This window comes from Oncorhynchus gorbuscha, linkage group LG06, assembly GCF_021184085.1.
Source record: "Oncorhynchus gorbuscha isolate QuinsamMale2020 ecotype Even-year linkage group LG06, OgorEven_v1.0, whole genome shotgun sequence".
Classification (NCBI taxonomy): Eukaryota; Metazoa; Chordata; class Actinopteri; order Salmoniformes; family Salmonidae; genus Oncorhynchus; species Oncorhynchus gorbuscha.
In genome coordinates, this window is record NC_060178.1 from 53,064,617 (window position 1) to 53,125,564 (window position 60,948).

At 42.6% G+C, this 60,948-nt stretch overlaps 2 protein-coding genes across 2 annotated transcripts; one reads left to right on the forward strand and one right to left on the reverse strand.

Moving 5' to 3' along the window:
* Positions 1-200: 200 nt before the first annotated feature.
* On the reverse strand, positions 201-835 carry sprn (shadow of prion protein). The gene is made up of 2 exons (XM_046354790.1): positions 818-835; positions 201-665 (listed from the first exon to the last, which is right to left on the reverse strand). Exons 1-2 carry the CDS (start codon positions 833-835, stop codon positions 201-203), a joined length of 483 nt encoding a protein of 160 aa, XP_046210746.1.
* A 46,341-nt stretch (positions 836-47,176) lies between these two features.
* LOC124037172 lies at positions 47,177-57,639 on the forward strand. Its single transcript, XM_046351839.1, has 4 exons — positions 47,177-47,243; positions 51,377-51,599; positions 51,879-52,110; positions 56,904-57,639. Exons 2-4 carry the CDS (start codon positions 51,384-51,386, stop codon positions 57,605-57,607), a joined length of 1,152 nt encoding a protein of 383 aa, XP_046207795.1. The 5' UTR covers positions 47,177-47,243; positions 51,377-51,383; the 3' UTR covers positions 57,608-57,639.
* The last annotated feature ends 3,309 nt before the right edge of the window (positions 57,640-60,948 follow it).

A 60,948-nucleotide genomic window follows, 5' to 3' on the forward strand; every position in this document is an offset into this window, starting at 1 on the left:
TCAACACTCATTTAAACTTATACATTTTAGTTTCCACCATTTTCTGGCAATCCTGACTTCTGACCTAGAGGCTAAACAAGCTTTGCCTTCCCAAGGCATAATAACAGACCTGTAGAATGAGCCACAAGGCTCCTATACATGTATGCTGATTATTTTGCCTTATTAAGTCACAAATGTTATTATCTAACAAATATACGCATCTAAAGTATATTCTCTAATACGTGAACATATCTGGGGAATACAGAAGCGACGATGATGACAGAGATGTATGAGAGTGACGGTTGGTTCTGATTGGATCCTGACACTCTGGTCATGTAGCAAACGGTCCTGTTGTAATCCTCCCCATCATAATCCGAGTTGACATGACTGCACCGGTAGGCTGAGCGGTACAACCTATCAGCTGTTAATGCAACTGCTGCACCAGCAGCCGCCGCGCTAGCAACCCGCACTGGGGATGAGCGCCCAGGCATGGTCTTGAACCAGGCCTTTGTTGAATGGGTTCTGATTCGGAAACGGCCACTGCTACGAGACGAGCCCCGAGATGAACCCCTGCCCCCCCCGCGGCCGCCCTTGGACAGGACAGGCTCACACAGCAAGGCAAAGAGCAGGAGACACAACCAGCACGTAGCCACCAGCCGCTGCTCCATCACCAGACGCCTATCTGTCTAGAAACAACAGTACAAGACATAATGGGGTTAATCTCCATACAGCGGCTTCCTCTCCTCCGTCTCAATACAGTGGCTTTCTCTCTTGTCCTTTACTTCATCTCAATAGTCTACAGTGGATTAATATCCCTCGTCTTCAGTGGCTTCCTCACCTCTTCGTCATCCTCCATCTCAATAGTCTACAATAACTTCCTCTCCACTCCTCCTTCTCAATTGTCTACAGTGTCTTCCTCTCCTTTATCTCAATTAGGGTTGCAAAGCTAACGGTAATTTACTAAAGTTACCGGAATCTTCAGTAATTTTGGTAATTAAAGAACATATATGGCAATCTATCGCAATTTTGTTATAATCAACAATGACATTATTTTCAATTACCTCTGCAACTCGTCTAACTATGGACTTTTTTCACAACTGCCACCAGTTCGATGCCAAAACAGTGACAACAAATAGATATTGACAGAGTAAAATAAGTAAAAGTTTGTAAAAAAATATATCAAGGATATTTCATGCTGAAACACAAATATTAAACACTATTGGTATTCACTAAGTTGATGGGTTTATATTTAGGATAATGTTTTACAGCTTTGTCATTCTCTTTTTTTCTCATCTTATTTAATTATTTCATATTTTGTATATTACATGTGATAATGTCAGAGAGAGGGCCAGAGATAATTACAGCCGCCTGTGATAATCTGAAGCACCAAAAAGGGCCACTAAATGTCTTGTGATAGATTGCGTACAATTCTTGAAAGATACCAAAATATTGGTAGTTTACTGGTAGTTTCTAGTAATATACCCTTCCTTTGCAATCCTAATCTCAATAGTCTACAGTGGCTTCCTTTGCTTCCATCTGTCGAGTTATTTTAAATCAGCACAGTTGAAGGAATGGAGGCACAGGCAGGAGGCCACTTTATAGACTATTGAGATGAAGTCTTGATGTACAGCCTGCTCACATCTCTAGTTCCCCCTTTTCATTGAGTATGCCAAGTTGTTGCTGTCTTGGGGTAGGTCTTTCTTTTAAAATATATGTTTTTATTTCAATGATCATCTACAGGTATAAAGGATAAATAAAATACAGTTCACCCTTCCATAGATATCAATGTAGAGATATTCAAATGACGTCACTGGTCCACCCCCCCCCATGTAATGGCATGGATAGAGGAACAGCAGCTGAGATGTTGAACGAAGGACAAAGACTGTGCATCCCAAATGGCACCCTATTCCATATAGTGCTCCATATGGGTTAAAGTAGGTCAGTTATAAACAGAACAGGCAACAACACAGGACGCTCCCTGCCTCTCTACCAACATAGAGGATGCTTTCTGGCTTTCTCTAACGCTCTACTTCTCTGACTCCCCCTCTACCTCTTCCCTGTCTCCAGAGTAGACTATATGTAATGCCCGATATAGATGCTTCATTCTCTATAACACATCCTGTGTCAGGTGAACAAATAACTTGGTTGAAAATACAATATAGTAATTGGTTTGCTTATAGCGATAGAAAGTGTGAATTTGAATAGGGCTGTGCGAACAAAATATATAACCAATATTACGCGCTTGATTCGGATAGATGTAACGGTTTTTGCAGTGTCTTTCGTGCGCAGAGCCATTTCTGTATCTATATCGCCATTTCTTATTTCCTGCTTACTTTATTTTACATTGCATACCTATTTAATTGTCGGGAATCAGACTACTACAATTCATAAGAATTAAGATAATAATGATGGCAATGTACTGCTCACAAATAGACTAATTATAAAAACAAATGTATAGTCTTACCCCACACCGCTAGTTTTCTACCGCACAATGTTGTTGGAAATAACCAATAATCAGTCCGTTAAACCGGAATCAATAGCCAGGCTCGCAGCTAGTGAGATGGTAGAATAAACCACGTGATATCCCTCATGCGACTGAAGATGACAAAACATGGTACACGCTATTCTTGTCTAATTGAGAGAGAAAACATTATTGTTTATCATAAGCGATGAGCTCTATCTGTGGCAGAAATGTTTGAGGTATGGTGATGATGATGAAAGATAGGATGTTAATGATACAAATGATGGTAGTACATTTACATTTAAGTCATTTAGCAGACGCTCTTATCCAGAGCGACTTACAAATTGGTGCATTCACCTTATGACATCCAGTGGGACAGTCACTTAACAATAGTGCATCTAAAACTTAGGGGGGTGGGGTGAGAGGGATTACTTAACCTATCCTAGGTATTCCTTAAAGAGGTGGGGTTTCAGGTGTCTCCGGAAGGTGGTGATTGACTCCGCTGTCCTGGCGTCGTGAGGGAGTTTGTTCCACCATTGGGGGGCCAGGGCAGCGAACAGTTTTGACTGGGCTGAGCGGGAGCTGTACTTCCTCAGTGGTAGGGAGGCGAGCAGGCCAGAGGTGGATGAACGCAGTGCCCTTGTTTGGGTGTAGGGCCTGATCAGAGCCTGGAGGTACTGAGGTGCCGTTCCCCTCACAGCTCCGTAGGCAAGCACCATGGTCTTGTAGCGGATGCGAGCTTCAACTGGAAGCCAGTGGAGAGAACGGAGGAGCGGGGTGACGTGAGAGAACTTGGGAAGGTTGAACACCAGACGGGCTGCGGCGTTCTGGATGAGTTGAAGGGGTTTAATGGCACAGGCAGGGAGCCCAGCCAGCAGCGAGTTGCAGTAATCCAGACGGGAGATGACAAGTGCCTGGATTAGGACCTGCGCCGCTTCCTGTGTGAGGCAGGGTCGTACTCTGCGGATGTTGTAGAGCATGAACCTACAGGAACGGGCCACCGCCTTGATGTTAGTTGAGAACGACAGGGTGTTGTCCAGGATCACGCCAAGGTTCTTGGCGCTCTGGGAGGAGGACACAATGGAGTTGTCAACCGTGATGGCGAGATCATGGAACGGGCAGTCCTTCCCCGGGAGGAAGAGCAGCTCCGTCTTGCCGAGGTTCAGCTTGAGGTGGTGATCCGTCATCCACACTGATATGTCTGCCAGACATGCAGAGATGCGATTCGCCACCTGGTCATCAGAAGGGGGAAAGGAGAAGATTAATTGTGTGTCGTCTGCATAGCAATGATAAGAGAGACCATGTGAGGTTGTGACAGAGCCAAGTGACTTGGTGTATAGCGAGAATAGGAGAGGGCCAAGAACAGAGCCCTGGGGGACACCAGTGGTGAGAGCGCGTGGTGAGGAGACAGATTCTCGCCACGCCACCTGGTAGGAGCGACCTGTCAGGTAGGACGCAATCCAAGCGTGGGCCGCGCCGGAGATGCCCAACTCGGAGAGGGTGGAGAGGAGGATCTGATGGTTCACAGTATCGAAGGCAGCCGATAGATCTAGAAGGATGAGAGCAGAGGAGAGAGAGTTAGCTTTAGCAGTGCGGAGCGCCTCCGTGATACAGAGGAGAGCAGTCTCAGTTGAATGACTAGTCTTGAAACCTGACTGATTTGGATCAAGAAGGTCATTCAGAGAGAGATAGCGGGAGAGCTGGCCAAGGACGGCACGTTCAAGAGTTTTGGAGAGAAAAGAAAGAAGGGATACTGGTCTGTAATTGTTGACATCGGAGGGATCGAGTGTAGGTTTTTTCAGAAGGGGTGCAACTCTCGCTCTCTTGAAGACGGAAGGGACGTAGCCAACGGTCAGGGATGAGTTGATGAGCGAGGTGAGGTAAGGGAGAAGGTCTCCGGAAATGGTCTGGAGAAGAGAGGAGGGGATAGGGTCAAGCGGGCAGGTTGTTGGGCGGCCGGCCGTCACAAGACGCGAGATTTCATCTGGAGAGAGAGGGGAGAAAGAGGTCAGAGCACAGGGTAGGGCAGTGTGAGCAGAACCAGCGGTGTCGTTTGACTTAGCAAACGAGGATCGGATGTCGTCGACCTTCTTTTCAAAATGGTTGACGAAGTCATCTGCAGAGAGGGAGGAGGGGGGGGGAGGGGGCGGAGGATTCAGGAGGGAGGAGAAGGTGGCAAAGAGCTTCCTAGGGTTAGAGGCAGATGCTTGGAATTTAGCGTGGTAGAAAGTGGCTTTAGCAGCAGAGACAGAGGAGGAAAATGTAGAGAGGAGGGAGTGAAAGGATGCCAGGTCCGCAGGGAGGCGAGTTTTCCTCCATTTCCGCTCGGCTGCCCGGATGAATGGTGGTGTTGCTGCTCCTGCTTCTTGTTCACTTTATGTGCCCATATCCATATTGTTTAATCTAAACATAAAACATAAATGACATCTCAAAGACAAACCTACTAGGCACAGATGTGAATTCAACTTCTTTCCATGTTGATTCAATGTAATTTCATTGAAATGATGTGGACAAAATGATGATTCAACCAGTGTGTGCCCAGTGGGAAGACTGGAATTAAACAATTTATTATTTTGAAAAAAATCTATTCATAAAAATCAACAGCAAAATATATTGAATAGCAAAAACAAAGACCAAATCGATCAAATTAAATCTGAGTCAGGGGATACATGCATGAGAGTCAGTCAATCCCCATAGAGTTAAAATCACCATCTTCCTAAACAGCTACCTGCCTACCCTTCCTATCATAGAAGTTGGAACCAACCATAGAAATATAATTATATTGTTGAAACACCACAAAAGTTGTGTGCTTCAAGCAATTTGCCCTAGCCATAGGAATCTAATTGTTGGAGTATGTCTGAGTGAAATGGTTCACTCAATCATGGTATGTGTTGAGTACTTATTGCTCCCTCAACTTCACAGTAATCAGTAGTAAATGGACTACTCATCACTATCAAAGCATAATTGAAATATGTTAACTTTTAGGGAAATGTTAATAGTGGTAATGGAAAAACAATAAACGCAAAATAAAGGGTGAAACAAAAAAAGGAGAAGGATGTGTGTGTGAGTCAACACAATTCCTGTGTGTACACTACTGTTATACATCTCTCTCTTGGTCTGTCTCTCTCGGTCTCTCTCTCTCTCTCTCTCTCTCTCGGCCTGTCTGTCTGTCTGTCTGCCTGCATATCAGTCCTCAGAGCATTGTGTTATTGCACGAGACACACTATTGTGACACTATATTGGGATAATTTCACCTCTCATTCCACCTCTCTTCCACTAATCAGCCTTGACTACCACCCATGGATCAGTCGTTCTGATTGGTCCCAGAAACCGATGGGGTGGGCCAGAGCCAGAACACTTGGGCAAAGTGGCAGTTTGAAAATGTGTCATTGGCTTTGATACTCTGATTGGTTGGAGATGATCCAATCGCTGATTACTTTGTTTTGTACAACACTCATCATTTTGACGTCGCCACAAACAACTTCAATGATGGCAGTCTCAGACTGAAATGTGTAGTGAACGATAGAGTTGTCAGGCAAAGGCCTATGCCCTGCACTTATTGTTATTAATGCATTCCTGTTTTTAAGGTGCTGCTGATTAGAGGGGGAGGAGAGGAGATTAGAAGAGTGTATTGGGAGGGGACTCCCTAAAACACGCCATTTCGATACAGCTATGACCAGAAGGGACTTTTCGTAGCAGGTTAGGACAGCAATTTTGTAACCCTAACCCTTTTCCTAACCTTAACCTAATTATCCTAACCTGCTACATTAATTCTCCTAACTTGCTGCGTAAGTTCTCATAACATGCTACAAAAAAAGTTACTTCCAGTCATAGCTGTATCGAAGTGGAGTGTTTCTAGAGAGTTCCGACTGGGAAAACTGGGAAAATTTGTTTAGAATGGTCATCCAACTTGGAATTCCATCTTTCATTCTAAAGCACCAACTTTCCAACCTGAAGATCACTGAGATGCTCGGGGGCAGTTCCAAAGGCTCGGTCTAATATAGTGTATAAGAGGTCATACAATAAGTTTTGTAGTGATTCTTATGTTGTTGATGTAAAGAATATTTGTTGGTGTGTAATGAGGAGCTTAAAAAACATGAGCTTGTGCACATTTATAAGGCTTGTTCATAAAATAAAGAATTGTTCGTAAGATGGGCCTGAGATCAAAGTCAATATTCAGAACACTAGGTTTAATGTTTTTAGATAGGATATCCAGTAAGCCTCCCTTTGTAGTAGTAGGATCTCGATGTTACCTCCACTCCTTGGTAGAGCAACATGCTCAATGCCTGTGTATTTGAGGGAGGAGATTGGATGGTTAGCGTAAACAAAGTGAGTTGCTACTGGACAGTCAAAGTTCTTACACCTGATGGAGCTGCGGTGTTCAGCTATGCGTTGTTTTAATTGTCTTTTAATTTGTCCTAGAAAAGTAGGCTTTTCCACATGTACAGGTGATGCGATAGATTACTTCCTTTGTCTTGCATGAGATGATACCCCTAACATGGATTTTTCAAACTGTATGTGGGTGTCTGAAGAAGGATGTTTTTATAGTGCTGTTGCACTGTGCGCATGAGCCACATTTGTAGTTCCCATTTGGGATAGGTGTCAAGAGTGCCTGAGTGGGCTCAGGGGGCATGTCATCTCACCAAGCTACCTCCAATACTGCGACCACGCTTATAGACCATCAGTGGGGGATCCTTGAACAGGTGTGCGATTTTTAAATGTTTTAAATTTATTTATATAAACAACATAGCTCAGGCAGTAGGAAGCTCTCTCATCCATTTATATGCAGATGACACAGTCTTGTACTCAGCTGGCCCCTCCCTGGATTCTGTGCTAAATGCTCTACAACAACCTTTCTCTACACTTGTTATGAACACCTCCAAAACAAAAAGGTCATGTGGTTTGGTAAGAAGAATGCCCCTCTTCCCACAGGTGTGATTACTACCTCTGAGGGTTTAGAGGTTGAGGTAGTCACCTCATACAAGTACTTGGGAGTATGGCTAGATGGTGCACTGTCCTTCTCTCAGCACATATCAAAGCTGCAGGCTAAAGTTAAATCCAGGCCTGGTTTCCTCTATCGTAATTGCTCCTCTTTCACCCCAGCTGCCAAACTAACCCTGATTCAGATGACCACCCTACCCATGCTAGATTACGGAGACATAATTTATAGATCGGCAGGTAAGGGTGCTCTCGAGCGGCGAGACGTTCTTTACCATTCGGCCATCAGATTTGCCACCAATGCTCCTTATAGGACACATCACTGTACTCTCTACTACTCTGTAAATGGGTCATCTCTGTATACCTGTCATAAGACCCACTGGTTGATGCTTATTTATAAAACCCTCGTAGGCCACACTCCCCCTATATGAGATATCTACAGCAGCCCTCACCTCTCCACATACAACACCCGTTCTGCCAGTCACATTCTGTTAAAGGTCCCTAAAGCACACATCCCTGGGTCGCTCCTCTTTTCAGTTCGCTGCAGCTAGTGGCCTGGACGAGCTGCAACAAACACTCAAACTGGACAGTTTTATCTCGGCCTCTTCATTCTAGGACTCAATCATGGATACTCTTACTGACAGTTGTGGCTGCTTTGTGTGATGTATTGTTTTATCTACCTTCTTGACCTTTGTGCTGTTGACTGTGCCTAGTAATATTTGTACTATGTTTTGTGCTGCTACCATGTTGTGTTGCTACCATGCTGTGTTGTCATGTGTTGTTGCCTTAGGTCTCTATCTAGTGTTGTCTCTAATTTTTTCATGTATGTTTCGTTCTATATTTATATTCTATTTTTTATTTATTTTTGATCCTAGGCCCCCATCCAGACAGGAGGCCTTTTGCCTTTTGGTTGGCCGTCATTGTAAATAAGAATGTATTCTTAACTGACTTTCCTAGTTAAATAAATGTTAAATAAAAATAGCTGGTTGAGAGAATGCCAAGAGTGTGCAAAGCTGTGATCAAGACAAAGGGTGGTTACTTTGAAGAATCTCAAATATAAAATGTATTTTGATTTGTTTAACACTTATTTGGTAACTACATGACTGCATGTGTGTTATTTCATAGTGTTGATGTCTTCACTATTATTCTACAATGTAGAAAATAGTAAAAATAAAGAAAAACACTTGAATGAGTAGGTGTGCCCAAACTTTTGACTGGTACCGTGTATCCATAAGAAAGCGCTGTTCTGCCTTATAAAGCATTATCAACAAGGCAGGTCCTACAGGACCTAGTTGTGTTGCACCTGGACTACTGTTCAGTTGTGTGGTCAGGTGCCACAAAAAGGGGCGTAGATAAATTGCAATTGGCTCAGTACAGGTCAGCATGGCTGGCCGTTGGATTTACACAGAGAGCTAAAATTAATAATGATTAGGTGACTCATCACCTAGATTCGGTCTTATGAAGCAACATTTGAATTTCTGTTTTTTACATTGTATAAAAGTATAGACTCAGAGTTACAAAATGGTATATCACACACAGCATTTGAGGAAACAATTGGAAAGTAATTCCGCTTTTAAATTTGATCAATAAAACCGTCTTTCAATGTTTTGGTACTACTATTGTAGAGCCCTTATTTGTCAACACCCATTCAGCATTGTTCACACCCTCTTAAAGCATTAGCGGTTGATCCAACCATTCTGTACTAACTTGCCAGCTACTTCCAGACATCTAAGAGAGAGAGAGAACAGCTCACTGAACATTACTCGCCATACCGTTCTATTGTTTCGTGTTCAGAGCGCACCCAGGATGCTCTGGCCAATAAGTAGGGTTGTTCCGAAAGCTCTGACCACACAACTACAGTCAAGCACTCAAGCTAACTGGCTAGCTACTTCGAGACACATAATGAAAGAACACCCCACTCTGACCATTTTCCTTGTCCTAGCAGAGCTGGTTAGGCTTTTTTCATGTTATCCAGAGCATTGGGGATTGTAATTGGTGATTAAACAAGGTTCGTATCGCTCTGATTTTGAATGGACCAAAAGAGAAACACATCTTTCCTACTGATGAGTCAACACGGTCAATTGAAGGTAGGCTCTGAGGGTCAGGTCTTGACACGCTCCTGAATAATAAAGCAACACCTGAGGGAATGACATCTAAAACAATTGCAAAATCTTTGTGGAGAAAAATTATGCTTATAAATTAAGGACCATGACAAGAAAACCTGCCGATGAAAAGCAGAAAGTTTCACTGGAACTTTGTCAATATTATAATTGCAAACCGACATGAAGTTAAGGCCACCAAAGTAGAGAAAACATGATGAGGAATAAAATTCTGCATAGAAGTAGGTATTCGTAACAATTGTTTTATCCAATTGATCTTAAAAGTATTATTTAAGGTAGTAAAGTCCAGAAAATTCAGCCCAGTGTTCATTACAACAGTTTTCCTAATGTAATGGGTACGGTTTCTCAATAGAAAGTTGTAAAGCATCTGGTCTATCTCCTTGCTTATTTTACCATCAAGATATAAAGATAGAGCTCCATATGTTAGTCTAGAGGTACTTTCAGCCTTGGTTATTAGGACTCTTCCTTTTAGAGATAAGTCCCTCTGTAGCCATTGATTTATCTTCTTCTGGGCTTTTTAATAAGAGGGTTAAAATTTAGTAAGCCTCTAGACCTCTGATCCTTTGTAATAGTTATGAATATATAAGTACTTATTTTACTGGAATACCATAATATGACGGTGTCACACAATCTTTGACAGCCATGGGTTAATATTTATTAATTTTAAGATATAGACCAGATGCTTTGGAAAAGGATTGTAGTATCACATTGATCGGTATGGGAATTTGGTTAGTGTCTTTTCAGAAAAAGTTTAGTATCGTCAGCCAATAATAATTTCTTTACCAGCTATGGAAATACCTTGTACAGGACTATTATTTAAAGAAGTTGTAAGAAGTTGGGTGATTAATAAAAACGGATACGGAGAGATAGGACAACCTTGCCTAATTCCTCTCTTTAACTGAAATCTAGCTATTACCATTCGTATAGAGAGCCTAACAGAAAAAATCCCCAAAGCCACATTTCTCAAGGTAGTGGAACTTGTGCTCTACTGTGTCAAATGCTTTATAAAAATCAAAAAATAATATGAAGCTATTCTCGGTTATTAGGTCTGAGTAGTCACGTATGTCTTAAACTAGTCTGATATTGTTAGAAATATGTCTGTTCCTCATAAAGCCAGACTGTGTTTCATAAATGATTGCATCCAGGACTTCTTTATTTCTTTTTGCAAATAGTAAGGCTAATATCTTATAGTCATTATTAACCTCTTGGATTTAGGGGGCGCTATTTACATTTTTGGATGAAAAATGTTCCTGTCTTAACCGGTTAAGACTCTAGGGGCAGTATTTCATTTTTGGATAAAAAGACATGCCCGTTTTAAGCGCAATATTTTGTCACGAAAAGATGCTCGACTATGCTTGGAATTGATAGTTTTGGAAAGAAGACACTCTGACGTGTCCAGAACTGTAAAGATTTTCACTGTGAGTGCCATAGAACAGAATCTACAGGCAAAACCAAGATGTTTGAGTGACCAGGAAATCAACAGGATTTCTGGAGGCACGTTTTCCATGATCTCCTTATATGGCTGTGAATGCGACAGGAATGAACGGACACTTCCTATCGTTTCCCCCAGGTGTCTGCAGCATTGTGACATATTTGTAGGCATATCATTGGAAGATTGACCATAAGAGCCTACAATTACCAAGTGTCCCGCACGGTGTCTGCGTGGAAATTGGTGCGCAAAAGTCAGGTACCAGTATTTTTCCATCTGAATCAGAGAAGAATGCACGCTTCCAGGGAAGGGATTTCAATGAAGAGATATATGACAAAACACCTTGAGGATTGATTCAAACAACGTTTTCCATGTTTCAGTCGATATTATGGAGTTAATTCGGAAAAAAGTTTGACGTGTAGGTGACTGAATTTTCGGTTAGTTTCGGTAGCCAAATGCATAGTAACAAAACGGAACGTTGTGTCCTACACAAGCATCTTTCAGGAAAAACTGGACATCTGCTATGTAACTGAGAGTCTCCTCATTGAAACATCTGAAGTTCTTCAAAGGTAAATTATTTTAGTTGATCCCTTTGCTGGTTTTTGTGAATATGTTGCGTGCTAAATGCTAACGCTAAATGCTAAGCTAGCTATCACCACTCTTACACAAATTATTGATTTTCTCTGGTTCTAAAGCATATTTTGAAAATCTGAGACGACAGGATTGTTAAGAAAGGGATAAGCTTGAGGATAGGCATATTTATTTAATTTCATTTGCGATTTTTAGAAATCGCTAACGTTGCGTTATGGTAATGAGCTTGAGGCTATGATTACGCTACCGAATACGGTGTGGGTAGGACTAACAGGTTAAACAAGATATTTTGTCACGAAAAGATGCTCGACCATGCATATTAATTGACAACTTTGGAAAGAAGACACTCTGACGTTTCCAAAACTGCAAAGATATTGTCTGTGGGTGCCACAGAACTGATGTTACAGGCGAAACCCAGATAAAAATCCAACCAGGAAGTGCCGCATTTTTTGAACCACCTCATGCCAATGACTCCTTATATGGCTGTGAATGAGCTACGAATGAGCTTACGTTTCCCACGTTTTCCCCAAGGTGTCTACAGCATTGTGACGTCTTTTTAGGCATTTCCCTTGAAGAATGGCTGTAAGGGACCATATATGGCATGTGGTCACATGGTGTCTCCCGCAGAAAACCTTGCGTAAAATGCTGAGGTAGCCATTTTTCCAATCGCTTCTTATGAGAAACCAACTGACTCAACGGATATATTATCGAATATATTTGTTAAAAACACCTTGAGGATGGATCCTAAACAATGTTTGCCGTGTTTCTGTCGATATTATGTAGCTAATTTTGAAAAAAAGTTAGGCGTTATAGTTGTAGCATTTTTCGGTCGATTTCTCAGCCAAGCATGGTGAAGAAACGGGAGCTTTTTCGCCTACAAAAATAATATTTTTGGAAAAAAGGAACATTTGCTATCTAATTGGGAGTCTCCTGAGTGAAAGCATACGAAGTTCTTCAAAGGTAAATGATTTAATTTGGTTGCTTTTCTTATTTTCATGAAAATGTTGCCTGCTGCCAGCAGAGCCTAGCATAGCATTATGCCATAATAAACTTACACAAATGCCTGTCTAGCATTGGCTGTAATGGAGCAGTCAGAGCTGTCAGCCTGCATGGAGCAGTCAGAGCTGTCAGCCTGCATGGAGCAGTCAGAGCTGTCAGTCTGTATGAAGCAGCCAGAGCTGTCAGTCTGCATTAAGCAGCCAGAGCTGTCAGTCTGCAAGGAGCTGTCAGTCTGCAAGCTGCTGCCAGCCTGCATGGAGCAGTCAGAGCTGTCAGCCTGCATGGAGCAGTCAGAGCTGTCAGCCTGCATGGAGCAGTCAGAGCTGTCAGCCTGCATGGAGCAGTCAGAGCTGTAAGCCTGCATGAAGCAGCCAGAGCTATCAGTCTGCATGAAGCAGCCAGAGCTGTCAGTCTGTAAGAAGCAGCCAGAGCTGTCAGTCTGCATAGAGCAGCTGGATCCGCCAGTCAGCCATGATCTTCCAGATCTGCTAGTCAACCAGAATCTTCCAGATCCGCCAGCCAGCCAGGATCTACCGGAGCCTACTACCTGCCTGAGCTTCCTCTCAGTACTGGGCTTTCTCTCAGTACTGGGCTTTCTCTCAGTACTGGGCTGCCCCTCAGTTCCGGGCTGCCCCTCAGTTCCGGGCTGCCCCTCAGTCCCGAGCTGCCCCTCAGTCCCGAGCTGCCCCTCAGTCCCGAGCTGCCCCTCAGTCCCGAGCTGCCTCAGTCCCGAGCTGCCCCTCAGTCCTGAGCTGCTCCTCAGTTCAGTGGGATTCTGGGTGAGGACTATTAGGCCATGGTCGGCGGCGAGGGTGGATTATCCCAGGACGCGAAGGGCAGGAACTATGACTTTAATGGAGTGGGGTCCACGTCCAGAGCCGGAACCGCCACCATGGACAGACGCCCACCCGGACCCTGCCTATGGTTTTGAGTTGCGTCCGGGAGTCCGCACCATAGGGGGGAGGTTCTGTCACGCCTTGGTCTTAGTATTTTGTGTCTTCTTTAATTATTTGGTTAGGCCAGGGTGTGACATGGGTTTATGTTGTTGTATTTCGTATTGGGGTTTTTGTATTTGGGATCGCGGCTGATTAGGGGTGTTGTTAGGCTTGGCTGCCTGAGGCGGTTCTCAATCAGAGTCAGGTGATTCGCGTTGTCTCTGATTGGGAACCGTATTTAGGTAGCCTGGTTTCGCTTTGTATTTTGTGGGTGATTGTGTAGTTTCACCAGATAGGCTGTAATAGGTTTCACATTCCGTTTGTTGTTTTGTTATTTTGTATTGTTATTTTCATGTGTCATTTTTTCTATTAAAGTCATGAGTAACCACTACGCTGCATTTCGGCCCGACTCTCTTTCCACAAACGAAGAACGCCGTTACACAATGCCTTGCAAAGAAGGAAAAAAAGTAGACATTGAATATCCCTTTGAGCATGGTGAAGTTATTAATTACACTTTGTATGGGGTGTCTATACACACAGTCACTAACTCAGTTGCCAGAGTGGAAGGAAACCGCTCAGGGATTTCACCATGAGGCCAATGGCTACATTTAAACAGTTTAATTGCTCTGCTAGGAGAAAATTGAGGATGGATCAACAATGTTGTAGTCACTCCCCAATACTAATCTAATTGACTGAGTGAAATGAAGGATGCCTGTACAGAATAAAATATTCCAAAACATGCATCACAAGAAATGTGCCTGTGGACTGGGAAGTTTTTTAGGATAAAAAATAAATGGAATGGAGCTAAGCACAGCCAAAATCCCAGAGAAAAACCTAGTTCATTCTGCTTTCCACCAGACACTGGGAGATTAATTCACCTTTCAGCAGGACAATAACCTATACACTTGAATTGCTTATGAAGAAGGCAGTGAATGTTCCTAAGTGGCTGAGTTAAAGTTTTGACTTTTCCTAAAAATCTATGGCAAGATGTGAAAATGTCTATCCATGATCAACAACCAATTTGACAGAGCTTGAAGAATTTAGAAAATAATATTGGGCAAATGTTGCACTATCCAGCTGTGGAAAGCCGTAGCTGTGTGTATAAAATCGAGCACAGCCATGCAATCGCCATAGACAAACATTGGCAGTATAACAGCCTTACTGAAGAGCTCAGCACCATCATAGGATGCCACCTTTCCAACAAGTCAGTTGGTCAAATTTCTGCCCTCCTAGAGCTACCCCAGTCAACTGTGAAGTCGAAATGTCTAGGAACAACAATGGCTCATCAGCGAAGTGGTAGGCCACACAAGCTCACAGAATGGGACCACAGAGTACTGAAGCGCATAGCGCATAAAAATCGTTTGTCCTCGATTGCAACACTTGCCACTTAGTTCCAAACTGCCTCTGGCAGCAACGTCAGTGCAAGAACTGTTCATCTGGGGCTTCATGAAATGGGTTTCCATGGCTGAGCAGCCATACACAAGCCTAAGATCACCATGCACAATGGCAAGCATTGGCTGGAGTGATGTAAAGCTCCCCTCCATTGGACTCTGGAGTACTGAAAATGTGATCTCTGGAGTGATGAATCACGCTTCACCATCTGGCAGTCTCATGGATGAATCTGGGTTTGGAGGATGCCAGGAGAACGCTACCTGCCCCAATGTATAGTGCCAACTGCAAAGTTTGGTTCGAGGAGGAATAATGATCTTGGGCTGTTTTTCTTGGTTCGAGCTTGGCCACTTAATTCCAGTGAAGAAAAATCTTAATGCTACAGCATACAATGACATTCTAGATTTTTCTGTGCTTCCAACTTTGTGACAACAGTTTAGTGAAGGTCCTTTCCTGTTTCAGCATGACAATGCTCCTGTGCACAAAGCAAGGTTTATACAGAAATGGTTTGTCGAAATCAGTCTGGAAGAACTTCACTGGCCTGCACAGAGCCCTGCCCTCAATCCAATCAAACAATTTTGGGGATGAATTTGAACGCCGACTGCGAGTCAGGTCTAATCGCCCAACATCAGAGCCCGACCTTACTAATTATCTTGTGGCTGAATGGAAGCAAGTCAACACAGCAATGTTCCAACATTTGTGGAAAGCCTTCCCAGAAGAGTGGAGGCTGTTATAGCAGCAAAGAGGGGACCAACTCCATATTAATGCCCATGATTTTGGAATAAGATATTTGACAAGAAGGTGTTCACATAGTTTTGGTCATTTAGTGTAGGGCTTTTATTATTCATTAATCTTTTACAAATGTTCACATTTTATTTCCACTTTGACAATACAGAGTATTTTGTGTATGTCACGACTTCTGCCGAAGTTCGTTCCCCTGCCTGTTCGGGCGGTGCTTGGCGGTCGTTGTCACTGTCCTACTAGCCACTACCGATCCCTTTTTTTCGTTTGTCTGTTGGTTTTGTCTTATTAGTTTCACCTGTGTGTATTTTAGTTTAATGAGCGTCCTTATATTTAGTAGGTTGTCCCGCCCTTGTTTTGTGCGGGATAGTTTTTTGTATTCCTGTTATTTGGTGGTGTTCATGTGTTTTATTCTCCGGACTATTTTGGTCCTGTGTTTGGGCTAGAATATTTATTCACCCTGTGTGTTGGGTTGACCGTCGTTTTGTGAGCTGGAGAATAAACGGTCTATAACTGAAACCTGCTCTCTGCGCCTGATTCCACCCACCTTAGTAATTTGTGACAGTGTAGATCGTTGAAAAAAATCAATTTTAATCCCACTTTGTAACACAGCAAAATTTGGAAAAAGTCAATGGCTATAAATACTTTCTGAAGGCACTGTAGGTCTGGATTGAAATCATTGGATGCCTCATCCATGGCCTGAAGAATGGTGGTATGCTCATACATCTTCCACCTGTATTGTAATTGTGTATTGTATTTTACAGTATTGTATTGTACTTATGTACTGTAGTGGTCCTGTACGTGGCTCAGTTCATGAGAGCATGGCACTAGCAACACAAGTGGGTTTGATTCCCACTGGGGCCACATAAAAAATAACTTTGTATACAAGTGTCTGCTACATAAATGGCATATTAACTCAGCAAAAAAATAAATGTCCTGTCACTGTCAACTGTATTTATTACATTTACATTACATTTAAGTCATTTAGCAGACGCTCTTATCCAGAGCGACTTACAAATTGGTGCATTCACCTTATGACATCCAGTGGAACAGTCACTTTACAATAGTGCATCTAAATCTTAAAGGGGGGGTGAGAGGGATTACTTATCCTATCCTAGGTATTCCTTAAAGAGGTGGGGTTTCAGGTGTCTCCGGAAGGTGGTGATTGACTCCGCTGTCCTGGCGTCGTGAGGGAGTTTGTTCCACCATTGGGGGGCCAGAGCAGCGAACAGTTTTGACTGGGCTGAGCGGGAGCTGTACTTCCTCAGTGGTAGGGAGGCGAGCAGGCCAGAGGTGGATGAACGCAGTGCCCTTGTTTGGGTGTAGGGCCTGATCAGAGCCTGGAGGTACTGAGGTGCCGTTCCCCTCACAGCTCCGTAGGCAAGCACCATGGTCTTGTAGCGGATGCAAGCTTCAACTGGAAGCCAGTGGAGAGAGCGGAGGAGCGGGGTGATGTGAGAGAGCTTGGGAAGGTTGAACACCAGACGGGCTGCGGCGTTCTGGATGAGTTGTAGGGGTTTAATGGCACAGGCAGGGAGCCCAGCCAACAGCGAGTTGCAGTAATCCAGACGGGAGATGACAAGTGCCTGGATTAGGACCTGCGCCGCTTCCTGTGTGAGGCAGGGTCGTACTCTGCGGATGTTGTAGAGCATGAACCTACAGGAATGGGCCACCGCCTTGATGTTAGTTGAGAACGACAGGGTGTTGTCCAGGATCACGCCAAGGTTCTTAGCGCTCTGGGAAGAGGACACAATGGAGTTGTCAACCGTGATGGCGAGATCATGGAACGGGCAGTCCTTCCCCGGGAGGAAGAGCAGCTCCGTCTTGCCGAGGTTCAGCTTGAGGTGGTGATCCATCATCCACACTGATATGTCTGCCAGACATGCAGAGATGCGATTCGCCACCTGGTCATCAGAAGGGGGAAAGGAGAAGATTAATTGTGTGTCGTCTGCATAGCAATGATAGGAGAGACTATGTGAGGTTATGACAGAGCCAAGTGACTTGGTGTATAGCGAGAATAGGAGAGGGCCTAGAACAGAGCCCTGGGGGACACCAGTGGTGAGAGCGCGTGGTGAGGAGACAGATTCTCGCCACGCCACCTGGTAGGAGCGACCTGTCAGGTAGGACGCAATACAAGTGTGGGCCACGCCGGAGATGCCCAACTCGGAGAGGGTGGAGAGGAGGATCTGATGGTTCACAGTATCGTAGGCAGCCGATAGATCTAGAAGGATGAGAGCAGAGGCGAGAGAGTTAGCTTTAGCAGTGCGGAGCGCCTCCGTGATACAGAGGAGAGCAGTCTCAGTTGAATGACTAGTCTTGAAACCTGACTGATTTGGATCAAGAAGGTCATTCAGAGAGAGATAGCGGGAGAGCTGGCCAAGGACGGCACGTTCAAGAGTTTTGGAGAGAAAAGAAAGAAGGGATACTGGTCTGTAGTTGTTGACATCGGAGGTATCGAGTGTAGGTTTTTTCAGAAGGGGTGCAACTCTCGCTCTCTTGAAGACGGAAGGGACGTAGCCAGCGGTCAGGGATGAGTTGATGAGCGAGGTGAGGTAAGGGAGAAGGTCTCCGGAAATGGTCTGGAGAAGAGAGGAGGGGATAGGGTCAAGCGGGCAGGTTGTTGGGCGGCCGGCCGTCACAAGACGCGAGATTTCATCTGGAGAGAGAGGGGAGAAAGAGGTCAGAGCACAGGGTAGGGCAGTGTGAGCAGAACCAGCGGTGTCGTTTGACTTAGCAAACGAGGATCGGATGTCGTCGACCTTCTTTTCAAAATGGTTGACGAAGTCATCTGCAGAGAGGGAGGAGGGGGAGGGGGAGGAGGATTCAGGAGGGAGGAGAAGGTGGCAAAGAGCTTCCTAGGGTTAGAGGCAGATGCTTGGAATTTAGCGTGGTAGAAAGTGGCTTTAGCAGCAGAGACAGAGGAGGAAAATGTAGAGAGGAGAGAGTGAAAGGATGCCAGGTCAGCAGGGAGGCGAGTTTTCCTCCATTTCCGCTCGGCTGCCCGGAGCCCTGTTCTATGAGCTCGCAATGAGTCATCGAGCCACGGAGCGGGAGGGGAGGACCGAGCCAGCCTGGAGGATAGGTGACATAGAGAGTCAAAGGATGCAGAGAGGGAGGAGAGGAGAGGGTTGAGGAGGCAGAATCAGGAGATAGGTTGGAGAAGGTTTGAGCGGAGGGAAGAGATGATAGGATGTAGAGAGGGAGAGGGAGGAGGGGGGGGATTCAGGAGGGAGGAGAAGGCGGCAAAGAGCTTCCTAGGGTTTGAGGCAGATGCTTGGAATTTAGAGTGGTAGAAAGTGGCTTTAGCAGCAGAGACAGAGGAGGAAAATGTAGAGCGGAGGGAGTGAAAGGATGCCAGGTCCGCAGGGAGGCGAGTTTTCAGCAAACCTAACATGTATAAATATTTGTATGAACATAAGATTCAATAACTGATTCATAAACTGAACAAGTTCCACAGACATGTGACTAACAGAAATGGAATAATGTGTTCCTGAACAAAGGGGCCGGGGACGACAAAATCAAAAGTAACAGTCAGTATCTGGTGTGGCCACCAGCTGCATTAAGTACTGCAGTGCATCTCCTCCTAATGGACTGAAGCAGATTTGCCAGTTCTTGCTGTGAGATGTTACCCCACTCTTCCACCAAGGCACCTGCAAGTTCCCGAACATTTCTGGGGGGAATGGCCCTAGCCCTCCCCCTCCGATCCAGCAGGTCCCAGATGTGCTCAATGGGATTGAGATTCGGGCTCTTCGCTGGCCATGGCAGAACACTGACTTTCCTGTCTTGCAGGAAATCATGCACAGAACAAGCAGTATGGCTGGTGGCATTGTCATGCTGGTGGGTCATGAGAGAAGAGGATGTCTTCCCTGTAGCTCACAGCATTGAGATTGCCTGCAATGACAACAAGCTCAGTCCGATGATGCTATGACACACCATGACGGACCCTCCACCTCCAAATCGAGTACAGGCCTCGGTGTAACGCTCATTCCTTCAACAATAAACACGAATCCGAACATCACCCCTGGTGAGACAAAACCACGTTTTGTCAGTGAAGAGCACTTTTTGCCAGGCCTTTCTGGTCCAGCGACGGTGGGTTTGTGCCCATAGGTGACGTTGGTGCCGGTGATGCTTGATGAGGAGCTGCCTTACAACAGGCCTACAATCCCTCAGTCCAGCCTCTCTCAGCCTATTGCGGACAGTCTGAGCACTGATGGAGGGATTGTGCATTCCTGGTGTAACTTTGGCAGTTGTTGTTGCCATCCTGTACCTGTCCCACAGGTGTGATGTTCGGATGTACCGATCCTGTGCAGGTATTGTTACACGTGATTTGCTACTGCAAGGACGTTCAGCTGTCCGCCCTGTCTCCCTGTCTTAGGCGTCTCACAGTACGGACATTGCAATTTATTGCCCTGGCCACATCTGCATCATGCCTCCTCGAAGCATGCCTAAGGCACGGTCACATGAGCAGGGACCCTGGGCATCTTTCTTTTGGTGTTTTTCAGAGTCAGTAGAAAGGCATCTTTAGTGTCCTACGTTTTCATAACTGTGACCTTAATTGCATACCGTCTGTAAGCTGTTAGTGTCTTAATGACCGCTCCACAGGTGCATGTTCATTAATTGTTTATGGTTCATTGAACGAGCATGGCAAACAGTATTTAAACCCTTTACAATGAATATCTGTGAAGTTATTTGGATTTTTACGAATTGTCTTTGAAAGACAGGATCCTGAAAAGGGGACATTTCTTTTTTTGCTGAATTTATACAATACTGTATTGCCAATACAATTTTTTTGTAACTCATCAACTTCATTTTGGATATATGTTTACTGTATAGGGGATATATTTATTTCTTGTTTTGGAAACAAGCATTTCGCTGCACCTGCTGCAACATTGGCTAATCTGTGTACCCAATCAATAAACTTTGATATAGATTTGTTACATACAGTACATTTCTGATCTTGTCAATATCAGAATGGTCAAAAACATATTGTGAAGTAAAATTGATTTAATTTTTTTTTTAAATTTCACCTTTATTTAACCAGGTAGGCTAGTTGAGAACAAGTTCTCATTTGCAACTGCGACCTGGCCAAGATAAAGCATAGCAGTGTGAACAGACAACACAGAGTTACACATGGAGTAAACAATTAACAAGTCAATAACACAGTTATTTGTTAGTTTCTACACTGAACAAAAATATAAACGCAATACGCAAAGTTTTGGTCTCATGTTTCATGATCTGAAATAAAAGATCGCAGAAATGTTCCATACACACAAAAATATTATTTCTCTCAAATGTTGTGTACAAATTTGTTTAAATCCCTGTGAGTGAGCATTTCTCCATTGGCAAGATAAACCACTCTAAAAAAGCCACCCTATATGTGCAGTTGTCACATAACACATTGCCATAGATGTCTCAAGTTTTGAGTAAGCGTGCAATTGGCATGCTGACTGCAGGAATGTCCACCAGAGCTGTTGCCTGAATGACAATTTCTCTACCATAAGCCGCCTCCAATGTCATTATAGAAAATTTGGCAGTACATCCAACCGGCCTCACAACCGTAGACCATTTATAACAACACCGGCCCAGGACCTCCACATCCGGCTTCTTCACCACAGGGTTTCAACTGTGGGTTTGTACAACCAAAGAATTTCTGCACAAACAGTCTGAAACAACCTCAGGGAAGCTCATCTGCGAGCTTGTTGTCCTCACCAGGGTCTTGACCTGACTGCAGTTCGGTGTTGTAACCGACTTCAGTGGGCAAATGCTGACCTTCAATGGCCACTGGCACACTGGAGAAGTGTGCTCTTCACGGATGAATCCCGGGTTTCAACTGTACCGGGCAGGTGGCGGTGGAGTTATGGTTTGGGCAGGCATAAGCTACAGACAGCGAACACAATTGCATTGTATAGATGGCAATTTGAATGCACCGTGCCATTCGTCTTTCACCATCACCTCATGTTTCAGCATTATAATGCATGGCTACATGTCACAAGGATCTGTACACAATTCCTGGAGGCTGAAAATATCCCAGTTCTTCCATGGCCTGTATACTCACCAGACATGTCACCCACCTGAGCATGTTTGGGATGCTCTGGATCGACACGTACAACGGCGTGTTCCAGTTCCCACCAATATCCAGTAACTTTGCACAGCCATTGAGGAGTGGGACAACATTCCACAGGCCACAATCAACAGCCTGATCAACTTCCAATGCGAAGGAGATGTGTATGAGGCAAATGGTGGTCACACCAGATACTGACTGATTTTCTGATCCACTCCCCTACCTTTTTTTAGGTATCTGTGACCAACAGATGCATATGTGAAATCCATAGATTAGGGCCTAAATCATGTTTCAATTGACTGATTTCCTTATAAGAACTGTAACTCAGTAAAACAAATTGCATGTTTCGTTTATATATTTGTTCAGTGTACTTTACAGACATTCATTTTCATTTTGTAGTTGTCAGATTTACCAAACGTTTAAGTGAACATCAATTAAGAGCAGTCGAAAAACTAATGTGAGCATGGCATTGTGAAAGGCAATTACTTCATATGAAAATGTACTGCAGTGTGAAATGTGTATTCCTAGATGAATCACTGATTAAGTTCGGTGGAAAGTGACTATGATTTTGTGTGTTGTACATGGCTTTTTGATTATCTGTTTTGAGTTTTGTACTAAGACTTGTGAAAATGTACCACATACTTGTACAAATTGCTCCAAGGCAATAAATAACTGTAAGGTACTGAAGTGAGAACCACATTATTTTTGTTGTAGTAAGAAAAAAATTTCCTCAATAAAGCAGATATCAGCAAAGTCCGTATTAGTAAGTGTGAGTGATAGTGCAAGTGTGTTTTTTTCCTTCTGTGGAGGGAGGTTGCTGTAGGATTAATCCAGATACTTTTTGAAGAGGTAGGTTTTCAGACATTTTTGGAAGATGGGCATATAATACTAATCACTTGTAAGCATAGCTCCATCCCTATGTGTGTTATCTTGTGGTTATAGAAGTGTCCGTTGTTGGAGAATCTGTGTAAGCGCTGCAGGTCAGAGTGTGTGTGTCTGATCTTCTGGTGACACCCATGAAGGAGGCATCACACACGGTCCACAGTAGCTGGGGGGGGGGGATCTCCTCATTTTCCACCTCTAGACTAGCTGAGGGAGACACCACAGAGAGTTAGAAATTCCTCTTCCTTCTCCTTGTACTTCTCCACCTACTCGTCCACGTCAAAATGGTTTCAACTGAACTTAGAACCAGTAGACCACCAAAAGTAATGTTCATACAGTGTGTGGACAGGCGGTAATTTATTTTATTTGTATGTACACATTTTTAAAAATGTAATAACCAAATGTATGTATCTATGTTATTTATGCATTTATTGATGTAGAGTGCATTCAGAAAGTATTCAGATCCCTTGAGTTTTTCCACAATTTATTACGTTACTGCCATATTCTAAAATCGATTAAACTGTTTTCCCCCTTATCAATCTACACACAATACCCCATAATGAGGAAGCAAAAACAGGTTTTTAGGCGTTTTTTTGCTAATTTAAAATAAACTGAAATATCACATTTTACATAAATATTCAGACCCTTTACTCAGTACTTTGTTGAAGCATCTTTGACAGCTATTACAGTCTCAAGTCTTCTTGGCACACCTGTATTTGGGGAGTTTCTCCCATTCTTCTCTGCAGATCCTCTCATGCTCTGTCATGTTGGATGGGGAGCATTGCTGCACAGCTATTTTCAGGTTTCTCCAGAGATGTTCCAGCAAACCTGGCACCATCCCTATAGCTTCACCGTTTTTAGGCCAAGGAGTTCAATCTTGGTTTCATCAGACCAGAAAATCTTATTTCTCATGGTCTGAGAGTCCTTTACGTGTCTTTTGGCAAACTCCAAGTGGGCTGTCATGTGCCTTTTACTGAGGAGTGGCTTCCTACTGGCAACTCTACCACAAAGGCCTGATTGGTGGAGTGCTGCAGAGATGGTTGTCCTTCTGGAGGAACTCTGGAGCTGTGTCAGAGTGACCATTGAGTTCTTTGTCACCTCCCTGACCAAGGCCCTTCTCCCCCGATTGCTATGTTTAGCCAGGTGGCCAGCTTTAGAAAGAGTCTTTGGGGTTACAAACTTCTTCCATTGAAGAATGATTGAGGCCACTGTGTTCTTGGGGAACTTCAATGCTGCAGACTTGTTTTGGTACCCTTCCCTAGATCTGTGCCTCGACACAATCCTGTCTTGGAGATCTACGGACAATTCCTTCGACCTCATGGCTTGGTTTTTGCTCTGACATGCCCTGTCATCTGTGGGACCTTATATAGACAGGAGTGTGGCTTTCCAAATCATGTCCAATCAATTGAATTTAGAACAGGTGGACTCTAATCAAGTTGTAGAAACATCTCAAGGATGATCAGTGGAAACAGGATGCACCTGAGCTCAATTTCGAGTCTCATGGCAAAGGGTCTGAATACTTATGTTAATTGTTATATATTTTTCATACATTTGCACATTTCTAAATACCTATTTTCACTTTGTCATTATGGGCTATTGTGTGTAGACTGATAAGGAAAACATTTATCGTCACAATGTGTCACATCCTGACCTTAGTTCCTTTTTTATGTCTCTATTTTAGTTTGGTCAGGGCGTGAGTTGGGGTAGGCATTCTAAGTTTTGTGTTCTATGGTGTCTATTTCTATGTGTTTGGCCTGGTATGGTTCCCAATCAGTGGCAGCTGGCAATCGTTGTCTCTGAGAACCATACTTAGGCAGCCTGTTTTCCCACTATGGGTTGTGGGTAGTTTTGTGTTTCTGCACCTGACAGGACTGTTTAGTTTTCGTTCATTCTCTGAATATTTTCCAAATGCACTGTATTTAGAAAGTTTCCTTAATCAATGCTTTTGATCACTCATCTAACTTGAGCTGAGCTCTACACATGTATGTTTCCCCTCCCAGCTGAAATTACACGTCAGCATTTCAATAGCCGTAATCCCTGTTCAGGTGTCTGTGTGTTTATCTGCACATGTGCTGTAGCAGATGTGTACCCTAAAGATTGAATTATAGAGTAATCCGCCAGGTTACAGGATTGACAGACAACACACACATGTAATTCTGCTCTCTGTCAATTTGTGTGTACTTACTGGTCAAGGCAAAGTTAGTTCTGTCGAATGTTGTTAGATTCTGTCTGCTTTGGAAGAACCTGGGATCTCCCATTCCTACAACAACAAATGATTGACATTACTGATTGGCACTCACATAGGCCTAGTGCTTTTCTCAAACTCAAAGTTGATTAATTGGATGGGAATAACTCAAACTTCCCACAAACAAGGTAATATAATTTTGTGAGTTTTTGTAAACTCAGTACAAACAGTAAGGCTGGGTACACACACCACATAATATATTACCCGTCACAGTGTAGGGTGAAGTTACTCCTAGACGCTGATCTTGGATCAGTTTAGCATTTTCCCACTCGTCGGTTAAGATTGGGGGAGGAGGGCGAAAACTTCACCCCAGAGCTACAATTCACATTACTGGACAAGATACTGGAGAGTTTCACACTTAACGACTCCACCCTAGAACTTTGGGCTTTTCTGAAATTAAATTGTTTTATTTGAATCATGTCATACATAGGACAATCTTCTCTACTGACTACTGACTGAGATATCTCAGCCTCATTGCTAGATAAAGGTCTCTGAAGACTCAGCCATCAAGCTTATCTCAAGATTAACCCTTTCCTATCACTTAGTAGTCTAGATATGATACAATATGTGGAAAATGGGAGTGAGAAGAGAGATGAATGACTGGAAAGAGGAAAGAGAAGAGGGGAAAATGGTAGATACTCACAGATAACACACACCATTACTGCACTTCCCCCACACCTTTTTTCCTCTAACGAGAAGAACAGAATAAATCGTGGGAAGTGGGAAGGTTAGGGGTCATGAAGAGAAGGATGTGGTCGCCACTACATCTCAACGTGTGTGTGAGTGTACTTGTTGACTCTTGTTGTCGTCGTGAATCTGCAGTCAGGGGGGTCGCCACAGACACTTAACTCCTAACACTAAACATAAACTTTAACCCCTAACCCTAATTCAAAACCTAACACTTATTCTAACCTTACACCCTCTAGAAATATCCCTTTTCCTTGTGGGGACTGCAAAATGTTGGTCCCCCACACACACACGGACACACACAATAATCATCAGTCAGCAGCGTAATAACAATCATGGTTATTCCTGTATCAGAGAGGATTTCCTGCTGGACGGGGGCCATGCTGGCTCAGAGTCAGGTGTACGTGCAGCGCCAGGCACAGCCAGTTGCAGGTTCAGCCCTCTCATCTGAGGGAAACTGTGGGTGTCTGAAATACCCTACTGGACAATACTGAGGTCATGTCTGGGAGAGCAGTAATCATCAGACCAGCCCGTGTGCTGCTGTATTACACGTACTCGCTTACAGGTATGTTTTAATGACACATACATATATACCAGACTGTTTGAGGTAGACACTTAGTGGAACTTGAATTCCATTCAGTCAGGTGGAGGCGGATTGTGGTTTGATCAATCCCAACATGGTCAAAGGCTTCATATTGGAACGTACTGGGGTCATATTCATTAGTGCACATCTTAGCAAAATGTTTTGCAACGGAAAATGAACATTTGCGTTTCTCATTAGACAAGTTAAGGTGGGCCTCCCTGTTTCACTCCATTTTCTTTCGTTTGGTGTCTAGGGAATAAAGCCCAGGTTTATCACAGCTAGGAACAGCTTTCCCTCCCCTATCCTAACCTTAACCATTAGGTCGAAGAGAGCAAAACTGACCTTGGATCAGTGTCGATGGGGATCATCCTAATAGTGCCAGCAGACTGGACTGGGTTTGGAGAGATAAGAGTGGCTCAAAAAGAAAAGGAGAGCAGAGAAACAATGCCTTAACAACACCGACACTTTAGAGCCTAAAACAACCTCATATTATACATCTACAGTTATACATTATATCAGTTCTCACAGAATAATAGCATTCTCTGAACTGAAGCATTGAGAGAGTAACAAAGCCGCTTAAGGTGGTGATCATCTAAGATAGACAATAATACAATTTTCTGATAGGCCCAGCATTCAGTATGTACTGTATGTTAAAATGAAAGGAATCTAGCTAGCCATGGTTAAGAATAAGAATGTGATTTTAATCCTAAAATCAAAACATTAAAATGGAAAGATTCCCGAGACCTCGGCTGGAAAAAGGACCCTCAATTTGTTGTTAGTTACTGTGTGTCTGTGTGTGTATGCGTGAGAGAGAGCGAGAGAGAGAATATGTGTGTGGGAATGAGTGCATGATTATTCCAGGGCCTAATTGTTTCTGAAATATAAACTGTCACACACACACACACAGATGTGAGGTCAGTGGCTATATTTATCCTCCTCAGCCTTGGCTTGCTCCCTCCATGCAGTGTGCCTGTATAAAAGGCCCTGCCTCCCGCTCTGCTGTTACTCTCACTCAAGTGGCCGGTCACACACTCGCTCTGCGGACCAGCTACAGCTCTGTCAGTCTCAGAGTGGATTATTACTGTCACTGCAGCAAGCAGTGATCCAAAGGGATCTATATTTTGTCAGACTGACAACTGCACTTAATCACAGGTGAGCTCATCTCCAATATCACTGCTCATATCTTCAGCTAGGTCTGCAATTTGAGGAAATGGTATCGTTACCACTGGTCAATGTTATTCTGTTTAGACATACAATTTAGCTGGTTTTAGGTATAATCCCTTTTTAAAATCATATATATGTGCTCTTAATATTTTCTTTCATCACGTTTATACTATATTGACACAGTATGATAGGTGGGATGTCACTTTTTTAGAGTCCCATAGAAAACCTTATAGATTCTAAAATACATTTGGTTGTTCCCACATAGAAGAGGAAATATCCATACATGTATATTTATTCTCAATAGTAGATGCATGGGTAATATAGTGTCAATAGTATAGAGTGGTAAGGATGAATATTAAGGAAAAAGACAATGAGAATATCAATGAGTCCTCGTGACTCATTGATATATCATTTATCTAATCTAGTATTTGTTTTACAAACACAACACAGAGATCTCTAACCCTCCTGTCTCTCCCCTCTATCTCCTCTGTAGTATGAAGCATAGACGGCTGCTTCTGTCTCTGCCTCACCTGCCCACCATCACTGAGACCCTGGAAGACTCTAATACCCTGGGGGCCCCGGGCCACCTAGCCCATCCAGCCCAGTCTGTTTCCCAGTCCCTGGAGGAGTATATGACCAGCATCCAGGCGCTGGCCAGACCAGTGGTGCACCCTATCTGTGGCCCTGTGAGGCTCCAGAGGACGGGCAGGCCTCAGCTGTTCTCCAAGTCTCAGATGAAGCACTCTGTCTCAGCTTTGCTGCCCCGCGGTTCCCCCCGGGCCATCCGGACTAGCACCACCACAGGTCAAGCCCGAGAGCAGCTGTCAGGCAGGCGGGGGATGGAGAGGGAATGTGGGGGGAAAGATCCCATGGAATGGCTTTATGGACAAACACACACATAAACCGAGACAAGGACACACACCAAGCAGGACACAAATGAGGACATACTAGTTTAGGGGAGAATGCTCAAGCAGCTCTGTGGGTGCTCAAACCTGGAATATTAAATATCAGGGAATACTCTAACTGGCTGTAACCAATGATGTGCGGTGCTGTCCCCAAATGGCCCACTGATGGGTTCTGAGCTGGACTGGATTGAGCTGGTCTGGACTGGACTAATGTTGTTTCACTGAATTGTGACACTATGCTGGATATAATGCAGGGACTCTGTAAACATTAATCCAGTAAAACCAACCTGTGGAGTTTAATTGAAGAGATTATTCTATTTTGTAATAAAATACTCTTGTAACAATATTTCTTGTATTCACTGTATTTACGTTTGCATAGCTAATGTTTTAGGAACTTTAAAGATTCCAAACTGAATGTCTAAATGTCTAAATGTGATACCAGTGCTTGATTTGGGCCAGAACACATCACTTGGCACCTAATAATAATAATAAACAGTAAAATCCAAAATGAGTAACTGCATTTTCATTCCACTTCAAGCACTGTCTGATACAAATGTTACTTCTGAGATTGTGTCCTTGTGCCACTGATAAATCATGCTGACTGAGAGAGTGCAGCCAGATGTCAATTTAGAAATGTAGAATGTATTCTCACCACCAAATATGGTGATGAAAGGAAGTCCAGTGGTGGGAAATGGGAGCAGATGGAATTAGATTAAATTTGGCCGACATTCTGCTAAAATTCTCATTGATGAAACGTTCGATCTCAATTCAGTTTTCTGTTCCCAAAACTAAAAATCTGTTAGGAACAAATTGGACTGTTTTGTAGACTCAACCCTTTCTTAAAGGTTCTAAAAACGTCATTGTTTAGAATTATTGCAAGGGAGAATTCAATTGTTGCACATATGAAATTCACAGAGTAGGCGTTCCCTTACTGAAATATGTAATTTCATGCCAGAACTTGCCAATAGGATCTCACTAGCTCGTGCTTGGTTCTGCCCACCTCCTTGCTTCTTCTGCCCAGTATGCTTCATTTACTCCCCATTGGAAACAACAATGTTATGATTCCGGATAATCCTGAATGAATCGTGAATAATGATGAGTGAGAAAGTTAGATGCACAAATATCATCAAATATCAATCTGAAACACAACCAAAACAAACAGCAAATGCAAACAGCACGAGTGTCAAGGTCGTTGATAGAACAGGACCAAGGTACAGTGTGGTGAGCGTACATATTATTTTATTTCGAAAAAAGACGCCGAACAAAACAATACACACTACAAAACAAACCGTGAGGCTAACTGCTATGTTCCATAAACAGTCAACTTCCCACAAAGACAGGAGGGAAAAGGGCTACCTAAGTATGGTTCTCAATCAGAGACAACGATAGACAGCTGTCCCTCATTGAGAACCCTACCCGGCCAAAACATAGAAATACAAATAATAGAACCTAGAATACCCACCCCAAATCACACCCTGACCAAACCAAATAGAGACATAAAAAGGATCTCCAAGGTCAGGGCGTGACAACGAGCTTGATGTAGTCATTGCATGCTATGAAAATGGAACCAAATATTTAACTATTAATACAAAAGTGAATTTTCCCAATATTTTTGTTCCCCTAAAATTGGTGGATTATGTACAAATTGTTCTGTAATTTCAAAACGGTTCACCTGATCTGGATGAAAAAATCCTAAACTAAAAGCTGACAGTCTGTTAACCTCAAAGTTCATTGTATAATTTCAAAGTCCTGGAGTACAGAGCTAAAACAACAAATGTGTCACTGTTCCAATACTTTGGAGCACACTGTATATAGAAATGACAACTTGCAAAAAAACAACAATTTTATGATTTTAATTCCAACAATAAACTCTCCAGGAACAGGGAGCTCTGTTCTACACAGTCCAAACAATGTGTTTTGTTCCACAGTATTTGACAGTATTGCCACTAGCTAGCTAGCCATTCACACCCGCAGGAGCATGACATGAACATGAGCAGCCCCACTGTGTTCCCTTCGATGCATAGCTAGCTAGAGCTAGCTAATAAACTAGCTTGTTTCAACCTTGCTCGCAACAGGAACAATTCCGAATGACAAAGCTTACTTTGCAGCATATTACACAATACATTCTCTTTCCCGTACACTTTAAACACAATTACTTTTTAATCTTAACACATGTTGTTTAACTGATTCTAGCTGGCTAACATTTTTATCCATGTTCTTTGCTCTTGTTTGTTTGCCATGTGCAGAAAGGTATACTACAAAGCAGGATGAATATTTTGAAATAACTTTAGATTTTTTTTAGAAAGATGGGCATGGCCTAACTGACTCATCAACCAAAAACACATTACGTTGAAATTGGCCGAAGAAGGGTGGGACATACTAACACAACAACACATTAGAAGTGAGGTGAACTGCCCATGGCAAACCAACTGAAAAAAGTTGCTGGTTCAAATCCCCGAGCCGATTAGGTAAACATCTGTCGATGTGCCCTTGAGCAAGGCACTTAAAACTAATTGCTCCTGTAAGTCGCTCTGAATAAGAGCTTCTGTTAACACTATAACCACCTGACCAATCAATTTATAAGTACCCTCTAGAGAATGTTAAGAATGTTGCCCGGCATCCCATTTAGCATACGCATCAGATGCATATCAACCCGCAAGGCGAGTAAACATAAGCAACAAGGCTTGATAAATAGTGCATAAACAGTTGTGAAGAATGTATTGCATGAAGAGATATTAGTGGAAATACAATACCATCAAAGTACCAGCAATGGCTCAAATACACTAAATTCAATCCCCCCACCCAAAAATATGTACAGTACCAGCCAAAAGTTTGGACACACCTACTCATTCCTGGCTTTTTTCTTTATTTGTAATATTTTTTATATTGAAAAATAATAATTAAGACATCAAAACTATGAAATACACATATGAAATCATGCAGTAACCAAAAAAGTGTTAAACAAATCAAAATATATTTTATATTTGAGATTTTACATTCTCTCGACCAGCTTCATGAGGTAGTCACCTGGAATGCATTTCAATTAACAGTTGTGTTATGTTAAAAATTAATTTGTGGAATTTGAACCAATCAGTTGTCTTGTGACAAGGTAGTGGTGGTATACAGAAGATAGCCCTATTTGGTAAAATACCAAGTCCATATGTGACCTTATGTAGCAAACATTTTTATTCTGTTTTTAACATTGGATAAATGTAGAGACTAAGTGATACAAAATGGTATATCATATACTACTGAACAATGGGAAAGTCATTTTGCTTTGAATGTTGATAAACTTGTAAACTCACTTTTGAGAAAATGGCATTTTAATATTTTGGAACAACTTCTTTGTCTACACCCATTCAGCATCGTTCACACCCTCTTTAAACTTTATCCCCACCCATCTCTTTAAGGGTTCATCTGAGTGTTCTGTACGAACAACAGCTGTCAAGCACCCCGTAAAGACCTTTATGATACACAGATTAAAAATACAGTGCCTTGCAAAAGTTTTTCCTATTCTGTTGCATTACAACCTGTAATTTAACTGATTTTTATTTGGATTTCATGTAATGGACATACACAAAATTGGTGAAGTGAAATGAAAAAACAAATTGTTTCAAAAAATTCTGTGACACCAAGGATGTGACACCAAGGAACTTGAAACTCTCGACCAGTTCAGCAACGTCGATGTTAACGGGGGCCTGTTTAGCCCTCCTTTTTCTATATTCCACCATCAGCTCTTTGTCTTGCTCACATTGAGAGAGATGTTGTTGTCCTGTCACCACACTGCCAGGTCTCTGAACTCCTCCCTATAGGCTGTCTCACCGTAGTCGGTGATCACTGTTGTGTTGTCAGCAAACCTAATGATGGTGTTGGAGTCATGCTTGGCCACTGTGGTGGAATATTCTATTCAAGTGAGAGACTTGGTCATCACCTTTATTCAATATCAATTAATTATTGCAATAATGAAACCGTCGACCGAGAGCCTATCATTTTGCTGTTCCTTATATACCCGATACCAAGATTGCTCAGTCATAACTGGTTCAACTCCCCCCTCCCCCATATAGATTGGGGGCACCATAAGCAACACCCTGTGGTCGTCTGCCTCATGTGTTGTCTCCCAAATGTCAGGATAATCAGGAAAAACTGAGGCCTTGCCTGGAGGAATTAAACAATCTCGGTGGCACCCACCACATCTGATCTATGGAATGGTCAGCTGTAGGTTTTTTAATCACCAAGCCATCACTTAATCAGTTGCCAGCCCAAGCTTCAAAATATTTCTCTCAGTTAACTCAGAAAAGGAGAGATTCATAAGAACCTTACTCTACTAAATAAAACAACCATTTGGTGCATAAATATAACAATCTTGTAATCCTGCTACCACACCACACAGTCGTGGGTGAACAGGGAGTACAGGACTTGACTAAGCATGCATCCCTGAGGGTCCCCAGCATTGAGGATCAGCGTGGCAGATGTGTTATTGCCTACCCTTATCACCTGGGGGCGGCCCATCAGGAAGTCCAGGATCCAGTTGCAGAGGAAGGTGGTTAGTCCCAGGGTCCTCAGTTTAGTGATGAGCTTTGTGGGCACTATGGGTTTGAACCCTGAGCTGTAGTAAATGAACAACATCTTCACTTTTGTCCAGGTGGGAAAGGGCAGTGTGAAGTGCGATTGAGATTGCGTCATCTGTGGATCTGTTGGAGCGATCTGTGAATTAGAGTGGTTCTAGGGTTTCTGGCATGATGGTGTTGATGTGAGCCATGACCAGACTTTCAAAGCACTTCAAGGCTACCAACGTGAGTGGTACAGGGCGGTAAATCATTTAGGAAGGTTACCTTCACTTTCTTGGGCACAGGGTCTATGGTGGTCTGTATGAAACATGTAGGTATTACAGACTCGGCCAGGGAGAGGTTGAAAGCGTCAGTGAAAACACTTGCCAATTGGTCCGCGCATGCTTTGAGTACCCGTCCCGGTACTTCAGTGTTGCTTGCCTCAAAGCAAGCATAAATAGGAATTTAGCTCGTCTGGTAAACTGGTGTCACTGGGCAGCTCGAGACTTGGTTTCCCTTTGTAGTCCGTAATAGTTTTCAAGCCGTGCCACATCCAACGACCGTCAGAGTAGGATTCAATCTAGTCCTGTATTTACGCTTTGCCTGATTGATGGTTTGTCTGAGGGCATAGAAGGATTTCTTACATGCATCCAGATTAGTGTCCCGCTCCTTGAAAGCGGCAGCTCTACCCTTTAGCTTGGTGCGGATGTTGCCTGTAATCCATGGCTTCTGGTTGGGAAATGTACGTACAGTCACTGTGGGGACATTGTCAATGCACTTATTGATGAAGCCAGTGACTGAGGTGGTATACTTCTCATACCTTTGGATGAATGCCAGAAAAATATTCCAGTCTGTGCTAGCAAAACAGTCCTGTAGCGTAGGATCAGTGTCATCTGATCTGTGTATTGATAGAGTCACTGGTACTTCCTGCTTTAGTTTTTGCTTGTAAGCAGGAATCAAGAGGATAGAATTATGGTCAGATTTGCTAAATGGAGGGCGAGTGAGAGCTTTGTATGCATCTCTGGGTGTGGAGTAAAGGGGGTCTAGAGTTTTTTTATTTATTAAGTAAAAAATATTTAAGTTTGCCGGCATTAAAGTACCCGGCCACTAAGAGTGCTACTTCTGGAGGAGCATACTCTTGTTTGCTTATGGCCTTGTACAGCTCATTGAGTGCGGTCTTAGTTTGGTTTGTGGTTTGTGCATTGGTTTGTGGTGGTAAATAGACAGCTACAAATAATATAGATGTGAACTCTCTTGGTAGATAGTGTGGTCTCCAGCTTATCATGAGGTATTCAAACCTCAGGCGGGCAATACCTCCAGACTTCTTTAATATTAGACATTGCATACCAGCAGTTGTTGACAAATAAGCACACCCTTTCCCTTTTCTTACCAGATGTAGCTGCACTGTCCTGCCAAAAAACAGAGAAGCCAAGTCTCGGTGAAACATAAGATGTCCTGTTGGGAAGATCGTAGATTGTCCAGTTTGTATTCCAATGATTGCACCTTGGCCAATAATACTGAGGGCAGTGGTGGTTTATTCACTCACCGACAAATTCTCACAAGGCACCCAGACCTCCGCCCCTGTATTTCCGTCTTTTTTTCACGCATGACAGGGTTTTGTGCCTGGTCTCCGGGAAGCAGTATATCCTTCGCGTTGGACTCATTGAAGAAAAAAATTTGAATTGAGTATTTTCTGTTTTGATGTCCAGAAGATTTCTTTGGTTGTAGGAGACAGTAGGAGCAGCATTATGTACAAAAAGAGTAACACATTTTTTTTTAAACAAAAAAACAAAATAGCACAGTTGGTTAGGAGCCTGTAAAATGGCAGCCATTCACTCCGGGCGCTATTATATCATGTAACTTTACTTAAAACTTCTTCGGGATCGGTGTACCTTCCACGGGAAGGTTTAGCTAACGTAGGCCAATGCGATTAGCATGAGGTTGTAAGTAACAAGAACATTTCCCAGGCCATAGACATACTGTATCTGATATTAACATAAAGCTTACATTCTTGTTACTCTAAATGCACTATCCAATTTACAGTAGCTATTACAGCTAAATAATACTATGCTATTTTTTTGAGGAGAGTGCACAGTTTTGAACATGAAAAGTTATTAATAAACAAATTAGGCACATTCGGGCATTTTTAACAGAAGTACAATCCAAATTGCAAATCCAAATTGCAGCCGTGCTGGAATAATACATTATGGCCTTTCTTTTGCATTTCAAAGATGATGGTACAAAAAATACAAAAGAACGGTTGTTTTTTTCTTTGTATTATCTTTTACCAGATCTATTGTGTTATATTCTCCTACATCCCTTTCACTTTTCCACAAACTTCAAAGTGTTTCCTTTCAAATAGTACCAAGAATATGCATATCCTTGCTTCAGTGCCCGAGTTACAGGCTGTTAGATTTGGGTATGTCATTTTAGGCGAAAATTGAAAAAAAGCTGCAAATCCTTAAGAGTTTTTAAGGGATAAAGTGACTAGGCAACAGGATATATAATAAACAGTAGCAGCAGCGTATGTGATGAGTTAAAACAGTCTATGACTTGGGTGGCTGGAACCGCTATACCGTCTGGTATAGAGGTTCTGGATGGCAGGGAGCTTGGCCCTCTGTAGCACCTTGCGGTCAGATGCCAAGCAGTTGCCATACCATACCAGTCAAGATACTCTCAATGGTGCTGCTGTAGAACTTTTTAAGTATCTGAGGCCCGATGCCAAATATTTTCAGGCTCTTGAGGGGTAGAGGCATTGTCATGCCTTCTTCACGACTGTGTTGGTGTGTGTGGACCATGATAATTCCTTAGTGATGTGGACACAGGAACTTGAAGCTCTCGACACGATCCATTATAACACCATCGTTGTGGTGTGCTTGGCCTTCAGTTTCCTGTAGTCCACGATCAGCAACTTATTATTTTTTAAATATTATTTTTTAAATGTTATTTTTTTAACTAGACAAGTCAGTCAAGAACAAATGCTTATTTACAATAACGGGCTACCTCGGCCAAACCCGGACAACGCTGGGCCAATTGTTTGCCGCACTATGGGACTCCCAATCACAGCCGGGTGTGATGCAGCCTGGATTGGAACCCGGGACTGCATTGACGCCTCTTGCATTGAGATGCAGTGCCTTAGAACACTCTGCCACTCGGGAGCCCTTACTGACATTGAGGGAGAGGCTGTTGTCTTGGCACCACACTGCCAGGTCACTGACCTCCCAATAGGCTCATTGTCAGCGGTGATCAGGCTACCACCGTCCTGCTGTCAGAATACTTAATGATGGTGTTGGTGTTGTGCACGGATGTGTTGTTGCCTACCTTCACCACCTGGCGGCGGCCCGCCAGGAATTCCAGGACAGTATATTCTATGAAAGTATTCTAGTGAAAATCTGTTAGAAAAAAATTACAATGAGTATCGCAGCAGCACTTCTCTTCCACTTATTTGTCTCATTTGGCCCTGTTTTACATTAGAAAGTGTTCACAGCCAGAGGCAGTGTGTGTAGCTCTTTGCCTGCTCTCTCAATGTGCTCTATGCTTAACCTTTCAGGAAGACTAAACTCAAGCAGCAGAAGAACAAACGGCATATGCTTCACTGGTGCTAAACGCTAAAAGTACTGCTGTTTACAAATCCCCAACTGCACAGCTGGGAGAGATGTGTGTGTGTGTGGATGGGAATATGTGTGTGTGTGTGTCTGATCTTTTAGTCCTCCCAGGCACCACTAAAGCATATTGGCGTAAGCTAACCAGCATATGCTGGAATGTGTGTGTGTCAGTGTGTGGATGTGTGTACAGCATATGTTGTAGAAAGGGGGGGGGGGGGGGGGGGGGGGGGGGGGGGGGGGGCACTCGCTTAGAAAGCGGTCTGCAGGGCTACCAGCAGAGACAGAGTGGCTCTGACTTTACCTATGGCATCAATGGTGTGTTTGTGTGTGTGATCTCTGCTGTGCACTGATGCATACTCTAGCCTTATCCCTGCTAACATTTGACACACTTTTAACATTTAAAGCTAAAGTGTAAAGTTCACTGTTCAGTGTGTGCGTATGCATGTGTTCACCATCAGGGAAAAGCAGTGTTTCAAAAAGGTCCAAGCAACTAAGGTAAAACATTTTAATTCTCTCTGAAATACCAAGTCATCGGAATTAGTCACACACACCTTACCCCTCCCTTTCCTACACACCACATCCCCACAATGAACCTGTCACTACTTCTTTAATTACAGAGATAACACATTCTCTTCCCTCCCTCCTTTTTCTTTCTCTTCTCTACTTTCTCCTCTCCCTTTCCCCCTCGTAGTGGGCAGGAACTGGTGGGGTGTTGGCCGCTGGCATATCAGTACACACACATACCCACGCACGCACGCACGCCAACACAAACACACATACACATCCTTGTCAGGCTTGCAGGTACAAATATAAGGTGACAACTCCTGTGTGTGTGGTGGTAGGCTAGCAGCAGATCAGGGCAATGCGTTTGTCTGTGTGTGTTCTTGTATGTGTGTGTTTGTGTTTGTGAAGGGGGGTTTGGCATGTCCAAATGTGGCCACTTCAATCATGTTAGTGCGACAGGACAGTAATGGGGTGCGAGTGGTTGGGGGTACAGGGAAGGGCGGAGAAAAGGGGAGGGGGAGGCAGGGTGATGTTAACAGTCATGTTAAAAACACATTACATAGCACCACTTTCGTTAATAATTACTCTTTTACACCGTAATATGAAAACAGATAACTTTGACTATATAATATATCTTAATTGAAAATGCATAAAAAAAGTTAAAATATTGTTATTTTACAGTGATTTCAGTTTAATGGACATTGCTTGAAACAGTCTTGCAAATATTATTGCAAAGTGTAAATATATTTAGTCCTACCTTTTTTGGTCCAGTAACCGAAAGGTTGCTGGTACGAATCCCAGAGCTGACAAGGTAAAAATCTGTCATTCTGCCCCTGAGCAAGGCAGTTAACCCCACTGTTCCCCGGGCGCCGAAGACGTGGATGTCGATTAAGGCAGCCTCCCGCACCTCTCTGATTCAAAAGGGTTGGGTTAAATCCAGAAGACAGTTGTACAACTGACTAGGTATCCCCCTTTCCCTTTAATCTAATGTACTGTTAAAGACGTCAACACATTAACTCCTCTTGATTGACAACTTAACCTCTAAATCTACTTATTCTGGGTGTATGAAACTGTCCAATAAGTCTCTTAGTTCACTGACCATTACTGTTCTCATCAATCGAATAGTAAATTAGGCTGTTTGGAACATGTTTAGTGACAGGCTGACCAGGCAAGGACATGCCATTCCTGATTAACATATTATTATACAGAACAGTCTTTATGAAGAAGGGTCTCACTCTCTCGGTCTCTGTTTCTTCCTCCTTTTCTTTTCCACTCACTCCCCGTATCAGTCTCTCCCTATTTCTCCCTCCCTTCACTCTTACCCTCTTGCGCACACACACACACCACACACACACACACAACCCCCATATTGGGACCTTAGAGACAGAGCAGCAAGAGCACTCTGCAAAGAGAGTCCTAATAAGGTCCTAAGAGTCCTAATAAGGTTAGACCTCATCGATCCTGCCGCCTCACACCAGACCGCCCTCAGTCTCCCTCTCGCTCTCTCTCACTCTCTCTAGCCTTCTCACATCTCTCTCTCACTCACTCACTCAAAATTGAATTTTGTTTTTAGAAATGTTTACAAATTAATAAAAAATGAAAAGCTGAAATGTCTTGAGTCGATAAGTATTCAACCCCTTTGATATGGCAAGCCTAAATAACTTCAGGAATAAAATGTGCTTAACAAGTCATAAAAAGTTGCATAGACTCAAATCTTTGTGCAATAATGGTGTTTAACATGCATCTCTGTACTCCATCTCTGTACTCCACACATACAGATAATTGTAAGGTCCCTCAGTCAAGCAGTGAATTACAAGCACAGATTCAACAACAAAGATCAGGGAGGTTTTCCAATGCCTCACAAAGGCCAACTATTGGTAGACGGGAAAAAAGCAGACATTGAATATCCCTTTGACCATAATGAAGTTATTAAGTACACTTTGGATGGTGTATCAATACACCCAGTCACTACAAAGATACAGGCGTCCTTCCTAACTCAATTGATGAAGAGGAAGGAAACTGCTCTGGGATTTCACCATGAGGCCAGGGGTGATTTTAAACCAGTTAAAGAGTTTAATGGCTATGATAGGAAAAAACTGCTGGATCTAATCCCCGAGCCTACAAGTTAAAGATCTGTCGTTCTGCCCCTGAACAAGGCACTTAATCCACTGTTCACAGGGCGCCAATTACATGGATGTCGATTAAGGCAGCCCCCCGCACCTCTCTGCATCATGTTACTGGTATGCTTGTCATTCCCATGGACTATGTAGTTTTTTAGGATAAAAAAAGGAATAGAGCTAAGCACAGGCAAAGTTCTAGAGGAAAACCTGGTTCAATCGGCTTTTCAACAGACACTGGGAGACAAATCAGCTTTCAGCAGGACAATAACCTAAAATTCAAGGACAAATATTCACTGGAGTTACTTGTTGCAGTTTTGACCTAAATTGGCTTGAAAATCTATAGCAAGACATGAAAAACACTTTATAGCAATGATCAACAACCAACTTGACAGAGTTTGAAGGATTTTTAAAAGAATAAATGGGCATTATATTGCACAATCTAGGTTTGCAAAGTTCTTAGAGACTTACTCATAAAGACTCACAGCTGTAATCGCTGCCAAAGCTGATTCAAATTAAGTGATAATACCCGAGAAGCTGGTGTTTGGAGGTGTTGTTAGGCCCGAGACAAAAGTCCTCCAAACACCAGCTTCAAAAGCATTGTCACTTTTATACAACGGGTTGCCAACATATTCAAATAATGATTAACATAGATTTAAAAAAAAACTTTATTTTGATGAATTTATTCATACTATTTCATCCTTCCACAAGATATAGTCCCGACACAAAGCTAGGGTTGTTTTATTAGTTTGGTTGCCAGAGACGCGACCCAGTCGTTCAGTCCTTTTGTTCTGTATCTATGGACACGACCCAGTCTTTTGTTCTAAATGTTCCATTGCCATACTGGCTGGCAACGTTCTTATCCCTTGCTTGCTCGCTAGCCAACTATGGCTAACTTACAGTCATGTCAAAGATTACAGAAATAATAACAACAGTAGCTGTTTTTGCATTTGTTAATTAAAGCTGTTATCTAGTGACATTTATACATCCATAACAATGAGCTAATGAAGCGCGATTTTGCCTGGCATAGAAAATATGCTTTCTCGTCAGGACACTGTTGTTCAGGGGAGCTAGCCAACAACACAGCTAACACAATCACTTCAAACTGAAGCTGGAAAGACTGCAAACTACACCACATACCCCCCTCTGACTGGTACAGTGTAAAGACCCACAGCTCTTATGTCAGGTCATCACATCACACAACATACGTCATCAGAGCGCTCAACAGAACATTGTACTGTCTACACTCGGTTTGTTGTTTATATTAAATATGTTTCATTAACTTTTTATGGCTGCAGGTTCAGTATTGAGTAGCTTGGATAAAAAGGTGCCCATTGTAAACGGCCAGCTCCTCAGTCTCAGTTGCTAATATATGCATAGTATTATTTGTATTGGATAGAAAACATTCTGAAGTTTCTAAAACTGTTTGAATTATGTCTGTGAGTATAACAGACCTCATATAGCAGGCAAAAACATGAGAAATTCCACTTCGTTTTTCTTTCTTCTGGGGGTGGCAGAATTTCAACCAAGCTCTCATTGAAATTACAGTGATATATGGATGCGTTTTCACTTCCTACACCTTCCACTAGATGTCAACAGTCAATAGAACTTTGTCTGATGACTCTCATGTAAAGGGGGGGGGGGTCGAATGACACAGGAAATAGTCACCACTGCCACGAGTTGATCATGCATTCACTATGCGCGTTCACAGATGAAGGACCTGCGGTCCATCGCTCATCTGAGGTCATTCTAATTCTCCGGTTGGAACGTTATTCAAGATATATGTAAACAACATTCTAAAGATTGATTCAGTACATCATTTGACATGTTTCTACTGACTGTTACGACAGTCAGTACATTTAGTTTTGGACATTTAGTCACGTTATAGTGGAGGCGCTTTGTGAACTTGGAATTGTTTACCAAACGGGCTAAACAAAGTAGCTAATTGGACATAAACAAATCAAGCATTTATTGTGGACCTGGGATTCCTAGGATTGCATTCTGATGAAGTTCATCAAAGGTAAGGAAACATTTATCATGTATTTTCTGGTTTCTGTTGACTCCAACATGGCGGCTAATTTGGCTTCTGTTCTGAGCGCCCTCTCAGATTATTGCATGTGTTGTTTTTTCCGAAAACGTTTTTTGAAATCTGACACAACGGTTGCATTAAGGAGAGGTATATCTATAATTCCATGTATATAACTTGTATTATCATCTCCATTTATGACAGTATTTCTGTTAAAACGATGTGGCTATGCAAAATCACTTACTGTTTTTGGAACAAGTGAATCTAATCAGCCAATGTAAACTCAGATTATTTTATATAAATATGAACTTTATCAAACAAAACATGCATATATTGTGTAACATGAAGTCCTATGAGTGTCATCTGAAGATAATTCAAGGTTAGTGATTAATTTTATCATTATTTCTGGTTTTTGTGAATGTAAATTTCGCTGGAAAATGGCTGTGCTTATTGTGGTTTGGTGGAGACCTAACAAAATCGTTAGTGCTTTCGCTGAAAAAGCCTATTTGAAATCGGACACTTTGGTGGGATTAACAACAAGATGACCTTTAAAATGATATAAAACACATGTATGTTTTAGGAATAGGATTTCTGTGGTTTGAATTTGGCGCCCTCTATTTTCACTGGTAGTTGTCACATCGATCCCGGTATTGGGATTGCAGCCATAACAAGTTAAATCGATTTTATTCAGAACTAAAGTTTTGTTGCAAAGGATTCCACAACTCTGTTAGCCTTTGCGGCTGGGACTGCAAGTTTGTTCCATTTTTTAGTGGATTCCGCGAGTGCTAGCTGGCTGTACTACAGACACCCGTCGTTGTCGTGGGAAAGACTCATTGTTATCTTTTTGTAAAACAACTGCTTGCAGTAAAGAACCAACCTGGATACTAATGAGATCCTGAGGGAAATCAACGAGTACCAACAGCTTTACGCTATGGAGGAACAACATACTCCATCATGGAAAGATCCGACTACCTCACAAAATAACTTTAACCCGACAAAAAAAGAAGACACGGGCAATTGACTTACTGTTGAAGTAGAGGCAAGTGCTCTGGCTGGAATCCATGCAACACTTGTGTGAGGAGGTAGCAGTAGCAGGGCTGAGGGGGAGTTTGGTCAGATTGAAATTCTCATGCTCCAAGCAGAGAACAAGGCACTCACAGCCAAAGTAAAAATCCACGATTCCAACATGGATTGTCTACTCAGGGAAAACAGGGTGATGAAGGAGTCGCTACTCGACATACAAAGTCGTAGCATGTGTGAAAATCGATTATTTTCTGGGAATCCTGAGGATGCATCCAATAATCCAGAGGGCGCGATCAGAGAATTCATGCCATCCACTTTGAAACTTCCTATAGAGACTGTAAACAAGATGGCTTTCCACCGAGTACACAAACGAGTACACAAGCTCGGAGCGACAAGTCCAAAAGTCCCCGACCGATCATCGCAAAATTTGAACACTACCAACGAAAGGAACTGATCAAAAGCAGTGAAAGGGAGTTTAAAGGGATCAAATTCGGTCTCAATTACCAATTTCCAAGGGAGATAAATGAACGTCGTAAGAGACTGTATCTGGTACAAAGGCACAGAGGGAGAAGGGTAAGTGTGCCTTTCTCATTGTGGACAAACTCTTCATAGATGGGAAGCTATTCTGAGAAAGCTCCATAACACCATGGCTGTACTAAATTCTACAGGGACCTCAGCTTATGAAAAAAAGAAAGTATGGGAACTGTAAAAATATCTAAACACTATGAAGTGGACATGACCGCACACGTACTCAATTACATGCTCGCTTACACATACAGACTTATTCATACACACACACACACACACACCGCGCTCTCTTCTCTCACTCTCTCTATTTTCGAGAACTAATTTAATGTTTCTTGTTTGTCTGTCTTTTTTATGTATTTTTCTACAAGTTTATATATGTTTACAACAAGCAAGGGGAAGATATCGTGAAGCCGTCTCTAGAGTAATGCAAGGTCTCTTTCATGATCATGTGAAATGTCAATTGCTATGGAAATGTTGGGATGTGTTTTTCAATGATGTTAAAGGTAATTATGATGCAACTATGATGGTGATACGATATGGATAACAATTATCAGCATGACTATTAAGGCTATACTCACTTCATGTTACACACAGACACTCAACCATGAAAATTGGCCGAGTTATTATTTATTTGGAAAGCACATTATAGTCTTAATCTTATACAGAAAACATACACACTCACACTAAATCACATACAATATCATACACATCAACCTACTCAGATTTACTGTATCTTGTCTCAATTGTCTAACAACTGTGGCACTGGCTCACAGTCAAACAGGCAAGGGAATAAAACAAATATTGCTAGAACCTATTTCTTGAATTCTAAATATCAGAAAGCTCTAATTTTGTCCGTCATAATACCTCTGATGGCAATAACTTTACAAGCACTAATTATGGTCAGTTTAGACTGAGAATAGTATCTAGTTATGGTAAGGGGTAAAATAAGTGTAGCCAGTTATAATGGCAAATATCACATTTCAAAACAACTTTACCGCAGTAATTAATGGCCACATTAAAGTTCATGCCAGGCTCCCTCCTACTCACTAAATTGAATTTAAAAAGTTACCATATACAGTATATGTTTATAGCATAGGCCACACTGTTTGAGGAAATATATGATTAAAATCATTTTAATGACAACAGAAAAGCATTAACGGTGGATGGGTAAAAATCATTGGGGAAGCCAAGCTCCCCACCCCATATTTCAATCTGCGTGTTGTGATAATTGCATTGTTTGCTCTATAACCTGTTATATCACAGTCGCAAGGCATATGAATTATAGGCCTAAAGGCAGAGACAATAAGACAGTGGCAGAATATATTCAACCACATCTTTGTTTTATCACAAAACCGGATAGCAGCTTCTGTCCAGGGAAGTCCACAAAACATATTGCATGTACAATAACATGACCTACAGCATGGTCAAGCAAGGACCACTAAACAACTATTGATTTAGAACCACAGAGTTATCGCAAGTCGCAAAGAAAATAGGAACTGCCTCCACTATTTCAGCACCATTTCAACTTCAAAATCACTTGTGCTTAGTCTATTACAGAGACAACTAAAAGATACCTAAAAACAATTGTCCAATAAAATTAAGCTAAATGTGGCTATCCATGGTCCTGATTTCTGTGGGCGTTCACGCACGCACACACACACAAAAATCAGAACCATGGAGAAACGCCAATGCCATAGTCTTTCATGTTGACTAAAAGGTCACAACAATGTATGAATTAATGGTTGGATCAGAATCCCAGTTATAATCAATGGCCTGTATGGAGAATTAAGTAAAACCACAAGTCCAAATCCCCATCTCCATCCATAGCTCATTTAGGAAAGGGACAATTGTAGCTAGCTATTCACCAGAGGACAACACAACCAGAAGCAACAATTCAAGTTTCTGTTAATGAGGTATGCTCTCAATGGGATTTGATAGGAGTGACACCAAATCCAAGCTGGCTTCCCACTTTTTTTGGTGCGCCAGGACCATTCCCAGTTGAACACAAGACTGATAGGTAATTTTTTAAATACTTTGTCAAGAGAGCCCAGATGCTCAGCCGGTAACAACGTCATACTCGTTTGGACCAAACAGCATCAGCTGGCCTACAGAGAAACACTGTTTCGCTCGCTTGGATGCTTTATCCTGGGAGATACATTCAGCCTCTTGCGAATTGAAGGGAAACTATGAAACAGGCACATTTATTTATTTTTTGTGGGGTGAAGCCTGGCTTCCCTTTGCATCCATAAATACTTGCCACTGCAGAAAAGTTACTGGTGGCATAGCTTGTCTCAGGGATGTTTTGTAGATACAGTATGCAAGAAATAATTGGGAAACCGGCCTTTCTGCTCCGGAAAGCAGACCACGTTTCCAAACTATTGGATGGGTTGCATGGCGATATGCAGTGGGGAAAAGAAAAATAACGGACACTTGTCAAAGTATAGGTCAAAGGCACGATGACGTCTGACACTGCAGGGCAAGGGAAGAATGAATTAATTTTAAATGGACCGCTCTTGCCCGGAAATGTGTCACTCGTTCATCTCAAAGGGTGTGTTTTCAGTCATTATGGAACTGTTGTGTGCCTTATGTGCTACAGTCAATTATGATTGTATTTCATAGCTTGGCTAGAAGACAAAGCATCCGCAGACATCCTATTATATCAGGTAAATTAAAATTACAATGTATAAGTGTGATGTCTGGGAAAGTTGTACGCATGTTAATGTTTCCAAAAGCTAACCAAACAAAAACATCATTACTTTTATGATACGTGTCTGAGCCATCATGTACATTAGTAGCACAATTTCTAACTTATTTACATTCGTTTTTACTTACACTTGTATGTTGACCTCCATATTAATGTTGGTTTTAAGTTTTGGCAGAATTTTCTTAGCGAATATACAATCATCACGAATTGAATTATGGGGCGTTTTAGGCCCGGAGTAAACATAATTTTACACTCGCAAACTCTATAAAAAAAACGAGGGCTGAGGGGCTTACAGTAAGTTGCCAACTTCTCTTGCTTGACTAATCATTTGGACAGACGACAAATATGGCCGCGGGATTCCCAAGGGCATAGGATTCAGGGCCGAGGGCTGTCTACTTTGAGTTTGAAACGCAACCCAGGGCTAAAGACACACGAATGGCAGCTCTCCTCATCTTTCCGGGACAGTTTTGTTGACTAATACTGCAAACCAAGTCCCTCTTTAGCTCTGCTTCCCCCAAGCATCCCCTGATGGAATTGTGGAGGACAGGACTCCGCTCAAGATAGGAAGGCAACAGCCAGCATATTTCCTTTTTTCGGTATAAAAACGAATCATGTGAAAGACAAAAATAGTAAATGAAAATCCCAAAAAGCCTATACCACAGTCGGAAGTTAACTAAATGTGTGTAGGCTATTTAACTATCCACGGCATTTCACTATGCACAAGAAAGTTCCCTTTTCTCTAGCCTCGTAATTACCAGACTTCATTTGGACTTCAACATGAATTGCCTTGCATAAAAAGTTAATCTTAAGATCCACAATTATTTTATGCTTTTTATGCATATGCCTTGAGGTGGTGGGGCCATAGAATAGATGGCAAAAAAATGGTTTCACATAAAAATACAAATAAACATTGTTATGCTTGGTGAAAGTTGCAATTAAGCCTACTTAAATGGATTTTAAATTAAAAAAACATGGAGGGCACACCAGTTAGCGGCAGTGGCTAGGCACACACCACAGGGCACAGCGTTAATTGTCACCAATTACTGTAATCAAGGTGAAAGCAGTGTTGGAAATGTGTCATGAGATTTTATTGTACTGGTTAGTGAGAGCAACTTTCTGGTGAAACTTTCATAAGTCTACTCAAATGTTAATTATTGATTCATCCACAATGTCTGAAAATAAGGATGCTGAATTGATTTGACTGTAGCCTATGGACGTAAAAAGTTCAAATACATATTCCATACAATTTATAAATCTTCCTATAGACTTTTGTTGAAATATGACATGTATGAAATTAACTAAATAATGATTGGTAATGATAGTAAATTTGAGTTTCAGGAAATGCATTAGCTCTGTAGAAGTTACAGTACATTGCATAGCAGAGAAACACAATTTGGCCTCTCACTGGGGTGATAATAATGATAGGCTACTGAGGGGCTGTACAATGTTGCATTATCTTATCCAAGGGGTCCAGCCTTGCCATTGGGCAATTATACCGGAACGTTTTATCAAATCTAATTAGCATTTAGTGGATTATTCTGCATCAAGGGTTTAGTTGGGGTACATTGAGTAATCTCTTCCAGGCTGAGGAAGTAGTGAAATAACTACCTACTAGTACAATGAGGGTTAATGTTTATATATTTTTCCACTATCCCTCATACATAGGGCATACTTTTGCATACAGTTGAATGTATAAAGCAATGTTTACATAAGACCACTTCGAAATATTGTGGCGAGTGTTCTGTGGATTTGAAATAGCATTCTTACGCAATCGAACGTATATTTATAGTAATCAAGCTTTTTCTTTGAGTGACATTTTCGAAATTCACGCCTTTGATTTGTCAAGGCAGAGCGCGTGTGCGTGTTATAGCACGCCTCACTACACCTTCTGCTGATAGGGATAAGTGTGTGTGTGAGAGCAGAGGCAGTAATGAGGCAGACACTTTCAAGATCACTCACTCTCAGATGCTAACAGCGACCAAAGGAAGGAAGGATAATCGTTATACCGGTCACGGTCAGAGTGCGCCTGCGGATAACCAGCCTCCTCGCAAACACCACACGCTACTTCAACGACCAGCGGGTATGTGATATGCACGTGCAACACAGTTCTGGAGTCTCTTGGATGAGTTGTTTTGCTTTTTTACCTTAAAAGGGAATGTGTCATTTTTACCAAAGCCTTATGCCAAGACAGGTGTTTGTGATAGAACATCGTGTCTTACAATGTTTATCCGACAACTTTACTAAATTTATTGGAAATAGACCTAAACCCCAATATAAGTGTTAATGTATAGTTTGATATATTCAGAGGAAAAATTACTTATTCATCAAAAGCCTGTCGCCTACACTAAAATGGGCATAACGTCCAACCCAAGTGAATAGACCAACACATGTGAATGGACATTGTTTGCAACAATACTGCAGACGCGTGTAGACAGAGGCAGCTGCAGTGCAGATGGGAAGACAATGAAACAAACTGACAACCTGAGACAAAGGACTCTAGAAGTCAAGCCCATATGCCTGCTCAATATTTAGGTAAGGGTCAATTTAGTTGAATGATATAAATTAAGAATATGCCACAAAATCATTGATAATGTTGAATAAAAACATATGGCATCGCTCTCATAAACCAGCTCACCAGTGAAAGTCAGTATTCTATGTCCATCCTTGTCTGAGGATGTCAGGAGATTACGTGGAAAAACCGGCCACTAGGAGCAAAATTTAGTGCTGTTACCTTCAAGTAGGTTTCGCTTTAGCTAGGTTGGAGGATAGGCATAAGAATCTGCATCTCACCCCAAATTTAAATACAGCGATATAAAGTTGTTTGAGATTTTTGTTGTAAGCCTATTCACTTAACCATTCAAAGTTAATGCCTAAACGTCACCATTTTACGTTTGAGAAACATGGATGAATGTCTAATTCTGACGTACGATTGAGCGCCAGTTACTGGGGATATGAACTCTCAAATGTGGTTTTAGAAAAAAAGTTATAAAATTGAGTGATTCAAATGCAGACATGATTAATTCAACACAACATTTTCCTTTAGGCCTATTTTTGATCTGGAGTATGCACTATTTGCTATGAAAAATTAAGAGATTTTATGGAAAACAATTTTGATAAAATGCATATTTATTCAGAGAAATAAATCAACTTCTACTCACCACTTTAATAGATATGCCATTTAGATCCTAAGGAAATTGAATAGATGATACACTAAGACTTTTCTGTAATCTCAGTGAAAAATGGTAGAATGCACAGTAAAATACCTTAAGTGTTTTACAGAATTAATGCTGAAAAGTACAGTTAACTGTAATTGGAAACCTGTAGAAATGACCAACATACTGCATTTCTTTACAGTGATAACTTATGCCTATTTCAAATGTTTAGTTTCAGGTGCCAACCTCATGCTGTCAGATTGAGGGAGAAAAAAAAACTCCACCCACAAATTGTTGTAATGATTAGGCTTCACTATACCACAGCCTCTGGATGCCATAGTGAATAAACTGATTTGTGACCGCTATGTTTGCACCATTACTACAGAGAAAACGGCTTGCTTCTAGCCCAAAGATATGACCCATATTATCGTGTTTTCCTTTCTAAATCTTTTTTTTACAGTATTCTACAATAAAACAGCAATGTACCATATTTATTTACAGTAAATTGCAATGCCATCTGGGTGAACTGGTAAATGATACCATACATTGCAATGAAATGTTGGTTTAACAGTATATTGCTTTAAAAAAGTACTGTATTCCACGACACACAGTACCTTACTGTCTTTTTGGATTGCCAAAATCCTTTTGACCAATATAGGGTGCATGGTCTTGTTTCTGGCTCGTTAACATATTGAGGAGTGCCTTGTAAGAGGCTACAATTGTTGCAACTGTGAGTTAAAGTGCTGTAGCAGTGCCCCAACAATTAAATGTTTATAGGGGACAGATTGGCATGGCAGCAAGCCTCAAACCTATTTGCCATGTCCTTGGTCTGTTTTACTTTGTAGTCACTACAAGTTTTGAAGCCTTTGTTAAGGCCTCTAGAAGTGCAAGTGATTCATACATATTTAATATATAGTACCAGTCAAAAGTGTAGACACACCTACTCATTCCAGGGTTCTTTATTTTTACTATTTCTATATTGTAGAATAAGAGTGAAGACATCAAAATGATGAAACAACATGAATGGAATCATGAAGTAACCAAAAAAGTGTTAAACAAATGAAAGTATATTTCATGTTAGATTATTGAATGTAGCCACCCTTTGCCTTGATGACAGCTTTGCACACTCTTGGCATTCTCTCAACCAACTTCACCTGGAATGCTTTTCCAACAGTCTCAAAGGAGTTCCTACATATGCTGAGCACTTTTTGGCTGCTTTTCTTAAACTCTGCAGTCCAACTCATCCCAAACAATATCAATTGGGTTGAGGTCGGATGACTGTGGAGGCCAGGTCATCTAATGCAGCACTCTATCACTCTCCTTGGTCAAATAGCCCTTACAGAGCCGGGAGGTGTGTTGGGTCATTGTCCTGTTGAAAAACAAATAGTTCCACTAAGCCATGCTGGTTAACCTCTTGCTCCTACCTGGCACGCAGGCGTCCCATCTAGAGCTCTGGAAATGCAAATGCGCTACGCTAAATGCTAATAGTATTAGTTAAAACTCAAACGTTCATTAAAATACACTTGCAGGGTATTGAATTAAAGCTACACTCGTTGTGAATCCAGGCAACAAGTCAGATTTTTAAAATGCTTTTCGGCGAAGGCATGAGAAGCTATTATCTGATAGCATGTAACACCCCAAAAGACCCGCAGGGGACGTAAACAAAATAATTAGCATAGTCGGCGCTACACAAACCGCACAAATAAAATAAAACATTCATTACCTTTGACCATCTTCTTTGTTGGCACTCCTAGATGTCCCATAATCACTATTGGGTCTTTTTTTTCGATTAAATCGGTCCATATATAGCCTAGATATCGATCTATGAAGACTGTGATAAACGGAAAAAAATAGCGTTTCATAACGTAACATAGTTTTTTTAAATTCAAAAAGTCGACGATAAACTTTCACAAAACACTTCGAAATACTTTTGTAATGCGTTAATAAGCGATCAAATTAATCACGAGACGAAGTGTTTTCTATAGGGGTCCGTCTTGAAATACTGTCCGTGTATTTCTCAACCAAAATATCCGGTCGGAGACCTGAAGAAAAAGCCTGTCTCTTGTTCGTTTGACCAAGAAACAAAGAATTGGCAAATGACAAGACTGTTGACATCGTGTGGAAGCTGTAGGTACTGCAACCGCAGCCCTATTTAATGTCTTTCGCCCATAACAATGGGTTGAAGTGGCGGATGGATATATTTTTCCACTTTCAGTGATCACATTTTCCTGCACTTTTCAATGAAAATTAGCTGGTATATGGGCCTAGCTCAGGCTGGTGCTTGCTTCGGGACAGAGGCGTTAGCTAACAGTAGCCACTCGTTTGCAGCTAGCTATCTGCGATGATCCAGTGTAATGATCCAGAGCGGCGGGAATCCGGTGATGTGGTAGAGAGAAGCAGTCCGATATGATCTGCTAAATGACTTAAATGTAAATGATCTGGGTTGGTATCGCACTGTGCAGACTGGCAGGTGTTGTCCGAGCTAAGGCTGGCTGGTGACTGAGAAAAAAGTGAAGACCGCTAGTAAACCATGACTAGTAGCTAGTTAGCTGGCTAGCTCCTGATGGAAGTTCCAGTTATAAGGAATAAAAATAGCAGATCCGTACCATATTGGGTGAGGGGGGTTGTAGAAAGTATATTTAGTTTGTAGATAGAAAGTGAGATTAAGATATATACGAAAAAATACTGGCTATTTACACGGGATCAGACAAAGACAAACACACACGTCCTACTGCTACGCCATCTTGGATTCGCAAGAAGTGTTGCTGCAATGATTACAGTTCTTACTGTAAAATGTTTTACAGCATCCCTGTAACAGCAACTCTGCTGCCAGTATAATGCTGTAAATTAACAGGGAAAAGTTTTACACTGCATTTATATTGGCCTACTAATTTGAGATTATGCATATTTAAGCCTAATATATTGTATTCTAATAACTCTAATAAGTCTTTCGCAAAAGCATCATATTCAAAGTCTCGATTCATCACATTTAAAATGTCCTACACTTTCGAATAACTATCATTTTAATAATGCATTATTAACATATATCATCTTCCTACAGACAAACCATGAACCATCATTTTTTACCTCATTCCCTCTGGACTAGCGAGGGTAAATTCCTCCACCGCCACGCGACAGTCCTCTACTCCAGCGTACTTGTCATGTGCAACATCTCTGCTGGGGCACAGTTCGGCCCATGCATCCTTCAGAACACGTTCCATGACACCATCGCCTTCATAGCGCTAAAATCCAGCGACAAGAGAAGCAAATCATATGTGTTCAGGGTAAATTTATTTTCTATTTAATAACACATTTTGGCTTGCAAGCTGGCATACCACACAGAGACACAAGGATACAAAACAGAGACTCATAGGCTAAATCAAAATCTTGTTAAGAAAATTATATACCACAAAATGGCTTGATTGTCATCCACGTACCAGTGGAAAATGATTGACCAGCCATTGCATTTACACCTTTACAAATTCCAATCAATTAAATGTTTTCACTATGATTGAGGAGAGGCGATCCTGATGTCTCTATGTCATAATGATTTCTCTGAACAGGTGGGCCCCGAGGCTATGCGGAGCTCTGCTCTTGTGCTGTCCTGGCTGCCTCTGGTGCAAGGGGCACATCACCGGAAGGAGCAGAACACCGAAGCGTTCCTGAAGGGAGGCCAGCTGTATTTCCGGACCACTAAGGAAATCCATCAGGATGAGGAACTCTTGGTGTGGTATGACCAGGAGCTGTCACATCTACTGGGCTTCACTGACATCTCAACCAGAGGACATAATGCCAGTGAGAGACTTGGGAAAGTGCTTTAGAAATACAGCTTTTATTCAGCAACCTAGCAAAAAAATCCTATAGGATTCCAATAAAACAACCCTAATAGAAAATCCTATCAGATTTTGGAACCTCTCCTATAGGATTTTATCTTATAGGACTGGTTCCAAAATCTGATTGGATTCTTGTATTGGAATCCTTTAAGATAAAATCCTATAGGAAAGAATCCCATAGAAGTCCAATAGGACTGGTTCCAAAATCTGATATGATTTGTCTATTGTATTAGAATCCTGTAAAATAGAATCCTATAGTATACAGTAGAATCCCATAGAAGTCCAATAGGACTGGTTCCAAAATCTGATACGATTTGTCTATTGTATTGGAATCCTACATTTACATTTACATTTAAGTCATTTAGCAGACGCTCTTATCCAGAGCGACTTACAAATTGGTGCATTCACCTTATGACATCCAGTGGAACAGTCACTTTACAATAGTGCATCTAAATCTTAAAGGGGGGGTGAGAGGGATTACTTATCCTATCCTAGGTATTCCATAAAGAGGTGGGGTTTCAGGTGTCTCCGGAAGGTGGTGATTGACTCCGCTGTCCTGGCGTCGTGAGGGAGTTTGTTCCACCATTGGGGGGCCAGCGCAGCGAACAGTTTTGACTGGGCTGAGCGGGAGCTGTACTTCCTCAGTGGTAGGGAGGCGAGCAGGCCAGAGGTGGATGAACGCAGTGCCCTTGTTTGGGTGTAGGGCCTGATCAGAGCCTGGAGGTACTGAGGTGCCGTTCCCCTCACAGCTCCGTAGGCAAGCACCATGGTCTTGTAGCGGATGCGAGCTTCAACTGGAAGCCAGTGGAGAGAACGGAGGAGCGGGGTGAAGTGAGAGAACTTGGGAAGGTTGAACACCAGACGGGCTGCGGCGTTCTGGATGAGTTGAAGGGGTTTAATGGCACAGGCAGGGAGCCCAGCCAACAGCGAGTTGCAGTAATCCAGACGGGAGATGACAAGTGCCTGGATTAGGACCTGCGCCGCTTCCTGTGTGAGGCAGGGTCGTACTCTGCGGATGTTGTAGAGCATGAACCTACAGGAACGGGCCACCGCCTTGATGTTGGTTGAGAACGACAGGGTGTTGTCCAGGATCACGCCAAGGTTCTTGGCGCTCTGGGAGGAGGACACAATGGAGTTGTCAACCGTGATGGCGAGATCATGGAACGGGCAGTCCTTCCCGGGAGGAAGAGCAGCTCCGTCTTGCCGAGGTTCAGCTTGAGGTGGTGATCCGTCATCCACACTGATATGTCTGCCAGACATGCAGAGATGCGATTCGCCACCTGGTCGTCAGAAGGGGGAAAGGAGAAGATTAATTGTGTGTCGTCTGCATAGCAATGATAGGAGAGACCATGTGAGGTTATGACAGAGCCAAGTGACTTGGTGTATAGCGAGAATAGGAGAGGGCCAAGAACAGAGCCCTGGGGGACACCAGTGGTGAGAGCGCGTGGTGAGGAGACAGATTCTCGCCACGCCACCTGGTAGGAGCGGCCTGTCAGGTAGGACGCAATCCAAGCGTGGGCCGCGCCGGAAATGCCCAACTCGGAGAGGGTGGAGAGGAGGATCTGATGGTTCACAGTATCGAAGGCAGCCGATAGATCTAGAAGGATGAGAGCAGAGGAGAGAGAGTTAGCTTTAGCAGTGCGGAGCGCCTCCGTGATACAGAGGAGAGCAGTCTCAGTTGAATGACTAGTCTTGAAACCTGACTGATTTAGATCAAGAAGGTCATTCAGAGAGAGATAGCGGGAGAGCTGGCCAAGGACGGCACGTTCAAGAGTTTGAGAGAAAAGAAAGGGATACTGGTCTGTAATTGTTGACATCGGAGGGATCGAGTGTAGGTTTTTTCAGAAGGGGTGCAACTCTCGCTCTCTTGAAGACGGAAGGGACGTAGCCAGCGGTCAGGGATGAGTTGATGAGCGAGGTGAGGTAAGGGAGAAGGTCTCCGGAAATGGTCTGGAGAAGAGAGGAGGGGATAGGGTCAAGCGGGCAGGTTGTTGGGCGGCCGGCCGTCACAAGACGAGAGATTTCATCTGGAGAGAGAGGGGAGAAAGAGGTCAGAGCACAGGGTAGGGCAGTGTGAGCAGAACCAGCGGTGTCGTTTGACTTAGCAAACGAGGATCGGATGTCGTCGACCTTCTTTTCAAAATGGTTGACGAAGTCATCTGCAGAGAGGGAGGAGGGGGGGAGGGGGAGGAGGATTCAGGAGGGAGGAGAAGGTGGCAAAGAGCTTCCTAGGGTTAGAGGCAGATGCTTGGAATTTAGCGTGGTAGAAAGTGGCTTTAGCAGCAGAGACAGAGGAGGAAAATGTAGAGAGGAGAGAGTGAAAGGATGCCAGGTCAGCAGGGAGGCGAGTTTTCCTCCATTTCCGCTCGGCTGCCCGGAGCCCTGTTCTATGAGCTCGCAATGAGTCATCGAGCCACGGAGCGGGAGGGGAGGACCGAGCCAGCCTGGAGGATAGGTGACATAGAGAGTCAAAGGATGCAGAGAGGGAGGAGAGGAGAGGGTTGAGGAGGCAGAATCAGGAGATAGGTTGGAGAAGGTTTGAGCGGAGGGAAGAGATGATAGGATGGAAGAGGAGAGATTAGCGGGGGAGAGAGAGCGAAGGTTGGGACGGCGCGATACCATCCGAGTAGGGGCAGTGTGGGAGGTGTTGGATGAGAGCGAGAGGGAAAAGGATACAAGGTAGTGGTCGGAGACTTGGAGGGGAGTTGCAATGAGGTTAGTGGAAGAACAGCATCTAGTAAAGATGAGGTCGAGCGTATTGCCTGCCTTGTGAGTAGGGGGGGAAGGTGAGAGGGTGAGGTCAAAAGAGGAGAGGAGTGGAAAGAAGGAGGCAGAGAGGAAAGAGTCAAAGGTAGACGTGGGGAGGTTAAAGTCGCCCAGAACTGTGAGAGGTGAGCCGTCCTCAGGAAAGGAGCTTATCAAGGCATCAAGCTCATTGATGAACTCTCCGAGGGAACCTGGAGGGCGATAAATGATAAGGATGTTAAGCTTGAAAGGGCTGGTAACTGTGACAGCATGGAATTCAAAGGAGGTGATAGACAGATGGGTAAGGGGAGAAAGAGAGAATGACCACTTGGGAGAGATGAGGATCCCGGTGCCACCACCCCGCTGACCAGAAGCTCTCGGGTGTGCGAGAACACGTGGGCGGACGAAGAGAGAGCAGTAGGAGTAGCAGTGTTGTCTGTGGTGATCCATGTTTCCGTCAGTGCCAAGAAGTCGAGGGACTGGAGGGAGGCATAGGCTGAGATGAACTCTGCCTTGTTGACCGCAGATTGGCAGTTCCAGAGGCTACCGGAGACCTGGAACTCCACATGGGTTCCACTGCGCGCTGGGACCACCAGAGTAGGGTGGCCGCGGCCACGCGGTGTGGAGCGTTTGTATGGTCTGTGCAGAGAGGAGAGAACAGGGATAAACAGACACATAGTTGACAGGCTACAGAAGAGGCTACGCTAATGCAAAGGAGATTGGAATGACAAGTGGACTACACGTCTCGAATGTTCAGAAAGTTAAGCTACGTAGTAAGAATCTTATTGACTAAAATGATACAGTACTGCTGAAGTAGGCTAGCTGGCAGTGGGTGCGTTGTTGACACTACACTAATCAAGTCGTTCCGTTGAGTGTAATAGTTTCTGCAGTGTTGCTATTCGGGGGCTAGCTGGCTAGCTAGCAGTGTTGTTTACGTTACGTTGCGTTAAAAGAACGACAATGGCTGGCTAGCTAACCTAGAAAATCGCTCTAGACTACACAATTATCTTTGATACAAAGACGGCTATGTAGCTAGCTATGTAGCTAGCTACGACCATAGGGCTGCAGTCAGGAGTAGTGGATTACTTCTAGCCAAGGACCATAGGGCTCCAGTCAGAAGTAGTGGATTACTTCTAGCCAAGGACCATAGGGCTCCAGTCAGAAGTAGTGGATTACTTCTAGCCAAGGACCATAGGGCTCTAGTCAGAATTAGTGGTGGACTATGTACATGAATAGGGTGGCATCTGGGACTTTAAACACAGACACTCGCTCTCCATCTTACATAAATGGAGAGAATCCTGTAAAATAAAATCCTATACTGGGGCGGCAGCGTAGCCTAGTGGTTAGAGCGTTGGAGTAGGCAAAGAGATGAAGATTATGCTCCGGAGAGACACGAGAGAGGGAGTGTTCCTCAGTTTACTGGTCTGATTGCAGCTGAACATAAATGTTTAGGTTTCTGTGCCATATTTAGCTGTGAGATTGTCCAATAAAGCTACAGATTACATTATTTTATTTTAGAGCAACTAAAATATTGTTATTAATGTTGTTGTATTGTACTGGAACTTAAAACAACTTATAATTTATTGGGTTCAATTAAGAAAAAAGTTCTAATAAGATTCTGATTGGAGTGACAAAATCCTACAAGTCGTATGAAAAAGGATCCAATCGGATTACTTTTGATTTGCAATAGGGGGAAAAGTTGTCCAATAGGATTCTGATAGAGGTGACAAAATCCTATAGGAATGTGAGAATCTATTTGACAAGGGCATCCTCATCTTCTTCATGATCGTCCTTAAAAGATAGGCCTACTAATGTTACCCTTGCTGTTTCAGCATTTTGTCAGAAGTTTTGTTGTAGCCTGTGCATAAATTCTTAATGGAAAGGACAAAATTAAGAGATGTACTGAAACTTTTTCAAAGATAATATATGTGGACTATTGTTATGTGCTTCATTTTGCACCAATGTGTTTTGTAATGTCCATATTAACTAACAAAATGCATATCTTCACAGAGCTCAAATGTGCAAAATGTAACCAGGTCTTGAAGAACGCGCATCCCTACTTGGCCCACTGCCGCTTCCTGTGCTCCCAGGTGAAGAATGACATGCCGAGCAGAGAGGCCTATGAACACAAACACATTGAAATAAAACGACAACACCGCATCACAGACTTCCACAACATCGCCAGGGATCTGGAACATAAAGAATCCAGCGCCAGTGAGGAAGAAGAGATTTCTCTGCGGAAAAGGAAACATGAGGAGACGGATTACCCCCGATGGAGGAAACCAGTGTTACTGGAGAAAACGAAAATATTGAATGACAACATCACACAGATAACCAGAGACTACCACCTCATTGTGCCAGAGTCAACTGGCTCTGTTTTGAAACTGAAGGCGGCGAAGTACCAGCTCAAAAAGGACCAAGTGGAATGCAACAATAGTGCGTTCACAGAAGTAGGAGCTGCAAAAAGGAGTGTTATGCACGAGAAAGAAAAGCCAACAGAGGCTGATTCTGAGACAGTGAGGGAGATAAGCTCTGGTTTGAACTCCAAGAGCAACAACAGTGAGTTTTCATTCGTCCTGCTCAGTGGACAGGAGGAGCAGAAAAGCGCTTTCTGTAAACCCAATAAAGGGACTTCTAACTGCTCTACAGCTCACCCATCCAACAAACCTGCCCCATCGAACCACCTAGAAGACGTTGTAACGGTTTTGACTTGAGGTTATTATTTATAGGGGTGCCAGGTAGGTTGTGCCTACCAGAGAAAACATTGGTTTCTCCTTTTAGTTTGGGTGGGAATGAGTCCCATCTGGTCCGTCAAGTCTACACCTCTTTAAGGAATACCTAGGATAGGATAAGTAATCCCTCTCACCCCCCCCCCTTTAAGATTTAGATGCACTATTGTAAAGTGACTGTTCCACTGGATGTCATAAGGTGAATGCACCAATTTGTAAGTCGCTCTGGATAAGAGCGTCTGCTAAATGACTTAAATGTAAATGTAATGTAAATGTACACCAATACAAAGGACTCATGTAAAAGTCAGGATGGAAATAAACTTTTCATAATCCCTTAAAACATTGGAAAGAACTTCCAAAACAACTATATTCTTTTGTGTGGGTTCTATTAACAACATCAAGGATTACGCACACATATAATATAACACAATGAGTTCTGGTTCCTCCAGAAATGTCCTGTACCTCGGGCCTAAAAAGAGTCCAGCCCGGTAAAGGAGTTCAGTGAACTCAAGTGACTTTTGTCACGCAATGTTTGTCCGTCCATTCAGTGTAGCGTAAACCCAGTATTAAACATACCATCAATATAACAATTATTTTACCACAGAACTTTAAAGCGTATCAACTCTTAATTAAGTCCTCAACTACAACCAACTACATAAATCACAGTATACATCACATCCAAACAAATTAAATACCGTATACAAAAAGGTGGTAGTCAGTCGGTCAGTCAGACAATCCAATCCGCCAATAGATCTCCAGCGGAGAAAGGCCACGAAGAACGGAGAGGTGTAGTCCAGGGACGCAAAGAGTGGATCCGATCCTGGGTAAACTCTCTTAGGCTACAAAACACACGTTTAACTGCAACAAAACAAACGGAATAGAGAAGCTTCGGAACTGAGGTTTGAACACATCCTCATGCACGTCTCCATCACAACCCCACTTTTGCGCAGCTGATGCTGGCTATTTAATTGGGAATTAAAGGGAAAGCGCCCTATTGGAAGGAGCTGCACTGAGACGGTTCAGAAAAATTCAGGGCCGTCACACCGTGAGAGACATTTTTTACCTCAAAGACTGTTCTGGGATACAACAATTTGTTGGCATCTAATAACATTATGTTGAATGGTGATTTACCTGGCGCACAGACTCTACCCACACCGGTTACTTGCAATGCTTTTCCTTACCCTCCAGAGCACTGGTCCAGGATTATTGGAGCCCAAATACAAACAACATCATCTCTAACAATTCTTCCTCCAACATGTAGCTCCTTTGGGGTGTCAGTGCAGAACTGGTGCGCCAAGTGTAACCTCTCCTTCCGCATGACTTCAGACCTGGTGTTCCACATGCGCTCCCACCACACAAAGGAGTTTCTGGAGCGGTCCCAGGTGAGGAGGCGAGAGGAGAAACTCACATGCCCTATCTGCCAGGAGTTCTTCCGGGAACGGCACCACCTGTCACGCCACATGACTTCTCACAATTAAAGCCTATTGGACATAAGAAAAGTGATGTTTAATGAAAACGACATCGGACATTCTGTATCTAATTACAAGAGCAGACCTGAATAATTAAACATTTAATTACAATTTGAAGTCACTAACACCTGAATGTAGGACCATCCACTTGTGACTATCGATCATTATGTGTAAGGGCACATAGGTGGCCATTCAGGATTGCACACAGTGTCCACTAGATGTCAACAGAATATGAAATTGAATACATTGCACATTTTTTAATATTTTTATTTCACCTTTATTTAACCAGGTAGGCTAGTTGAGAACAAGTTCTCATTTGCAACTGTGACCTGGCCAAGATAAAGCATAGCAGTGTGAACAGACAACACAGAGTTACACATGGAGTAAACAATAAACAAGTCAATAACACAGTAGAAAAAAAGGGAGTCTATATACATTGTGTGCAAAAGGCATGAGGAGGTAGGCGAATAATTACAATTTTGCAGATTAACACTGGAGTGATAAATGATCAGATTGTCATGTGCAGGTAGAGATATGGGTGTGCAAAAGAGCAGAAAAGCAAATAAATAAAAACAGTATGGGGATGAGGTAGGTAAAAATGGGTGGGCTATTTACCCAGCTGCAGCGATCGGTTAGCTGCTCAGATAGCAGATGTTTGAAGTTGGTGAGGGAGACTTTACTTTACATTACTTTACTTATCTGCACAGTGCGTGATAGGAATATTTTGGATCATTGTCCTGTTGTGTAGGTTGTAAAATGACTGAACTGTGCCTTATGAAACTCAGGATGGGACTGGAGAGAGACTGAAGGTAGCTTAATTGCAGCTCTTGCTATAGACCTTTTATTGTTTTCAATGTCTGTTGCTCATTGTTTGACTAGACATACAGAATTACCAGAGCTTGTATAGAGATATGTAGATTAATTTAGCTGTTTTTGATGAAAAACATCAAAGCCAAATTCTACTAGCACTGTGTCTTTATACTTAGGCCTAGATAAAGACATTTTGTGTGAAACATATTGACCTTGTATTACTTGGCCCACCAGATTCACTGGGTCACCCATACATGTGACACCCACAACCTGAACTATTTGACCCATTTCATTTTCATGACCTGAAAGGGGACATGTATTGCTGAATAAAGATATTAGATTTCACCTAACAAATGAAAATGACTGCAAATAAGTGGATAATTATGTGGAAACATAATTTATCTATTTGAAAAACCATTTCAGCAAGCTGTCGAACGTTAGAGTTCGCATTGCCTTTATACCCTTCTATTCCAACAGGTGGCATCAGACACCAATTTTCCTCAAATGCAGCGGCCAGTGAGTCCAGTAATTCAATCACATTCCAAGATACTTGTTGGTCTTTTCAACTTGTTTAATGAAGGTGGGTAATGAGGCCAAGTGGGGCTAGTACCAAAACCAACCATACTAATTAAAGTGTTATACAGTATTAGGTCATTCATTATAGTGGTGAAAAACAACGGATTATGTTATGAAAAAAAAAACATTCCACCTGGAACATCACTCACAATAGTCTGACTCTTGTCTTTATCATTCATCAAGCTTCTAATCTAGAATTTACATGCTGCCAGCGATAACAGATCTTAATCAATGACTTCATCTGGTAATTAGCACAATATCTGGTTAATCATGCTGAACATTAAACACTGAATCTAATAGCTGGTTACGGTGGCCTTAAGGTAACCAGCCATCTGGACCCTGAAGACAAATAGAACCAATATCGAATGGCACACAAGGTCAACTCTTTGGCAATTTCTCACATTGACAATTTCTTATCAGTTTTAGTAGAGCTCCTAGCACCTTAGTGTGTTATTTCCACATTTCAGAAAT

Bases quoted from the DNA above. Each gene is read 5' to 3' on its own strand.
- LOC124037172 (XM_046351839.1), top strand. From the start codon at position 51,384: ATGAACCATCATTTTTTACCTCATTCCCTCTGGACTAGCGAGGGTAAA. The intron at 51,600-51,878 runs GTAAATTTATTT...TTCTCTGAACAG, and splicing joins GCAAATCATATGTGTTCAGG to GTGGGCCCCGAGGCTATGCG. The intron at 52,111-56,903 runs GTGAGAGACTTG...ATATCTTCACAG, and splicing joins AACCAGAGGACATAATGCCA to AGCTCAAATGTGCAAAATGT.